The sequence below is a fragment of the Pseudophryne corroboree genome, chromosome 7, assembly GCF_028390025.1.
Source record: "Pseudophryne corroboree isolate aPseCor3 chromosome 7, aPseCor3.hap2, whole genome shotgun sequence".
Classification (NCBI taxonomy): Eukaryota; Metazoa; Chordata; class Amphibia; order Anura; family Myobatrachidae; genus Pseudophryne; species Pseudophryne corroboree.
This window is the reverse complement of record NC_086450.1, coordinates 182,566,809-182,638,897: the sequence shown is the minus strand read 5'-3', so window position 1 is coordinate 182,638,897 and position 72,089 is coordinate 182,566,809.

Sequence of the window (72,089 nt, the reverse complement as noted above, 5' to 3'; positions counted from 1 at the left end):
TGCCCAGAAGCAGAGGTAGAGGGAAAAAGCTGCAGCATACAGCCAGTTCCCAGGAACAAAAGTCCTCCCCCGCTTCCTCTGGGTCCACCGCATGACGCTGGGGCTCCACAGGCGTAGCCAGGTGCGGTGGGGGCCCGTCTCAAGAATTTCAGCGACCAGTGGGCTCGCTCACGGGTGGATCCCTGGATTCTACAGGTAGTATCTCAGGGGTACAAGCTGGAATTCGAGACGTCTCCCCCTCGCCGTTTCCTCAAATCTGCCTTGCCGACAGCTCCCTCAGACAGGGAGGCAGTGCTGGAGGCAATTCACAAGCTGTATTCGCAGCAGGTGATGGTCAAGGTACCCCTTCTTCAACAGGGACGGGGTTACTATTCCACAATGTTTGTGGTACCAAAACCGGACGGTCCGGTGAGACCCATTTTAAATTTTAAATCCTTGAACACTTGTATACGAAGGTTCAAGTTCAAAATGGAATCGCTCAGGGCGGTTATTGCAAGCCTGGACGAAGGGGATTACATGGTATCACTGGACACCAAGGATGCTTACCTGCATGTCCCCATTTACCCCCCTCACCAGGAGTACCTCAGATTTGTGGTACAGGACTGTCATTACCAATTCCAGACGTTGCCGTTTGGTCTGTCCACGGCACCGAGGGTATTTACCAAGGTAATGGCAGAGATGATGATACTCCTTCGAAGGAAGGGAGTTATAATTATCCCGTACTTGGACGATCTCCTTATAAAGGCGAGGTCCAGGGAACAGTTGTTGATCGGAGTAGCACTAGCTGGGGCAGTGCTACAACAGCACGGCTGGATCCTGAACATTCCGAAGTCGCAGCTGGTTCCTACAACGCGTCTACTGTTCCTGGGGATGGTTCTCGACACAGAACAGAAAAAAGTGTTTCTCCCGGAGGAGAAGGCCAAGGAGTTGTCATCTCTAGTCAGAGACCTCCTAAAACCAAAACAGGTGTCGGTGCACCATTGCACGCGAGTCCTGGGAAAGATGGTGGCTTCTTACGAAGCAATTCCATTCAGAGGGTTCAATGCAAGGATCTTTTAGTGGGATCTGTTGGACAGGTGGTCCGGATCGCATCTTCAGATGCATCGGCTGATAACCCTGTCTCCAAGGGCCAGGGTGTCGCTGTTGTGATGGCTGCAGAGTGCTCATCTTCCAGAGGGCCGCAGATTCAGCATACAGGACTGGGTCCTGGTGACCTCGGATGCCAGCCTTCGAGGTTGGGGGGCAGTCACACAGGTAAGAAACTTCCAAGGACAATGGTCAAGTCAGGAGACTTCCCTACACATAAATATTCTGGAACTAAGGGCCATTTGCAATGCCCTAAGTCAGGCAAGACCCCTGCTTCAAAACCAGCCGGTGCTGATCTAGTCAGACAACATCACGGCGGTCGCCCATGTAAACCGACAGGGCGGCACAAGAAGCAGGATGGCAATGGCACAAGGATTCTCCGATGGGCGGAAAATCATGTGTTAGCACTGTCAGCAGTGTTCATTCCCGGAGTGGACAACTGGGAAGCAGACTTTCTCAGCAGACACGACCTCCACCCGGGAGAGTGGGGACTTCATCCAGAAGTCTTCCAAATGATTGTACACCATTGGGAAGGGCCACAGGTGGACATGATGGCGTCCCGCCTCAACAAAAAGCTAAAATGTTATTGCGCCAGGTCAAGGGACCCTCAGGCGATAGCTGTGGACGCTCTGGTAACACCGTGGGTGTACCAGTCGGTGTATGTGTTCCTTCCTCTGCCTCTCATACCCAAGGTACTGAGAATAATAAGAGGGAGAGGAGTAAGAACTATACTCGTGGTTCCGGATTGGCCAAGAAGATCTTGGTACCCAGAACTTCAAGAAATGATCTCAGAGGACCCATGTCCTCTGCCGCTCAGACAGGACCTGCTGCTGCAGGGGCCCTGTCTGTTCCAAGACTTACCGCCGCTGGTTTGACGGCATGGCGGTTGAACACCGGATCCTAAAGGAAAAGGTCATTTCGGGATAAAGTCATTCCTACGCTGATTAAGGCTAGGAAAGATGTGACCGCAAAATATTATCACCGCATATGGAGAAAATATGTTGCTTAGTGTGAGGCCAGGAAGGCCCCAACGGAGGAATTTCAACTGGGTCGATTTCTGCACTTCCTACAGTCAGGAGTGACTATGGGCCTCAAATGGGTTCCAGTAAGGTCCAGTTTTCGGCTCTGTCCATTTCTTCCAAAAAGAACTGGCTTCATTGCCTGAAGTTCAGACTTTTGTTAAGGGAGGGCTGCATATTCAGCCCCCGTTTATGCCTCCAGTGGCACCGTGGGATCTCAACGTGGTGTTGGATTTCCTGAAGTCGCATTGGTTTGAACCACTTAAATCCGTGGAGCTAAAATACCTCACGTGGACAGTGGTCATGATGTTGGCCTTGGCGTCGGCCAGGCGTGTATCAGAATTGGCGGCTTTGTCATGCAAATGCCCTTATCTGATTTTTCATAAGGATAGGGCGGAATTGAGGACTCGTTCCCAATTTCTCCCAAAGGTGGTTTCAGCTTTTCATTTGAACCAGCCTATTGTGGTGCCTGCGGCTACTCGTGACTTGGAGGATTCCAATTTGCTGGACGTAGTCCGGGCCCTAAAAATCTATGTTTCCAGGACAGCTGGAGTCAGAAAGACTGACTCGCTATTTATCCTGCATGCACCCAACAAGTTGGGTGCGCCTGCTTCAAAGCAGACTATTGCTCGCTGGATCTGTAGCACGATTCAACTTGCACATTCTGCGGCTGGACTGCCGCATCCTAAATCTGTAAAAGCCCATTCCACGAAGAAGGTGGGCTCTTCTTGGGCGGCTGCCCGAGGGGTCTCGGCTTTACAACTTTGCCGAGCAGCTACTTGGTCGGGGTCAAACACATTTGCTAAAGTCTACAAGTTTGATACCCTGGATGAGGAGGACCTAGAGTTCGCTCATTCGGTGCTGCAGAGTCATCCGCACTCTCCCGCCCGTTTGGGAGCTTTGGTATAATCCCCATGGTCCTTACGGAGTTCCCAGCATCCACTTAGGACGTTAGAGAAAATAGGATTTTACTCACCGGTAAATCTATTTCTCGTAGTCCGTAGTGGATGCTGGGCGCCCGTCCCAAGTGCGGATTGTCTGCAATACTTGTATATAGTTATTGTTTAACTAAAGGGTTATTGCTGAGCCATCTGTTGAGAGGCTCAGTTATATTTCATACTGTTAACTGGGTATACTATCACGAGTTATACGGTGTGATTGGTGTGGCTGGTATGAGTCTTACCCGGGATTCCAAATCCTTTCCTTATTGTGTCAGCTCTTCCGGGCACAGTATCCTAACTGAGGTCTGGAGGAGGGTCATAGAGGGAGGAGCCAGTGCACACCAGGTAGTCCTAAAGCTTTCTTTAGTTGTGCCCAGTCTCCTGCGGAGCCGCTATTCCCCATGGTCCTTACGGAGTTCCCAGCATCCACTACGGACTACGAGAAATAGATTTACCGGTGAGTAAAATCTTATTTTTTGATGGCTCAATGTACACAAACCTTGTTTAATACACAAAGTTATTAAAAATATTGTATTAAATGACCTTCAGGCTGTGTGTATAAGGTGTATATGAAACATAAATGAATTGTGTGAATGTAGACACACTTTGTTTAATGCACAAAGTTATAAAAAAATTAGCATAAAATTACCTTCAGGCTGTGTGTACAAGATGTACATGTAACATAAATGAATTCTGTGCTTAGATTTAGGTCCCATCACCATGATATCTCATTATGGTATGCAATTATTCCAAAATACGGAAAAATCCGTTATCCAAAATACCTCTGGTCCCAAGCATTTTGGATAAAGGATACTCAACCTGCTATATGCTTTCTCATATAGCTGTCTTGCAAATACATTGGGGAGGGGGACACAGACATTCCATTCTATTTGCTTTATTATCTCTGACCCTAGTGACCAGTTTGTTTGAAGATGAGAGCGGAATGATACAGTCTCCCACCCCCCAAACATGTATGACTGGTTGGACATAAATTTCTCCTCCCATTTTATTGCTTGGGGCTGGTTAGATGCACTCCGGGAAGAGTGATATCCTCTTAGCCCTCCTGGAGTTATGTCAACAGTACATTTATAACCTACTGTAGCAGAGGAGACCTGGTACTAGTAGAATGACATGCAGTTCAAGAAATAACATTTACCACATGCAATTTTAAGAATACCATATTCTGGGATAAGATCATTTGATGGATCCTGACATACACCATAAAAAAATATAAGTGGAACATGGGGAAAAATTGCAAAAAACAACTGTTTTTCGCACCCAATGATCCATTGCTCCTAATTGGATTACACCCATTGGCTGCTGGTACACCATGTCTCTGATTCGTTGGGACTGTGACACTGGGCTGTAACATCAGAGCTTAATGCTACACTCACTGATTGAGAAGCAGAAAATGAAGATCCACACCTCCCAAGGTAATCAACATTGTGCGGAGGTAACAGCATCTGAGGAGGCTTCTATAGTGCCCACGGCTGGCTATGAGTCTAATTTCTGGGCTTCTTGGTTTACACAGTTAGTAATATCTGCCAGTGATAACAAACACGCTCCCTAAGGACTGCCTATAAATTATGAATTAATAATGCTTTCTGAGGCATTGTCATAGGAGGGTGTGATAAAGTAGGGGCAGACACAACATCTGATCACTTTCAATATCGCAGTCTGCATGGCTGTCACAATAATTACCTGTAATGACCCTCAGATTGGACATGTCACAAGACATACCAGAGTTACCGACGGAGGTGCCTGGTGTCTGCCAGTCCATGCCCTGTCCCGGCTATACTGTACATGAATTCTGCTGCGGCCCTTTGTGTCGTCAGCCCATGGTGGCGGTGTCTGCAATTCCTCCTCACCACTGTCAGTGCAGTCATGGTGATCCATATACAGTGATCCTCACGGGCTCCAGCTGCTAGGCGCAGCCATGCTGCTTCATGTCAGGTGACCGCTGCATTACCAATGACAAATCAGGAATCAAGAACCTGACTCTGCTAACCAATCTCTGGCTATCCACTGCTATAAAAGGACTTCCAGGAACAGCCACAGACGGCCAGCGCAATCTAGTCCATAGTGCATGTTGTGTTCACAGTAGCCGTGTCTCTTTGAGTGATTCTGCTGTATCTGCCATTGAGAGTTATTTGCTACTAGCAAATAACTCCAGTTCCAGCCCAGTTCAGAATAATTCTGGTTCCTGCCCGTTTCATAGGAAGTCAGGTTCCAGTATGGTTCCAGACCAGTTCATAGCAAGTCCAGTTAAAGACCAGTACATAGCAAGTCTGGTTCCATCCCGGTTCATAGCAAGTCCGGTTCCAGCCTAGTTCAGAGCAAGTCTGGATTTAACCCGGTTTGCATCAAAGCCGATTCCAGCCAATTCGGAGATAACCCATTAAACCTCAGCTATACTTTTGGCTCTAGCTGGTTCGAAAATCCTCTCTACAAGTGTGATCTTCACTTTCCAGTTCTCAGCAGATCGTCTAAAGACTTCTGATTTCTGGCTGAACTCTTCTGAGTCTGCATTCTCTACCATTCTGGGTCTACTATTGTGATCTCCTGATCCTCTCGTCAGTTCAGCCATTCTATCTAGTTCTCCTATTCATACATATTGTTCCTACGTCCTCGCCTATAAGACAGAACTTCATCAAGTCACCCAGCTTCCAGCCTATAATCAATCTTCAATCACTGATCCTAATGCGGGAACACAAACTCTTGTGACAGATCCCTCCCAATCATCCTGCGCTGACTTATGCAGTAAAATGGATACAATGTGCTGAGCAAAAGAAGTGGCAGTGATAGGTTTTCTGCAAACTGGCAATGACATCTTAAAGCCAGGTACATGGTCGGCCACGAGTAAGCTGGCAGCACCCAATATCGCTATGCAAGTTTTCAGGGGATACATTCTGCTCCTGATCTGCTTTCTGGTATTGAGATGGTCCTGTATTTTACCTCATCCTTGGACCTGTTTTATTCTTTCCAGCTACTGATCCCCAGCATTGACTTTAGCCTGAATATACTGTATGGCTAGGAATGTCCCTCTGGTGATGATCTTTTGCCTTCAGTTTACTATCTCCGCTGCTATAATCTTGGAAGCTAGACACTTAAATCTTTGATGTGTATTTCTGCAGTCGGTTTCCTAGAAGAAGTCAGTACCATTTCACAGTGGCTTTTCTTTCTATACTACTCTCCATAACCTGACACTGCTTGTAGGATACCTCCAGTGGCAACCACTAGCTTCAGAACTCTCACTAAGAAAATTCTGCACATAGGGGTGATTCAGAGATGGCCACAGTTCACTAATGCTACAGGAGGTGTCTTCCGTTTATAGATGCCTCCTGCATGCTTCTGTGATCAGCTGCTGCGTTTGAAGATGCGTGGACTTTGGCCATCTGAGTAACCTTCAGGATGGCCATGTATTCCAGGCTTGCATGGCTAGGAAAGACCCTGGCCTTGGTACACCACAAAACAAGGGCGATACGTCCATTTTGTAAAACGGTCCATGTTTCCACCCCAATTCCGCCCCAAACAGCTGCAGCATATCTTTGGGGCATTGGAAGTAGGATCAAAGACAAAGATCAGCACATGTGCAGTACAATCCAGAGCTTGGGATGATTGGTAAACATCAGAGTTGTGCATAAACCATTTGGTTTACATACAACTCTGAATCAGGACCATAATGCACAACGTTAGGGATATGAAAGATGTTTTCTTGTAGTTTATTCAACATGTAAAATGCAGTCTTGTTGGGTATACTGTACTTATGCTGACCTTGTACTTAATGCTAATCAGTGCACTCCACAGGCGCATCTTAACTTCAAAAATGCTTGCCTGTCACTTTTTGTAAATCAGTTCTTCTGTTCCTGTATTGAATTTCTGTTTTCCTTTGTTCTTTTTCCAAATGACTATACCACTGCAAAGTTAGCCTAAATGTTTGCATTAATTTCCCATTTAATAATAATTTTGTTTTTTTTAGATGCTCTTTTCATATGTGATTACAGTATCAACTCTCACAATTTCCATGGAACAGTCTTTATTCTGACAACGTTCCAGCAGTTCTGACAGCTTAGTTGCTTATCCTAACTTGCAGGAATTTAACAAAACTAAAAATAAAAAAAAACAACAACAACTGCGCACTAAGGGCCCACTGGAGATATATAGGATATTGGGCCTGCCGTAGTAATCAAAAGTGTGGATATGCCAACCTCGCAATAAGAAACACAATACATTTACTAGATATTGCGCTAACTCAAATCCTGTAAAAAAAAAAAATGTATACATATGTATATATGTAGGTAATCTATTTAAGAAATGTATTATAATAAGTGCATACACCATAAAAACAGGATTTTGATACCTACCGGTAAATCCTTTTCTCCTAGTCCGTAGAGGATGCTGGGGTCCACTTCATGACCATGGGGTATAGACGGTTCCGCAGGAGCCATGGGCACTCTTAAGACTTTTCAATGGATGTGAACTGGCTCCTCCCTCTATGCCCCTCCTCCAGACCTCAGTTATAGGAACTGTGCCCAGGGAGACGGACATTTCGAGGAAAGGATTTACTTTAAACTAGTGGTGAGATACATACCAGCTCACACCTCAACCATGCCGCACAACATGGCATTCAACATAACACACGCCAACAGGCATGAATCAATTACAGCAACATGCTGAAACTAATATAACACAACTTGTGTAACTCTAATAACATAATAACAAAAACTGCAGGTAAAGTACGCACTGGGACGCGCGCCCAGCATCCTCTACGGACTAGGAGAAAAGGATTTACCAGTAGGAATCGAAATCCTGTTTTCTCATACGTCCTAGAGGATGCTGGGGTCCACTTCATGACCATGGTGTTTATACCAAAGCTCCAGTATGGGCGGGTGAGTGCGGATGACCCTGCAGCACCGATTGACCGAACTTGAGGTCATCATCGGCCAAGGTGTCAAACTTGTAGAATTTTGCAAATGTGTTTGACCCCGACCAAGTAGCTGCTCGGCAAAGTTGCAATGTTACAGCCGCCCAGGATGAGCCCACTTTCCTAGTGGAATGGGCCTTCACCGACATCGGTAACGGCAATCCAGCCGTAGTATGAGCGTGCTGAATCGTACCTCTGATCCAACGCGCAATAGTCTGCTTGGAAGCAGGACACCCAATCTTGTTGGGAGCATACAGGACAAACAAAGACTCTGTTTTCTGTATTTGAGCTGTTCTAGCGACATAAATCTTCAAAGCCCTAACCACATCTAGAGACTTTGACTCAGTGAACGTGTCAGTAACTACTGGCACCACAATAGGTTGGTTTATGTGGAAAGATTAAACCACCTTTGGAAGAAAATGTTGACGAGTTCTCAACTCTGCCCTATCTTCATGGAAGATCAGGTAAAGGCTCTTGTGAGATAAGGCCCCCAATTCAGAGACCCGCCGTGCGGATGCCAATGCCAAAAGCATCACCACTTTCCAAGTGAGAAACTTCAACTCTATCTCTTTTAGAGGCTCAAACCAATCCGATTGAAGGAACTGCAACACCACATTAAGGTCCCATGGTTCCACTGGAGGCACAAATGTAGGCTGGATGTGCAGAACCCCTTTCACGAAGGTCTGAACCTCTGGAAGAGAGGCCAATTGTTTTTGGAAGAACACTGACAAGGCCGAAATCTGGACCTTGATTGACCCCAATCGGAGGCACGCCTCCACACCAGCCTGCAGAAAATGGAGAAAACGTCCCAACTGAAACTCTTCTGTAGGAGCCTTCTTGGATTCACACCAAGACACATATTTTTTCCAAATACGGTGGTAATGTTTCGACGTTACTCCTTTCCTGGCCTGAATAAGGGTGGGGATGACTTCCTTGGGAATACCCTTTTCGGGCTAGGATCCGGCACTCAACAGCCATGCCGTCAAACGTAGCCGGGGTAAGTCTTGATACACGCACGGCCCCTGCTGCAGCAGGTCCTCGCGAAGAGGAAGAGGCCGAGGATCTTCTATGAGCAACTCCTGAAGATCTGGGTACCAAGCCCTCCTTGGCCAGTCTGGGGCAATGAAGATTGCTCGAACTCTTGTTCTCCTTATGATCCTGAGCACTTTTGGGATCAGCGGAAGTGGAGGGAAGACATACACTGACCGGAACACCCACTGGGCCACTAGCGCATCCACTGCTATTGCTTGAGGGTCTCTCGACCTGGAACAATATTTCTGAAGCTTCTTGTTGAGACGAGATGCCATCATGTCTACTTGAGGAACTCCCCAAAGACTTGTCACCTCTGCGAAGACTTCTTGGTGGAGGCCCCACTCTCCTGGATGGAGATCGTGTCTGCTGAGGAAGTCTGCTTCCCAGTTGTCTACCTAAGGAATGAAAATTGCCGACAGAGCCTTTACATGTCTTTCTGCCCAGAGGAGGATCTTCGTCACCTCTGCCATTGCCGCTCTGCTTTTCGTTCCGCCGTGCCTGTTTATGTATGCGACTGCTGCTTCATTGTCCGACTGGATCTGCACGGAATGATCTTGAAGAAGATGTACCGCTTGTTGAAGGCCGTTGTAAATGGCTCTCAATTCCAGCACGTTTATGTGAAGGCAGGCTTCCTGACTTGACCATTTTCCTTGGAAGCTTTCCCCCTGAGTGACAGCTCCCCAGCCTCGGAGAATTGCATCCGTGATTACCAGGACCCAGTCCTGAATCCCGAACCTGCGTCCCTCTAGTAGGTGAGAACTGTGTAGCCACCACAGGAGCGAAATCCTGGCTTTTGATGACAGGATTATCTTCCGGTGCATGTGTAGGTGGGATCCCGACCACTTGTCCAACAGGTCCCACTGGAATACCCTGGCATGGAACCTGCCAAACAGTATGGCCTCGTAGGCCGCCACCATCTTCCCCAACAACCGAATGCACTGATGGATCGACACACTTGATGGTCTCAATATCTGTTTTACCATTTTCTGGATTTCCAGAGCCTTTTCCACCAGAAGAAATACTCTCTGAACTTCTGTGTCCAGAATCATCCTGAGAAAAGACAATCTTGTCGTCGGTTCCAACTGTGACTTTGGATAATTTATGATCCAACGTGTTGTTGGAGTATTGACAGGGAGAGTGTGATGTTTTGTAACAACTGCTCCCTGGATCTCGCCTTTATCAGGAGATTGTTTAGATAAGGAATTATATTGACTCCTTTTTGACGCAGGAGAACCATCATCTCCGCCATCACCTTGATGAATACCCTCGGCGCCGTGGAGAGACTGAAAGGTAACATCTGGAATTGGTAATGGCAATCCTGAACCGCGAATCTCAGATAAGCCTGGTGAGGAGGATAAATGGGAACATGCAGGTAAGCATCTTTTATGTCTACAGACACCATGTAGTCCCCCTCCTCCAGACTGGAAATCACTGCCCTCAGTGATTCCATTTTGAACTTGAATCGTTTCAAGTAGAGATTCAGATTTTTTAGGTTTAGGATCGGTCTGACCGAGCTGTCCGGCTTTGGAACTACAAAAAGGCTTTAATAAAACCCCTCCCCTTGTTGTGACAAAGGTACCAGGACTATGACCTGATCCTGCCATAATTTTTGGATTGCCGCTGTTACTGCTTCCCTTTCTGGAAGAGAAGCTGGCAAGGTCGATTTGAAAAATCGGCATGGGGGAACGTCTTGAAACTCCAGCTTGTATCCCTGGGACACTATTTGCAACACCCAGGGATCCAGGCCAGACAGAATCCAACCTTGGCTGAACAGTTTGAGACGTGCTCCCACCCAAGCGGCCTCCCGCAAAGGAGCCCCAGCGTCATGCTGAAGAGTTGGCAGAAGTAGGGGTAGACTTCTGCTCCTGGGAACCTGAAGCCGCTGTGGACTTCTTTCCCTTTCCCCTTCCCCTACCTGCAAAGAAGGGGGAACCTCTCGCTTTTTTGTATTTATTGGGCCGAAAGGAATGCATGTGCAGGTGATATGTCTTTTTTGCCGATGCAGGCGCAGAGGGCAAAAATGTCGACTTACCTGTGGTAGCCGCCGAGACTAACGCATCCAGTCCATCGCCAAATAAGGCCTCACCTTTGTATGGGAGAACCTCCATATTTCTTTTGGAATTCGCATCCACGTTCCACTGGCGAATCCACAACGCCTGCCGAGCCGATACTGCCATGGTAGCGGCTTGTGATCTCAAGAGTCCAATATCTTTCATCGCTTCTAGCATGTATGCGGCAGCAACTTTGATATTCCCTAACTTAAGGAGTATCTCGTCTTTATCAATCGTGTCAATTTCTGATGACACGCTTTCTGACCATTTTTCAATAGCGCGACTCACCCACGCGCAAGCAATTGTGGGCCTGAGCAGCATACCATTGACAGCATAAATGGATTTCAATGTAGTTTCCATCTTTCGGTCTGCCGGCTCTTTTAGTGAAGCCGTGCCAGGTGCAGGGAGAATTACCTTCTTTGTCAACCTGGACAGTGCACTGTCTAACACAGGGGGTGACTCCCATTTTTTTCTGTCCTCCACCGGGAAAGGATAAGCTATCTGAATTCTCTTGGGAATACGAAATTTCTTTTCGGGATTCACCCACATCCCTTCAAAGAGAGTATTAAGCTTGTGGGAAGGAGGGAAAGTGACCTTAGATTTATTTTCTTTATAGAAATAAGCCTTCTCCTGAGGTACAGGAGTGGCTTCCGTGACTTCCAGAACTTCCCTTATAGCTACAATCATATATTGTATATTTTTTGCCAATTTATGATCTATTTCTCTGGAGTCACTATCGTCGACACAAGAATCAGTGTCTTTGTCGGTATCAGTATTCACAATATTCGCAAATGGTCTCTTATGTGACCCAGAGGGGTCGCCTGCGGGTGGAAGAACAGAGCCCTGAAAAATCACATCCTCCACAGATTTTCTCCAGCACTCAGCATGAGATTCAGATTTATCTAATCTCCTATTGATATGATGCATACTATCACGTATTTCTTTCACCCATGCAGGCTCTTGGTGTGCCGGCAGCGCCACCACATTACACTTCTGTGTCCCTAAAATGGTTTCCTTTGGGGAGGAACTCCCTGCCTCTGACATGTCTTACACTCCAGCACTCAGCATGAGATTCAGACTTATCTAATCTCCTATTGATATGATGCATACTATCACGTATTTCTTTCACCCATGCAGGCTCTTGGTGTGCCGGCAGCACCACCACATTACACTTCTGTGTCCCTAAAATGGTTTCCTTCGGGGAGGAACTCCCCTGCCTCTGACATGTCTTACACACATGTACAACACACACACAGACACACTGGGACTTATAGGGGACAGACCCACAGTAAAATCTGTGAGAGGGACACCGTTTAGGAGCAGCCAGTTCACAACCCCAGCGCCTGTATCTAATGCCTGTGAACACAGAATGCCCACCGACATGCAGCGCTTTTTACACAGTAAAACAAACTTGTAAAGCACCAAATTCGCTTGTGCCCCCCCCCTGTTTTGCACCCTAATACTTGTAGTCAGAAGTGAAGGAGGACCAGCGATGTCTCTGCAGCCTGAGGAGAGAGAAAATGGCATTGAGCAGTGTGCTGGCTGCCTGAGGAAGAAGCTCCGCCCCCACAATGGCGCGTTTTTACCACAGAAACTTTTTATAATATTTATACTGGCGGGGATAGGGCTGTTCCTGGGCATCTTATGCCCCCTTTTTGCCAGTTTAAAGAGGTGTTTTTGCTGCCCAGGGCGCCCCACCCCGTGCCCTGCACCCTGCAGTGCCTGTGTGTGTCGGAAGCAATGGCGCGCTGCTCTCCCGCCAGCTGCGCTGTACCTCAGCCATCACTTTTCTTGATAGAAGATCTGTCTTCTTCTACTCACCTGTCTTCTGACTTCTGGCTCTGTGAGGGGGGTGACGGCGTGCTGTGGGAGTGAGCATCTAGACACGGCTAGCGTTCAGTACCCTTCAGGAGCTAATGGTGTCCTGTCAGCCAGAAGCAGAGCCATGAAACTCTTCAGGAAGCTGGTTCCTACTTCTGCCCCCTCAGTCCCACGAAGCAGGGAGACTGTTGCCAGCAGTTCTCCCTGAAAATAACAAACCTAACATAAGTCTTTTCAGAGAATCTCAGTAGAGCTCCCCTAGAGTGCATCCAGTCTGCTTGGGCACATTTCTAAAACTGAGGTCTGGAGGAGGGGCATAGAGGGAGGAGCCAGTTCACACCCATTGAAAAGTCTTAAGAGTGCCCATGGCTCCTGCGGAACCGTCTATACCCCATGGTCATGAAGTGGACCCCAGCATCCTCTAGGACATATGAGAAATGTAATTAAGCTATCTGTATACAGTTCATTGTGCAGCTATGGGCACCTGCCTTTTTTCACAACTAGAGCACCTAATTGTCGACAAAGCCGCATTCAAGCGCACAACGTGGACCGTAGTCTGCAGTGCGTGTAAAACAGCATTCACTTGGAAAGTGTCAAAACTGGAACCATTGTATGCGAGTATTGTAATTTGAAACGCCACGGACCTATTAGCTTTGGAATTACTGGCACCCTCACGCTCCTTGATCTCTAATCCAACATGGGAGTGATTCAACAGAGGGGACCTACAAAACCTCAAATAGTGTACCGTATAAACAATGTAAATATTGTTCCAGGACTGTGTAGTTACTAGTGATCGATCCATGTATAACCAGCGCAAGATAATTTATGAAGGACATGTGTGCCACTGTAGGCATGTTAACAGACCTGTGGGGGGGGGGGGGGAGGGGTGACTAGTGATGTGAGAAGTGTGACCAATGCTGTGGGGGTGTGGTCTACACAGCAGGTGTGGCACGTGTAGAGGTGTGTAGCAAGCACCATGGAGAGCAACGTTTACACATTTCTAATCAGCCCACCTTCCTGGTATTAGGAATGTGTGCGGAAACTCATTTAGGCAGCAATAACTTGTTCCTTTGGATGTTGGATACCCAAAAACAGTGACAAGTAACAAGTGACACACCAGCAATTTGTTGTGACTATGAACATGCATTTTTGCTGTGAGGAACTGCGTGATAGAGCAAATTTATGTGCTGGCCACATTCTGTCCTTATTTTTTATATTCATCATCTATCCAAATGTTTAGTCAGACCCAAAGATCTTAGATACATATGTCCTGGTCTCTCTGCTGTGCTTTACATGTCCATACATCTAAGTCCCAGAACTTACATTAACATAGCTACAATTGTCCAGAGACCTCTTCTGTATCTATTACCTATTCTTCAGTTTCCATTTTTTGCTCTGGATCTTTTATATCATCTACTTCCCAGTGTCCAAGTCTTATTCTTGGGTCTTACATGATCATTCTTCAAAGTGTCCACTCCTCTTCACAGAACTGACGTCAACATACTTCCAACTGTAGGTCACACTACAGGATCTCTTATATCATCATCTTTTTGTCCAGGTCTCTGTCTAGGGTTTTATATAACCTTTCAGCACAGTGTAAAGTCCTGTTTCCCAAAACTTAAATTAACAAACAACAAAGGGCCCCACCCACTCTTATGGATCTCTAACATCATTTCTTTCCCATTGTCCAGGTCTCTTGATTGTCTTACATCATCATTCTGTCTTAGATCTAGAACTCTCTCAGGTCTTCAGTTCTGGTCCTCTTTTCTTTGTTGTACATCCTCACTCTTCCCATTGTCCAACCCTCTCTACCTGATCTTACCAGAACGCCATCATCTTTACTAGCATAGAGTTCTTACACTTAATTGCATCTTCATATAGATTTATCTTTTATTGTGGCAATTTCTTGCACAGCCATGGAGTTATGTGTGCTTCATTTAAGCAGTAGTAGCTTCTTGATATGTAAATTGTTGCAATTTTATCCAGAATCATATAGCTGTTGTTTCTTTCTCTTTTTCAAATTAGGACTACGGGTAAGGTCAGTCTGCCCCAATTAAGACAAGATTCTTTTTTTTTGTTAGCAAATTGTTCTGCAAAGGCTTTAAATCAGCCCCCAGGGGACTCTGAAATTTCAATTCCAAGCATTTGGAGAATGCTTACATCACACTAACAGAGGACAGCAGCTCATTAAGGGCTTGGAAAAAATAAAAAAAAATAAGTCTGGGGATGAAAAGAAAGATGAGTCGACACTAACAGGGTACACCTGCCCTTTAAGTGGGAAACCTAAAATGTCCATAAAAGTGAAAAGCAGTTTTCTAAATTATATAATCTTTCTCAATAAATTCAGATAGCCTGTACACAGTTGTTGTTGTTGTTATTATTATTATTATTATTATTATTATTATTATTATTATAATAATAATGTTATTAGCTTTAACTCAGATGTTTTAATGTTTTTTTATTTCCAGAACTTTAAATAAACCTTTTATTGTGCTCCAGCTACAGTATATGCTGTTTAAGTGTTAAACAGATCTATTATAGACCGCTGTGTTGGTGAAGAATACGAGAGCCACAGGAAGCTGGTTTTCTTTGAAACGCTAGCCCCCATACACAAGCGAGTCGTGCAGCGTTACCAACACAAAAATATACTTTCCAGAGGGCTATAGTACTGAGAAATGGGCAGATCTATATACATTGCACTTTATAAGACACTGCCTTGCCCAGCCCAATGTAACCACTAAACATAACATGCTTCAACTATATTCGAAATAGCCATCTGATATCAAACAGAACAAAATATTTACATTTCTACTCTTCTAGTTTTGTACAAGATGCAAATCAATTGTGTCTTAGGGGCCTCTTTATTAACATTATTTTTACAAAAAAAATGTGAAAAAGGGTGTTTTCATACCCTTTTCACATTATTTTAGTATCACTTAAATGTATTAAAGGGCTTTTTGAGCAGTTTTCATGAAAAACTGCTCCAAACCCTTTAATTCACTTTTTTTTAGTAACACACATCGCATCCCCCCCCAAAAAAAATGTATAAATAAATCGCAGTGAGCCCTTTGATAATTTGGCCAGCTCAGGCAGGCAAAATCACAGGGCAGCACTGCGATATCAAGTCTTTTGCACAGCTTTCTCTGCCCCCTGGCAGGGACCCGACAGTGTGATCAGCTCGGTGTGTCTGATGGACACACAAGCTGATCACTGCTAAAAAAAAAAAAAAAAGTTAAAAAAAAAACCTTAAAAAAACCATACTTAGCCGTCCAGAAGCCGGTGATCGATGCTCCGGTGCGGGCTGCCGGCACCGGGTCCTTCATATGTGCTCACTTTACAGCACCGGGGGTCACAGCAGCGCACAGGATCCGGCGCCCGGCAGCCCTGCAGGGGCAGCGATGACCAGCTCCCTGGACTCGTGAGTATATTTACAGTGCGGGGGGGGGGGGGGGGCATGGCTCGCGTGGTGGGGGGTCTTCGCGACAGTGGGGGTCGACCTGGCATCAGTGGTAGCGGTGATTTTGGCGGTGGCGGAGTATGCGCAGCAGGACATCAGGGTATTTTTCATGAAAAATACCCCGATCATGCTTCGGACAGGCAACGCAGGGACAGAGCTTACTCAATTATCACAGTGCGGATTCGGGTGATCTTATCACCTCACATCCGCATCTTTGGAGTGCAGTGGCCAGCTGGTGAGGCAAGGTATAGGCAAACGCAGGGTGGGTTTCTGGTTGTCTGGAAATCTCCCACCTCTTGGCAAATGGCTGAAATTATGAAAACAATGGCATTGGTATATAATACGAATACTAGAAGTGCCGCCACATCATGCAGTTTAAGGGACAGAGCAGTTTAAGGGACAGAGCAGAGCTTCTGCACATGTCCAGTGGTAGCTGCTTTTTCTACCAAGTGTGTTGTCTCTGAATCCTCAATGAGTGCAATGGACCAGAGAGTAACTACCTGGAAGAATAGACATGAGCTTTACCATGGGGTGGGAGAATGTGTGCTTAAAAAGTGCAGTACTGGTTCGATTATGTTTGTGCATTTATTTATTATGGTATGTTTATGTATTTATTTATTTATTTATGATGGTATGTTTAACCTTTTCCTGACCACTTATCTTAATTATATGATTTAAATATGTTTGAAACAGCCTATACTATAGACTATATAAGGAGATTTATGGTAGACTTACCATGGTTAAATCTCTTTCTGCGAGGTACACTGGATTCCACAGAGAATAACATTGGGGTGTAGAGTTGGATCTTGATCCGAGGCACCAACAAGCTAAAGCTTTAACTGTTCCCAGGATGCACTGCACCGCCTCCTCTATAGCCCCGCCTCCAGGCACTGGAGCTCAGTTTCGTTAACCAGTCCAATGCAGTAGCAGGTAAAATAGAGATGGTAGATGTTAGCCACATAGAACCACATTCTCACGACAGGAGAAGGTACCAGCGGCTAATGCCATACAGACCTAAAGAAGCTAAGTGCGTCAGGGTGGGCACCCTGTGGAATACAGTGTACCTCGCAGAAAGAGATTTAACCATGGTAAGTCTACCATAAATCTCCTTTTCTGCAGCAGGGTACACTGGTATTCCATAGGGAATAACATCGGGGATGTCCTAAAGCAGTTTTTCATGGGAGGGGATGCACTGTAGCGGGCACAAGAACCCGGCGTCCAAAGGAAGCATCCTGGAAAGCGGAAGTATCAAAGGCATAGAACCTGATGAACGTGGACACAGAGGACCATGTAGCCACCTTGCACAATTGTTCTGTGGACACGCCACAGCGGGCCACCCAAGAAGGTCCAACCGACTGAGTAGAATGGGCCTTGATAGCAGCAGGAGCTGGGAGTACAAAAAGTAATCAGACCTCCTGATGGAGGCAGCCCTCTCCACATAAACACGGAGAGCCCGTACCACATCCAAAGATTTTTCTTTGGAGGATAGACCAGAAGAAGTGAAGGCCAGAACCACAATCTCCTGGTTAATGTGAAAAGATGACACCACCTTAGGCAAATAACCAAGGCGAGTTCGAAGAACAGCCCGGTCACGGTGAAAAATCAGAAAGGGTGGACGACAGGATAAAGCGCCTAAGTCCGACACCCTCCTAGCAGAGGCAATAGCCAACAGAAAAATGACCTTAAGCGTAAGACATTTAAGGTCCACAGACTCAAGAGGTTCAAATGGAGACTCTTGCAGAGCATTCAATACAACAGACAGATCCCATGGAGCCACAGGAGAGACATAGGGAGGCTGAATCCGTAGAACACCCTGAGTGAAAGTGTCTCAGGAAGAGACGCAATTTTTCTCTGAAACCACACCGACAAGGCAGATATATGAACCTTGAGGGAGGCTAGATGAAGGACCAAGTCTAGGACTTGCTGTAGAAAAGCCAAAAGTCTGTAAGTTTTGAAAGTATACGCATCATAATTCTTAGCAGCACACCAAGTGAAGTAAGAATTCCAGACCCTGTAACGAATCCGAGCCGAAGCTGGTTTACTGGCTTTCAACATAGTTTGAATGACCACCTCAGAGAATCCTTTTACTCTCAGGAGTGATGCTTCAAGAGCCACACTGTCAAAGCCAGTCTGGCCAGGTCTGGGTAGACACAAGGGCCCTGAACGAGGAGGTCTGGGCATTGAGGAAGTAGAAGAGGATGCTCTATCGAGAGACACTGCAGGTCTGAGAACCAATGCTGTCTTGGCCACATTGGAGCGACTAGAAGTAGAATTCCTCCTTCTTGCTTGAACTTCCGTATTACCCTGGGCATGAGTGACACTGGAGGGAACACATATGGCAGCCGAAAGTTCCATGTAATTGCTAGTGCATCCACGAATGCTGCTTGAGGATCCCTTGTCCTTGCTCCGAAGACCGAAACCTTGTGATTGTGTCGAGATGCCATCAGGTCCAGTAGGCCCCACTTGTCCACTAGGAGTTGAAAGACTTTGGGAAGAAGACTCCACTCTACGGCGTGCATGTCTTGATGACTGAGGAAGTCCACTTCACAGTTGAGGACTCCCGGAATGAACACTGCCGATATGGCTGGCAGATGGCGTTACGCCCATTGGAGGATTTTTGACACTTCCATCATTGCCATGCAGCTTAGAATGCCGACTTGATGATTTATGTACTATATGCCACCATCGTGGTGTTGTCTGATTATACTTGAACAGGTCTTTTCTGTACCAGAGGCAGGGCTAGTGTCAACGCATTGAATGCTGCCCGCAATTCCAGAATGTTTATCGGGTGGAGAAATTCCTCCCTGGTCCACCGACCCTGGAGAGAGTGTTTCTCCAACACTGCACCCCAACCCTGCAGACTGGCATCCATAGTCAAGAGGACCCAGCTGGAGATCCAAAAGGGACGGCCCCTGCTCAACTGTTGGTCCTGTAGCCACCAGCTCAGTGACCGACGAACCTCCGGAGTCAAGGAGATCATTTGCAACCTGATCCGATGAGGCAGGCCATCCCATTTGGAAAGGATTAACCTCTGCAGAGGGCAGGAATGAAATTGAGCGTACTCTACCATGTCGAAAGCCGACACCATGAGGTCTAGTACTTGCATAGCCAAGTGTACCAAGACTCTCTGGCGAGAGAGGAAGCACCTGATCTTGTCCTGAAGCTTCAGGACCTTCTCCAGAGACAGAAACAGTCAATGGCTTTGTTTGTCCAGCAGCGCCCCCAGGTGCACCATGCTCCAAGCAGGGACCAGCGAGGACTTCTTCCAATTGATGAGCCACCTGTGGGCTTGTAGGAATTGGACCAACATATCCAGTTGACTGAGTAGGACATCTTGGGAGGTCCAGAATCAGCAAGTCATCCAGATACAGCAGGATCCTGATTCCCTGACGACAGAGGAAAGCCGTCATCATGGCCATGACCTTGGTGAAAATCCGAGGTGCCTGGAATTGAAAATGAAGGTTACCAATAGCAAACCGCAGATATTGCTGATGCGAAATGGCAATAGGTATGTGCAGGTAAGCATACTGTATGTCCAGGGATACCATATAGTTCTCGGGTTCCATGGCCAGCACAATAGAGTGCAGGGTTTCCATACGGAATTTGGACACTCTCGCAAACTTGTTCAATTATTTGAGGTTGAGAATAGGCCGGAAAGACCCATTTGGTTTCGGAACTAGAAACAAGGTCGAATAGTATCCACTGCCTCTCTGGGACAGAGGTACCAGCACTACCACTCCTGTGTCCAGGAGGGATTGTACAACCAAGTGTAGAGCTTGCGCTTTCAACGGATCCGAGGGGATAACCGTTGTACAGAACTGTCGAGGGAGACGTCTCTTGAAAGAGATCGCGTACCCGCGAGAGACAACTTCACACACCCAGGCATCAGAAGTGGTCCTTAACCAGGCCTGGGCGAACTGCAGAAGTTGGCCACCCACCCTGGAGTCCCCCAGGGGGAGGCCCGCCCCATCATGCAGCAGGCTGATGGGCGGCCCAGGATTGTTTAGATTTGGGCTTACTGGTTTTGGAAGTTCGAGCCTGTCTTGGGTACACCTAACCCTTTGTTTTACTTGGAGGTCGGAAGGAACAAAAAATTGTACTCTTAGTCTTCTGGGTAGAAGGATTAGTCCTAGGGAGAAGGACTAGTACTTGGGAGAAACGCACAAGTCAGTCACAATCTTGTTCAAGTCCTCCCCAAATAGTATGTCTCCCTTAAAAGTGAGCACCTCCAAGGTCTTTTTAGAGTCCAGGTCCACTTTCCAGGACCTCAACCACAGAATCCGGTGAGCCAGGATAGACGTAGTAGATGCCTTGGCCGCCATGACCCCTGCATCAGAGGCTGCCTCCTGAATATAGTGAGAAGCCGTGGTAATATATGACAGATATTGTCTGGCAGTGTCAGAAAAATTTAAAGGTAGCTCATCCTCAATTGCCTGAACCCATGCTTCAATAGCTTTTGCAGCCCAAGAGGCTGCCATCATGGGTCTATGCACAGCACCGGTAAGTGTGTAAATAGACTTCAGGCATCCCTCCACACGCTTATCCGTCGGTTCCTTCAGCGAGGTGACAGTGGTGATAGGCAGAGTAGAAGATACCACTAGACGGGCGACATGAGAGAGCACCGGAGGTGGGGTTTCCCACTTGTTACTTAACTCCGCAGGGATAGGGTAATGAGCTATCATCTTTTTGGACAGAGAAAATTTCTTTCCTGGAGACGACCAGGATTCCTGACGTATGTCAATTAAAAGGTCAGAGTGTGGTAAAACAACTTTAGCAACCTTCTGAGGTTTAAATTTATCAGGTTTCTTAGACATAGCCGGAGGTTTAATCTCATCCTCAATCTGGAGAATCAGCTTGATAGCCTCCACTAGGTCAGGAACATCAACGTGAGTTGTTGATTCCTCATCAGAAGCAACTGTATCAGTGTCTGAATGATCAGTATAATCCCCATCCTCATCGGAAGAATCATCCAAAATATTAGTGGATTGTGAGGAAGAAATGGCCCGCTTAGAGGACCCTTTGGTCCCATTAGGGCGAGGGTCAGGTTTGTGTTTAACCAAGGACTGATTTAATTGCTGTAACTGTGTTGACAGAGTATCCGCCCATGGTGGATTAACTACAGGGACAATATGTGGCTGTAATGGCACAGGAGGTCCCACAGGGGGTGTAAATCATGTTACAAGCATATTTGAAAATGCAGCCCAAAGTGGATCCTGATTTGCCACAGGGGCTGCAGGCAGACTGGAAGGTGCAAAGCACCCAGTACCTGAACTCTCAGCTGAAATCTTGTCCTCAGGTAAATCCGTGGCGCCAGCACTGCATGATGCAGGAGCGTCTGCAGATTTCCCGCCCTGTGTAGCAGACATTGGGGTATATGCAATTGCGGTCGAATTGCCGCAAATGTCGAAAAACAGGGCATTTTCGACAAAAAACCTGCCGTTTCAGATTCGACTTTTTGTAATTTGCCAATTCTCAAATTCGACATGTCTGCAATGGTAAAAATGCGGCTTTTCGACAAAAGTATATTCAATTGAAGAATGACGATTCGACAACAGTGCTTTTCGACAGTCATTTCGTCAATTTCATTCTGCCTCATTTTGCTGTCGTGATCTAATAAAAAAATTTAAAAACATGTTTTTTGTGTTTTTTTGATTACTAATAGCATATCTATTTATATTAGAAGGGATTATCTACTTGGTTTGTCTATTTAGGAGCCACAAGTATTATTTAATATTTTTTTTAAAAGAATATTTTATTTTTTACTGACTAAAATAATATGGAGAGATCAGTGCATGTTTTTCAGTGGGAAGGGGTGGGAATGGGTTAAAATTCCTGAAAAAAATTGCGTGGGGTCCCCCCCCCTCCTAAGCATAACCAGCCTCGTGCTCTTTGAGCCGGTCTTAGTTGTAAAAATACGGGGGGGGGGGAAATGATAGGTGATCCCCCGTATTTTAACAACCAGCACCGGGCTCTGCGTCTGGTCCTGGTGCCAAAAATACGGGGGACAAAACACGTAGGGGTCCCCCGTATTTTTTACACCAGCACCGGGCTCCACTAGCTAGAGAGATAATGCCATAGCCGGGGGACACTTTTATACCCCCAACTAGTCACCCCTGGCCGGGGTACTCTGGAGGAGTGGGGACCCCTTAAATCAAGGGCCCCCCCCCCTCCAGCCACCCAAGGGCCAGGGGTGAAGCCCGAGGCTGTCCCCCCATCCAAGGGCGGCGGATGGGAGGCTGATAGCCAAGTCTCAAAAAAATATTGTTTTTTGTAGCAGAACTACAAGTCCCAGCAAGCCTCCCCCGCAAGCTGGTACTTGGAGAACCACAAGTACCAGCATGCGGGGGGGAAACGGGCCCGCTGGTACCTGTAGTTCTACTACAAAAAAAATACTTAAATAAAAACAGTACACACACACAGTGACAGTATAACTTTATTACATACATGCACACCGACATACACACATACTTACCTATGATGACACGAGGCTCAGTCTTCCTGACTCCAGCCGTTCTGGTCACATAAATCTTCAAAGCCCGGACTACGTCAAGCAACTTGGAATCCTCCAAGCCACCAGTAGCCGCAGGCACCACAATAGGTTGGTTCAAATGAAAGGATGACACCACCTTTTGCAGAAATTGCGGATGAGTCCGCAATTCTGCCCTATCCATATGGAAAACCAGATAGGGGCTTTTACATGACAAAGCCGCCAATTCTGACACATGCCTAGCCGAAGCTAAGGCCAACAGCATGACCACTTTCCACGTGAGATACTTTAGCTCCACGGTCTTAAGTGGCTCACACCAGTGGGTTTTCAGGAAACTCAACACCACGTTAAGATCCCAAGGTGCCACTGGTGGCACAAAAGGGGACTGAATATGCAGCACTCCCTTAACAAACGTCTGAACCTCAGGCAGTGAAGCCAGTTCTTTTTGGAAGAAAATGGATAGGGCCGAAATCTGGACCTTTATGGACCCTAATTTCAGGCCCATAGTCACTCCTGACTGTAGGAAGTGCAGGAATCGACCCAGCTGGAATTCCTCTGTAGGGGCCTTCCTGGCCTCACACCAAGCAACATATTTTCGCCATATACGGTGATAATGCTTTGCTGTCACATCCTTCCTAGCCTTTATCAGCGTAGGAATAACTTCATCCGGAATGCCTTTTTCCGCTAGGATCCGGCGTTCAACCGCCATGCCGTCAAACGCAACCGCGGTAAGTCTTGGAACAGACAGGGCCCTTGTTGTAACAGGTCCTGTCTGAGAGGCAGAGGCCACGGGTCCTCTGTGAGCATTTCTTGCAATTCCGGGTACCAAGTCCTTCTTGGCCAATCCGGAACAATGAGTATTGTTCTCACTCCTCTTTTTCTTACAATTCTCAGCACCTTTGGTATGAGAGGAAGAGGAGGAAACACATAAACCGACTGGAACACCCACGGTTTTACTAGTGCGTCCACAGCTATCGCCTGAGGGTCCCTTGACCTGGCGCAATATCTTTTTAGCTTTTTGTTGAGACGGGACGCCATCATGTTCACCTGTGGCAGTTCCCATCGATTTGCAATCTGCGTGAAGACTTCTTGATGAAGTCCCCACTCTCCCGGGTGGAGGTCGTGCCTGCTGAGGAAGTCTGCTTCCCAGTTGTCCACTCCCGGAATGAACACTGCTGACAGTGCTAGTACGTGATTCTCCGCCCAACGAAGAATCCTGGTGGCTTCTGCCATTGCCACCCTGCTTCTTGTTCCGCCCTGGCAGTTTACATGGGCCACTGCCGTGATGTTGTCTGACTGAATCAGCACTGGTTGGTTTTGAAGCAGAGGTTCCGCTTGACTCAGGGCATTGTATACGGCCCTTAGTTCCAGGATATTGATGTGCAGACAAGTCTCCTGACTGGACCACAGCCCATGGAAGTTTCTGCCTTGAGTGACTGCCCCCCATCCTCGGAGGCTTGCATCCATGGTCACCAGGACCCAGTCCTGTATGCCGAACCTGCGGCCCTCGGGGAGGTGAGCACTTTGCAGCCACCACAGAAGAGACACCCTGGCCCTGGGGGACAGGGTGATCAGCCGATGCATCTGAAGATGCGATCCGGACCACTTGTCCAACAGATCCCACTGAAAGATCCTCGCATGGAACCTGCCGAAGGGAATGGCTTCGTATGACGCCACCATCTTTCCCAGGACACGCATGCAGTGATGCACCGATACCTGTTTTGGTTTTAGGAGGCCTCTGACCAGAGTCACGAGCTCCTGAGCCTTCTCCTCCGGGAGAAACACCCTTTTCTGTTTTGTGTCCAGAATCATGCCCAGGAAGGGCAGACGCGTCGTAGGAATCAGCTGCGACTTTGGAATATTCAGAATCCAGCCGTGCTGTTGCAACACTTCCTGAGAGAGTGCTACGCTGATCAGCAACCGCTCCCTGGACCTCGCCTTTATGAGAAGATCGTCCAAGTATGGGATAATCGTAACCCCTTGCTTCCGAAGGAGCACCATCATTTCCGCCATCACCTTGGTAAATATTCTCGGTGCCGTGGACAGGCCAAACGGCAACATCTGGAATTGGTAATGACAGTCCTGTACCACAAACCTGAGGTACTCCTGATGAGGTGGATAAATGGGGACATGCAAGTACGCATCCTTGATGTCCAGAGACACCATAAAATCCCCCTCTTCCAGGCTTGCAATGACCGCTCTGAGCGATTCCATTTTGAACTTGAATCTTTTCAGATAAATGTTCAGGGATTTTAAATTCAATATGGGTCTGACCGAACCGTCCGGTTTCGGTACCACAAACATTGTGGAATAGTATCCTCTTCCTTGATGAAGGAGGGGAACCTTTACCACCACCTGCTGGAGATATAACTTGTGAATTGCCGCTAACACTACTTCCCTTTCTATGGGGGAAGCTGGCAGGGCCGATTTGAGGTAACGGTGAGGGGGCATCACTTCGAATTCCAGCTTGTATCCCTGAGACACAATCTGTATAGCCCAGGGATCCACCTGTGAGCGAACCCACTGGTGGCTGAAATTTCGGAGACGCGCCCCCACCGCTCCTGGCTCCTGTGGAGCCCCAGCGTCATGCGGTGGATTTAGTGGAAGCCGGGGAGGACTTCTGTTCCTGGGAACTAGCTGTGTTGTGCAGCTTCTTTCCTCTACCCCTGCCTCTGGCCAGAAAGAACGCACCTCTGACCTTCTTGCTTCTCTGTGATCGAAAGGACTGCATTTGGTAATACGGTGCTTTCTTAGGCTGTGAGGGAATATATGGCAAAAAGTTTGACTTCCCAGCCGTAGCTGTGGAAACTAGGTCCGAGAGACCGTCCCCAAACAATTCCTCACCCTTGTAAGGTAACACCTCCATGTGCTTTTTGGAGTCGGCATCACCTGTCCATTGCCGAGTCCACAGGACCCTTCTGGCAGAAATTGACATTGCATTTATTCTAGAGCCCAGTAGGCAAATGTCCCTCTGGGCATCCCTCATATATAGGACAGCGTCTTTTATATGCCCCAGGGTCAGTAAAATGGTATCCTTGTCTAAGATATCCATTTCCTCAGACAGATTATCCGTCCATGCTGCTACAGCACTACACATCCAGGCCGACGCAATAGCCGGCCTCAGTAAAGTACCTGCGTGTGCATAAACAGACTTCAGGATACTTTCCTGCTTCCTATCTGCAGGATCCTTTAGGGCGGCCGTATCCTGTGGCGGCAGGGCCACCTTTTTAGATAAGCGTGTCAGAGCTTTATCTACCCTAGGGGAGGATTCCCAGCGCATCCTGTCCGTTGGCGGGAAAGGGTACGCCATAAGTAACCTTTTGGAAATCAGCACTTTCTTATCGGAGGAATCCCATGCTTTTTCACATAATTCATTTAACTCATGTGAAGGGTGGGAAAGATGGGAAAAGTCACATCTTGCTTTTTCTCCCCATACATATATACCCTTTTGTCAGGGACAGGGTTTTCCTCCGGTATGCGCAATACATCCTTCATTGCTATAATCATGTATCAGATGGCTTTAGTCATTATAGGCTGCAACTTTGCCTCATCGTCATCGACACTGGAGTCAGAATCCGTGTCGACATCTGTGTCAACCAACTGGGATAGTGGGCGCTTTTGAGACCCTGACGGCCTCTGAGCTGCAGAATCAGACACGGGTTGAGACCCTGACTGATTATCCAACCTTTTATGCAAGGAGCTTACATTATCATTTAACACCTTCCACATATCCATCCAATCAGGTGTCGGCGCCGTCGGCGGCGACACCACAGTCACTTGCACTTGTTCTGCCTCCACGTAACCGTCCTCGTCAAACATGTCGACACAAACGTACCGACACACCGCACACACACAGGGAATGCTCTAATTGAGGACAGGACCCCACAAGGCCTTTTGGGGAGACAGAGAGAGAGTATTGTCAAAGTCAGAAAAATGTCCCAATGCACGTTGCCATATTTGCACCGCACACTGGTCCGCGCTGCGCGTGCGTACGCTCTCCCGTGGAGGCGCATACCCGCAATAGCGTGCACTCGCAGGCGCGGTATGCGTATTTACGGTAGAGTTTATGTAGTCGTAGCGTGCGACTCATTCGTTACAAATGTTCACAATTAATGTAGTTTATAGATCATGGTCCCTTTGATAGATTCTGAAAGTTTGGTTAAAATACAATGTCCCAGAGCTGAGGAATCCCTCTTTATATCGTACGAAGGGTCTAACAGGAATCATACAGCAGTGTTTGGTACCCATCGGAAGAGTATTTAATTAGCAATATTCCGGTGTTGGTTTGGAGCGTATTAATCGCTCGTGCGAATAGTTATGGACATAAGAAGTTTATGTCCATTTCTATTATTTACACATACTCAGGTATGCGGCGGGAAACCCAGTTTCCCACCCACCTGAGCTGTTGGAAATCGTCACAGCCCACCTGTATGAATCACCCTATGACCTTTTGTTATGATGCAGGGCCGAATTCCTTCGGCCAATGGACAATGGGATTGTAGGACCAGGAGATTGCATTGTGTGTGGGGCATAAATAGGCAGGCCGACCACATCCAGCTCTCACTCTCTCATCAACGGTTATCTGCTGATAGCCGGGAGCTGGATATCGAGGCGCAGGCGATCATACCCTTTGTGCGTAAGTTTCTCTCCGTTATCATTGTCTTTCTGTGAGCCAATTTCTCTCTCTCTCTCTCTCTCTCTCTCTCTCTCTCTCTCTCTGTTCTGTTCTCTCATATCTCCCCTAGACTAGGCTAGTATTGTATTGTATTAGATAGTATTGTATTGTATTGCATTTAGGTCAGTGTAGTATTGTCTTTTTGTATTTATTGTTTAGTTCTGTGGTTAGGAAGTCTTTGTTATATTGTAGTGTATCATTTGTACTGTTATCCCCTTTTTACAAGTATATTAGATATAATACAGTTAATAGGCTTTGGAACCTAAACCAGTATCTGTGTATTTTCTATAGTGTTAAGTGTTCACTTGAGCGTCGGTGACGCTCAAGCAGCTTTGTAGTTAGTCAGGTTACACAAGGTTGCACTTACACCCTGTACTCACATTAAGGTATTCTTTGTGTTTCTTTGGTATAAGGTTTAAACATTAAGGTATAGCGTTGTGAGCGTCTGCGCCGCTGGTGATCTCCTCGTGGTCTCGAGCGTCCGCTACGCCATAGCGAATCATTACTCTAGTCATAGCCAATAACGTGTCCTGTGATCACTGGGCCGTGAGCGAACGTGACGCTTGAGCGTCTCGCCTACGGCTGAGCGATCGCTACGCCAATAGCGTACCATTACGGTACTTCTTAAGCAAACAGCGTACAGTGTTCTTAGCTTCATAAAGGGTTGTTATACGACAAAGGAATTTAGCATTGTCAATTGGGGACTCGTCCTATCCTTCTCATATCTGCACTAGGTAGATCAGCAGACATTATCCCTCCAGCAAAGGGTGGGAGGTTGTCTCACAGTGCTGACGGGATAAGCGTCTGCTTCGCTTAGATAAAGAGTGCTGAAGGAATCCGGGAACCGGAAGTAAGAACAAAACGCTTGTGTCTTTTAAAACTGTTTTATTTCTCTTCTGTCTTGCGTATACACGCACGCATACATATATCTGCATTTTCTGTTTCAATTTCGTATATCACTATTCCTGTTTGCCAATTTTTATAGTTGATAGAAAGTGCTAAAAAGAGATTTGCTGTTATTTCATAATAAAGGTAATAGTTAAAGTATAGAACAACACACGATTTGTCTAAGAGACAAGGCAGTCAGTGTGGATTGCGGTAGATGATCAGGGATCATTTACATTGATAAAAGTATATATTGTGTTACGGTGGATCTTTGCATTGCGTACACGTGTCGCTAACAAAGACTAGCGTACGCAATCCAAAAGGCAGACGCACGCAGTGTACATTACGCAACGTAGCGTCCGGTTACGCTCACGTAGCTCAAGTCACGAAAAAGTTGAATTAGCGCAAAGCGATAATTAGCGCAAGGCGATAAGTAACGCACAGCGGTAGATAACGCGAAGCGGTAAATAACGCAAATCTATTTTTGAAAAAAAAATCTGAAATTTAGTTTAACAGATCCTGCTCCTAATTGGTAACACTTTTGGCCTAAAGACAATTTCTGCGCAGAAATAGATATAGAAACAAAAGTGTACATGTGTTGAGTGAGTGTGTTTTGTATACAAAAGTTTATATAACTTTAAGGTGGAACCAAAAGGAAAGCCGGGTACTCGTCAAGGGACATACGTGTAAGTGACATATACGGTGGCTAGGGAGGCATCCCTGGTTAAATAATATTTGAGCATTAGAGTATAGCGGACCATAAGGTAACAAGACCAGGAGGTCATAAGGTAACAAGACCAGGAGGTCATAAGGTAACAGACCAGGAGGTCATAAGGTAACAGGTAAAATAGACAAAGAGGTCCGCTATAAAAGTCCAGTGGCACAACGCCTGGGGTGTTGGTGCAGAACCCATATAGGCCATACAAGCTCTTGCTGAAGGAATCGCGGCCGGAAACATCGATTCCATTGATCTTTCAGTACATGACAAGTAGTGCTCGTGTACTGAACGATTGGACCACACGTAATTGTGTGCAGTAGTTAGTAATCTGACCTAATACCATTAGAGTAAAGTGGTCACAAACGCTATCTGTACATTCTGACGTGATTTGTGTAATTTTTTATTTTTGGAAGGGAAGTTCGCTGGTCACTCAGGAACTATCTAACAACCCCAACTTTACTGGAATGAGTAAGTGTCCTGCGGGTAACCCTCATATGTTCCAGTAAACTGAAGGTTCCATAGGGGCCCTGTATCGAGTACGCCAGCACCATATCGGTGTGATCAGGTCGTATTGGTCGAGGTGGGCGAGTGAGTGGGGTACTCGGTAAACCGCCACCGCCGGCCTACTGTGGAGTAATTTGGTTGTCTGTAAAGGCTTGCTGAAAACCTTGATACAGAGATCCAAGGAGGACTAAGCAACACCTGCAGACTATGGGGGCCAGTTGCTCAGGTAGGGGGCGATCAACCCTGGTTCAGGTTGAGTCTGTGAACTGACCAGTTGGGTCGGCACGATATGTAATGTGTGAAAAATATGGAATTCACACCGAATCTTTATGTGATGAATGGGAGAGAATGACTGTACAAGACAGGGACAAATTCCCAAGAATAGGTAGCTTCAGTCCAGAAGTGTTACAAAATTTAAGGAGGAGGATATGTCTCGTAAAATCAACAAAGAGACGAATTCAACATCATGATTGTTTACAGTTATGGCACCAGGAAGGTGAGATACAGAGAGGTTTGGCTCTGGCGGCAGGATCTGGGGCAGTCAGGAAGTTGATTGCCACAGCTCCTCCTCCACCATACATTGCAGGAGAGAGGTTGATTGCGGAGAGAAACGCACTGGGTTGTAAAACACAAACTCTTAGTAACACTGTAAATGTTAATGATGTTAACCAAATAACTCATGCAAGTATTAACCCGTGCAAGATGTACCCTGTTTTGAACCTTCCTCAGGAGTGTGATCAAGAAGACGATTCAGCAACAATTTCAGCTCTCTCTCTTGCAGCCACCATAGCAGAGACCACAGTAGGCACAGCGACACCCACGAGATTAGTGAAAGCCCCTAGCGGAGGGATAGGTGAGGTCGTGTCAACGGGTAAGTACGGCACCATGCACTACACTGAAACAATTGTACCACAACAAGCTGCAGAATCTACACAGGAAGAGGCTGTTAGAATTGCTCCTGTAAGGGTAATAGCAGTTCCCAATGGAAAAACAGATGTGTCTGGAGCCACTCCCATAAGGAACATTGCCATGTACACTCCATTTTCCAGAATGGAATTAAGAACAATAGTGTCCGAATTTCCTGACCCCAGAAAGGATTTAGTTGCTAGCCAAAAATACATCAGGGATCTAGGTAACACTGTAGAACCCAACAACAAGGATTGGCAGATACTGCTAAGAGCTTGTTTACCTTCCAATGTTGACGCAACTCAATTTTTAGCTGACTGTGCATTGGATAAAGATGTACCGCTTACAGACGTGTACAACAAGGATAATGTAAAAAGGATAAATTTACAGCTAAAGGAGTATTTCCCAGCCGTTGCTAAATGGAATAAAATATTTTCCATTAAGCAAAAGGAGTCCGAAACGGCAACAGAATATTTTCACCGGGCACTATTAGAAATGGCAAAGTACACTGGTATAGAAGACATTAAGACCAACCCAAACCATCGAGAAGTAGCAGTATCTGTACTGATGGATGGTTTAAAGGAAACATTAAAGACTAGGGTTCAGACCACGCAACCATGCTGGCGAGGTCTGTCAGTGTCCGGCTTGAGAGAGGCTGCTATTGATCACGACAGAAACATCACTAGGCACAGGGAATTGCAAAGTGATAAGTTGATGTCCGTAAGTATACAGGCGCTGACCACAAGGCAGCCTGCGTATGTACCACCGAATCCTGTGGGTAAGGCAAGTGTAATAACATGTTTTTCTTGTAACAGACCGGGACACTTTGCACGAGAATGTAGAACAAAGAATGTACAAAGATCTTTTCAACCCCCTAGACAACAACACAACACACGACATTGGGAGCAGGGTCCACAGAGGCGGAGTTTTGAGCCACATACAGGGGAAACAAAAAGATATCCCCCGAACAGAGATTGGCATGCCTCTGGTAGTTCCCAGCTAACTCCCTCACAAGTAGTTGCTGCCAATGGGATTCAGGGAGGTCAGCATACCCAATAGGGGTATGGCCATACCTGTAATCTACAGCCAGTTAAGTTGATTGCCAGTCTTGGAAGCGAACCAGAGATTGCAATCAATGTGGCTGGTAAAACTTTAAACTTTCTTGTAGACACAGGGGCGGCCAAGTCAGTGATAAATTCGACAGTGGGCATGAGAACCACTGGTAGGACAATTCCAGCCATGGGAGTAACAGGAGTAGTCCAGCACTACCCTGTTAGCAAACCAGCCGAGATTACAATAGGGCCTTTGCATACCAAGCATTCCTTTTTGCTGGCTGCATCGGCACCAACTAATCTCCTGGGGAGAGACTTACTATGTAAAATGGGTTGCGTCATTTATTGTACTCCTGAAGGTGTATTCTTGGACATTCCTGAGAATCACGCTCAGGAAGTACGAGACATGCTAGACTCCCCATCAAAATTAATGTCACATTCCATTATGACAAATAGGAATCCATCCCAAGTAGAAGAGATGACATCTCAGATACCAGAGTCACTTTGGACAAAAGATGGACAGGACACTGGATTAATGGCAAACGTAGCTCCAGTAGTTGTACAAGTAAAAGATGGTAGGATAGCTCCAAAAATCCCACAGTATCCTCTGAAGCCAGAGGTGGAGTTAGGAGTTTTCCCAGTAATAGAGCGCTTGCTACAACAGGGCATTCTAGTTAGAACGTCTAGCACAGCAAATAGTCCCATCTTCCCTGTTAAAAAGAGTGGGGGGAGGGGTTACAGGCTAGTGCAGGATCTAAGGGGGATTAACAAAATAGTTGAGAGTCAGTTCCCCGTAGTGCCTAATCCAGCTGTCATCCTAATGCAAATTCCTCCCACTGCCAAATTTTTCACTGTTATTGACCTCTGCTCCGCTTTCTTTTCGGTACCTCTGCACCCTGACAGCCAATATTTGTTTGCATTCACATACAGAGGAGTCCAATACACGTGGACTCGGTTACCCCAAGGTTTCATAGATAGTCCAAGTATATTTTCTCAGGCTTTGCATGATTGTTTACAGTCTTTCCAACCAGACAGTGGATCAGTATTGATACAGTATGTGGACGATTTATTACTGTGTTCAGATTCACTGGAAGCATCTCTGAAGGATACGAAACAGCTCCTGTTTCATCTTTCAGACACAGGTCACAAGGTTTCCAAAGACAAGTTGCAATTATGCCAAGCTAAGGTAAAATATTTGGGACACTGTCTAACACAAGGACTGAGACACCTGACCGCTGATAGAATCCAAGCCATTAGAGACATGACACTGCCACAAACCCAGCAACAGATCAGGACGTTTTTAGGAATGTGTGGGTATTGCCGTAATTGGATCCCAGGGTTTTCCATATTGGCGCTACCTTTGCAGGAAATGGTCTCTTCAAACAAACCTGATCGGATTTCGCATACAGACGAATCTGAAACAGCATTTGAGAGACTCAAACAGTGCCTAACGCAGGCACCAGCACTAGGTATGCCAGACTATGGGAAACCCTTTGAACTATACGGAACAGAAAGTGCTGGGTGCGCAGCAGGTGTACTAACACAAAAACACGGTGACGCCAGCAGGCCAGTCGCATACTACAGCGCCCAGCTAGACACGGTAGCGCGATCCCTCCCCACATGCTTGCGTAGCGTTGCGGCGATAGCATTGCTAGTGACGAAAAGCGAAGATGTCGTGCTAGGCCACAACCTCACAATCCATACACCGCATGCGGTATCTGCCTTATTGAATTCTGCCCAAACCAGACACGTCTCATCTGCAAGGTTTACAAGATGGGAATTGGCATTAATGGCCCCAGTAAACATCACCATAAGGAGATGCAGCGCATTAAATCCTGCAACATTTCTCCCAGGTGTGCCTGGTCAGACACAAAGGGTGGAAGGTGAGAGTGATGGGGAAGGAGGATTTAATGCAAAGGAAGATACACATGATTGTATGGAATATTTGACCCAAAATTTTACCGCAAGGCCTGACATCAGTGACAATCCACTGGAAGATGCAGAACTCACGTTCTACACGGACGGTAGTTGTCACAGACAGTCAGACTCGGGAGACTTGTGTACTGGATACGCAGTCGTAGATGACCAAGACACCATAGAAGCGGAACCGCTAGGCCCACCTCACTCAGCCCAGGTTGCTGAACTGGTCGCCCTAACCAGAGCATGTGAATTGGCTAAGGGTAAGTCAGCCAATATCTACACCGATTCCAGATACGCGTTCGGGGTAGTCCATGATTTCGGAGCGCTATGGCGGCTCAGAAATTTCATGACGGCGGCTGGTACACCGATAGCGCATGCAGCTTATATAAAAAGGCTTCTAACAGCGATACAGGAACCCGACAGAGTGGCTGTTATCAAATGTAAAGCACATGCATATAGCCAAGACCCAGTATCCCTTGGTAACAGCCGAGCAGACGAAGCCGCAAAGCTTGCAGCTGCTACCCCCATACAGACAGACACCACACAACTGATGGTATTTAATACCATCAACACACAGAAGTTGTGTGAGATGCAGAATTTGTGTTCCACACAGGAAAGAGCAGTCTGGAAGGCAAAGGGATATGGCCAGGAGTCCTCAGGGCTCTGGACGGATGGACATGGTAAACCGGTGGCCCCCAGGGCATACCTTCCATGTCTGGCTGAAGCAGCTCACGGGCTGACTCATCTAGGCAAGGAGGGGATGTGCAAATTGGTAAGAGCATACTGGTGCGCCCCAGGATTCTCCTCTCATGCGAGTAAAAGAGCAATGTCATGCCTTACCTGTCTGAGAAAGAATATTGGAAAAGCAATACCTACAGAACCATCCCATATCCCACCTGCCGGCGGCCCTTTCCAGGTAATACAAATTGACTTCATTCAATTACCCCCATGTCGAAATTTGAAATATGTACTTGTCTGTATAGATGTTTTCTCGAATTGGGTCGAAGCTTTTCCAGCAGCTACAAATACCGCTATGTTTACAGCTAAGAAAATTGTGCAGGAATTTGTATGTAGATATGGTATCCCTAGAATCATTGAAAGTGATAGGGGTACCCATTTTACAGGTGATGTCTTTCAAGGAATGTGTAAGTTGATGGGAATTGATAGCAAGCTGCACACTCCGTACCGTCCACAGGCGAGCGCGAAGGTCGAAAGAGTGAACAGCACTATTAAAAATAAATTGAGTAAAGTAATGGCAGAGACAGGATTGACGTGGCCAGAAGCTTTACCCATTGTTTTGTATAGCATCAGAACCACTCCCAGGTCCCCTCTTAACCTGTCCCCTTTTGAAATTCTGTTTGGTCGACAACCGCACGTCATGATTAACCCTCAGGATGATTTGAAATGTAACAATGAAGTAACTGTAAAGTACTTGATTAACATGAGTAAGCAGTTGAGGAATCAAAATGATAATCTGAAGTTGATGATTCCTGATTTACCAGATAGTAATTGTCATGACATTGAACCTGGGGATTATGTAATGATACGAAATTTTCTACGCTCAGGTTGTCTTATTGATAGATGGGAAGGACCATACCAGGTCTTATTGACTAGCACCACAGCATTGAAGGTTGCTGAGAGAGAGACTTGGGTCCATTCATCCCACTGCAAAAAGGTGGCCGATCCAGAGAAGTCCCGTGATAAGGAACAGACGGTAGAGGTTGTATCACTGGAGTGTCTGTTCCAGGAGGACTGAGGCGGCACCTGAGCCTTGAAGACCGAAAGCAGTTGTCGACTCCCTTCTCCCTTTTATTGTTTTTCTCCACTTCCCAGCCCCTCTCCCTTAAAATTTCTTTTTCCCCCTTCTCATTCTTCTCTATTTCCCTCCTCAAAGATGGACTTGCCCCAAGAGACTGTGATCCGGATTTTGATGTTAACCATGATGTTGACCAGAGCAGTCTGTTCCGGCGAGAGTACCATAGAGGTCGAGAGAGGTTCTGGAATGGGTTCCGATTATGATGATGGAGGCGTAGTTTTCCAAGATCAACCAAACCAACAAGCAAAGGCGAGTATCAGAAAACGATCCGATAGAAGAAATTGTGATGGATTGTTGGCTGAAGAAAATTGTATCTGTAGGCTCTGTGATAATCTGGTTGAAGATGGATGCATAAAGAAATGCCAATCTAGTTTTAATATCCATATAGACCGGCATCCATTGAGTGACTATCACTCCTTAGTGGGTAACGTGTTAAACCAAACAGATTGTTGGGTATGCTCTCAAGTACCTCAGGGTCACAGTAAATCAGGGCTAGTACCATTTCCTTTAACGTTAGGGGAGGTACTTGAGCTAAATGGTGGGAGACCGGTGGACCGGAGGTTTAACATCTCCAGCCCTCCTAGTTTGAAGCTCCACCAATACCATGTGGATAGGTCCCTCTTATGTTTTAACATCTCCAATCCCAGAAAACCGGGAAATTGGGAAGTGTCATGGAGCAACCTTACCATGACCTTTTCACACAGAGCAGATAGAATGCCTACAGATACAGAGCTCGTACGCCATATAGCCAGTAGAGGAAAATCTTTTCGGTATCGATATACCTTAGGAAATAGGATTACTAGAGTTGGAGAGGTATCACCAGGATACTGTGCACATATCGTACAAACTGATACGTGCATTAAGCAGTTGGAAGAATTAGGGTCAGGAGATTTCACCTGGAAGGTTTGTAACATGGTCATGTCCTTCTCCGTCCCTTATGTTCTCCCCGATGACGCATATTTCATATGCGGGAGAAAGGCGTACAAGTGGCTTGCCCCAAACTCTGAAGGATTGTGTTATATTGGAAAAGTATTGCCTGAAGTGATGACTGTTACACATGACAAAATGAAGGACATACACCGTGGTGCCCAAGCTCCTTATACTCACACTCATTACGAGCACCGAGTTAAAAGACAACTGTCAGAAAGGTTAGAGCATCCGGCCTCTGATCTTATCCATGAATCCACCGGGATTCAGGTTCTGGTAGCGTTAGATTTCACTCGTACCGCTCGGGGAGTGATGAATTATAGATACATTTCCGCACTCGCCAATTTGTTAGATAATATCACTGAAATGTATGATGACACGTTTAGATACACTGGAAGAGAACTTCAAGCCTATAAAACAGAACTAGTTCAGCATAGGATGGTTCTTAATTATCTTACAGCAGTAACAGGCGGATATTGTGTTACATTGGCAACACAGTACGGCATAAAGTGTTGCACGTATATCACGAATAGCACCGAGGATCCGGTAGAGGTCATAGACCAAAAGATGGACGATATTCTCCAATTGAAGTGGGAATTTCGTCGAAAACACAATCTCACCCTTGCTGCTGTAGGTAATGAGCTGACTGGTTGGGTGTCATGGTTGAACCCGCGAAATTGGTTCTCCGGGTTAGGAGACTGGGCTCAAGGAGTCATAATGGATGTTGGAAAGTTTCTACTATGTATCTTGGGTGTCGTTATATCGATTGGATTGATATTTAGATGCGGGCAGGCTTTAATGAGGTGCAAACAAAGTACAAGAGTGATGAGCTTGAGGAGCGAGGAAACCGTAATTAACCTGGATTTGATTTATGACCCAATGATAGAAACCAGAATGTGATGAAAATGCGATTATACGGTCCGTTTCTTTCACCTGTTTTTCTGCTTTTCTCCAAGATACAAAGACCCCCTTGGACGAGGAAGTTGACGAGACGCTATACAGACAACAGACAAGCACCAAAGAAGAAGATTTGACAACTTTAAATATGGACACTTGATGAACTTTGCCATGGATCCCCAGTTTCCCTAGTACTTTTAAACTCACGCTAGCCCAACATTTTTTGTAAATCTGATGGCTCAGACAAAGCTATTTGCTCATGCCCAAGGAGCAATACAGCGCAAAGAAGACGACTCTCAACAGATACCGAACACAACTTCGACGACAGATGTACATTTCCCTGACATAGAATATCATTGCATTTTCCATAAGTGTTCTTTATCTTCATCTCTACAACCCTCAGGTAATGACACACATAGACGATAGGGAATACAGGCACAGATATCAGCAACCACATACCTCCCCCATTCATGTATCATCAACTAAAATGTGCTCCCCATTTTGTTCAAAATCCGAAAAGAGCTCGGTAAAGTTTGACAGCCCATCCACAGACCTGTACCACAGGATAAGAAGGAATTCAAATGTATACTTCGCAATACCTCGAAGCTTGATTTACCACATGTACGGCACGATGATACATGACCCCCCAAACATGGATTCATACACACATGCTTCTGCTATATCACTAGGTCATACCCTCTTCACACCTTCTCCTCTCTCCTCCCCTACCCAACCATGGAAATCAATTAACCCCTGACTTACATTTTTCTCCTTAAATGTTTTGTGGCAGTTATTATTGACTGCCAAAGGGTGGACTGTCAAAGTCAGAAAAATGTCCCAATGCACGTTGCCATATTTGCACCGCACACTGGTCCGCGCTGCGCGTGCGTACGCTCTCCCGTGGAGGCGCATACCCGCAATAGCGTGCACTCGCAGGCGCGGTATGCGTATTTACGGTAGAGTTTATGTAGTCGTAGCGTGCGACTCATTCGTTACAAATGTTCACAATTAATGTAGTTTATAGATCATGGTCCCTTTGATAGATTCTGAAAGTTTGGTTAAAATACAATGTCCCAGAGCTGAGGAATCCCTCTTTATATCGTACGAAGGGTCTAACAGGAATCATACAGCAGTGTTTGGTACCCATCGGAAGAGTATTTAATTAGCAATATTCCGGTGTTGGTTTGGAGCGTATTAATCGCTCGTGCGAATAGTTATGGACATAAGAAGTTTATGTCCATTTCTATTATTTACACATACTCAGGTATGCGGCGGGAAACCCAGTTTCCCACCCACCTGAGCTGTTGGAAATCGTCACAGCCCACCTGTATGAATCACCCTATGACCTTTTGTTATGATGCAGGGCCGAATTCCTTCGGCCAATGGACAATGGGATTGTAGGACCAGGAGATTGCATTGTGTGTGGGGCATAAATAGGCAGGCCGACCACATCCAGCTCTCACTCTCTCATCAACGGTTATCTGCTGATAGCCGGGAGCTGGATATCGAGGCGCAGGCGATCATACCCTTTGTGCGTAAGTTTCTCTCCGTTATCATTGTCTTTCTGTGAGCCAATTTCTCTCTCTCTCTCTCTCTCTCTCTCTCTGTTCTGTTCTCTCATATCTCCCCTAGACTAGGCTAGTATTGTATTGTATTAGATAGTATTGTATTGTATTGCATTTAGGTCAGTGTAGTATTGTCTTTTTGTATTTATTGTTTAGTTCTGTGGTTAGGAAGTCTTTGTTATATTGTAGTGTATCATTTGTACTGTTATCCCCTTTTTACAAGTATATTAGATATAATACAGTTAATAGGCTTTGGAACCTAAACCAGTATCTGTGTATTTTCTATAGTGTTAAGTGTTCACTTGAGCGTCGGTGACGCTCAAGCAGCTTTGTAGTTAGTCAGGTTACACAAGGTTGCACTTACACCCTGTACTCACATTAAGGTATTCTTTGTGTTTCTTTGGTATAAGGTTTAAACATTAAGGTATAGCGTTGTGAGCGTCTGCGCCGCTGGTGATCTCCTCGTGGTCTCGAGCGTCCGCTACGCCATAGCGAATCATTACTCTAGTCATAGCCAATAACGTGTCCTGTGATCACTGGGCCGTGAGCGAACGTGACGCTTGAGCGTCTCGCCTACGGCTGAGCGATCGCTACGCCAATAGCGTACCATTACGGTACTTCTTAAGCAAACAGCGTACAGTGTTCTTAGCTTCATAAAGGGTTGTTATACGACAAAGGAATTTAGCATTGTCAGTATGCCAGCACACACCCCAGCGCTATATAACCCAGGGATTACACAGTAACTTAGTGTTTACCCAGTCGCTGCTGTTTATGATAATTTTGCGCCTAAATTTATGTGCCCCCCTCTCTTTTTACCCTTTTTCTACCTTGATACTGCAGGGGAGAGCCTGGGGAGCTTCCTCTCAGCGGAGCTGTGAAGAGAAAATGGCGCTGGTTAGTGCTAAGGAAGAAGGCCCCGCCCCCTCAGTGGCGGGCTTCAGTCCCGGGTCTGTGTAATAAAATGGCGGGGGCTCGTACATATATACAGTGCCCAGCTGTATATATGTGTCTTTTTCCCAAGAGGTATCCTAATTGCTGCCCAGGGCGCCCCCCCCCCCCCCAAAGCCGGATTAAGGGGGGGGGTCCCGGGGATACGTACCCCGGGCCCCCCTTTCCAAAAGGGCCCCCTGCCACACCACAGATCGGATCTTTCTTCAATCCGATCTGCGGTGCAGCGCTCACGAGCCCCGGCTCCCCGCTGCCCTGTCCCTCTTCCCCCTTCAGTACAGCGTGCGGCCAGTGCCGTTTAGCGGCGAGCGGCTCACTTTGTGACTACTTATCTCCTCCCTCTCTCTCCCCCCGAGCGCTCCTGCTCGGGGGGCGGGGCTTCGCGGAATGACGCGTTTGCGTCGTGACGTCACGACGCAAACGCGTCATTCCGCGAAGCCCCGCCCCCCGAGCAGGAGCGCTCGGGGGGAGAGAGAGGGAGGAGAGGAGATAAGCATCGAAGGAGGAGGTGGCGCGAGGGACGTGAGTCGGCGGGACCCGAAGAGCGGGAAGATGTAAGTATTTTTTTTTTCCTCTCTCTCTCTTCCTCCCTTCCTCCCCCCCACTTGACACCTGCCTGCCGCACTATGTAAAATGAGGATACCTTCCGCACTGTGTAAAATGGGGGCACCTGCCGCACTATGTAAAATGAGGATACCTTCCGCACTGTGTAAAATGGGGGCACCTGCCGCACTATGTAAAATGAGGATACCTTCCGCACTGTGTAAAATGGGGGCACCTGCCGCACTGTGTAAAATGGGGATACCCTCCGCACTGTGTAAAATGGGGATACCTGCCGCACTGTGTAAAATGGGGACACCTGCCTGCGTATGGTGTAAAATGGGGACACCTGCCGCACTGTGTAAAATGGGGGCACCTGCCACACTATGTAAAATGAGGATACCTTCCGCACTGTGTAAAATGGGGGCACCTGCCGCACTGTGTAAAATGGGGACACCTTCCGCACTGTGTAAAATGGGGATACCTGCCGCACTGTGTAAAATGGGGATACCTGCTGCACTGTGTAAAATGGGGATACCTGCCGCACTGTGTAAAATGGGGATACCTGCCGCACTGTGTAAAATGGGGACACCTGCCGCACTGTGTAAAATGGGGACACCTGCCTGCTGCACTGTGTAAAATGGGGATACCTGCCTGCCGCACTGTGTAAAATGGGGATACCTGCCGCACTGTGTAAAATGGGGATACCTGCCGCACTGTGTAAAATGGGGATACCTGCCGCACTGTGTAAAATGGGGACACCTGCCTGCGTACTGTGTAAAATGGGGGCACCTGCCACACTATGTAAAATGAGGATACCTTCCGCACTGTGTAAAATGGGGGCACCTGCCGCACTGTGTAAAATGGGGACACCTTCCGCACTGTGTAAAATGGGGATACCTGCCGCACTGTGTAAAATGGGGATACCTGCTGCACTGTGTAAAATGGGGATACCTGCCGCACTGTGTAAAATGGGGATACCTGCCGCACTGTGTAAAATGGGGACACCTGCCGCACTGTGTAAAATGGGGACACCTGCCTGCTGCACTGTGTAAAATGGGGATACCTGCCTGCCGCACTGTGTAAAATGGGGATACCTGCCGCACTGTGTAAAATGGGGATACCTGCCGCACTGTGTAAAATGGGGATACCTGCCGCACTGTGTAAAATGGGGACACCTGCCTGCGTACTGTGTAAAATGGGGACACCTGCCTGCGTACTGTGTAAAATGGGGGCACCTGCCGCACTGTGTAAAATGGGGATACCTGCCGCACTGTGTAAAATGGGGATACCTGCCGCACTGTGTAAAATGGGGACACCTGCCTGCGTACTGTGTAAAATGGGGACACCTGCCTGCGTACTGTGTAAAATGGGGACACCTGCCTGCGTACTGTGTAAAATGGGGATATCTGCCTGCGTACTGTGTAAAATGGGGATATCTGCCTGCGTACTGTGTAAAATGGGGATATCTGCCTACCGTACTGTGTAAAATGGGAACACCTGCCTGCGTACTGTGTAATATGGGGACACTTGCCTGGTGTAATGTGTAAAAAGGGGACTTTTTTTATTTTTATTTTTCCCCCCTGTGGTGGGTGTGATGATATCAGACGAGGACACGCCCACTTTAATGAGACCACGCCCATTTTAATCAGGCCACACACCCTTGTCGGGAGCGCGCGCGCATGCTTTTTCTTTTTCTGGCTATATGGGGGGGGGCTCGCAATTTTTTTTTATAGCAAGGGGGGGGGGCGCATTTTGAAATCTCGCACTGGGAGCCAAATTGTCTAGAAACGGCCCTGCGTGCGGCGCACTAATGACGGAGCCGCAGGCTTGCTGAGCCGGACAGCAATTGGACAACTGAGCCGTCGCTCAGCTGCGCTGACTACAGCTCTAAGTAGGGTGCTCTAACAGCTGTAGTCAGGGCAGCTGAGCGACGGCTCAGCTGTCCAATTGCTGTCCGGCTCAGCAAGCCTGCGGCTCAGTCATTGGCGCGCCGCACGCTGAACTGTAGGAGGAGGGATTCTTAGATAAATTATATATATATATATATATATATATATATATATATATATGGCATGCAATGAGGCGGCACTCCGGAGACTTTTAAAGTGAATTTATTGCAGTGTCATTTAAAAGTCTCCGGAGTGCCGCCTCATTGCATGCCATATACTTCAGAGGATTGCCTCTAGGAGGAGGGCACCAGGAGCAGATTTGCCGTTGCGGAAGGGACCGCAGGAGTGCCGGGTCATTGCGGAAGGTTATATATATATATATATATATATATATCCCTCCTCCTTCAGTGGACTAAAAAACTAATAAAAAAATAATAATAATAACAAAAAATAATATATATTTTTTTTTTTTATTAGTTTTTTAGTCCATGGGGGCCCCCTGCAATTTAGTACCCCAGGCCTCCCGGGGCCTTAATCCGGCTCTGCCCCCCCCCCCTGCACCCTACAGTGACCGGAGTGTGTGGGTAGTGTGGGCGCAATGGCGCACAGCTGCAGTGCTGTGCGCTACCTCATGTGAAGACAGGAGTCTTCTGCCGCCGATTTTGATGTCTTCTTGCTTCTGCCGGCTTCTGACTTCTGGCTCTGCGAGGAAGACGGCGGCGCGGCTCCGGGAACGGACGACAAGGTCAGGTCCTGTGTTCGATCCCTCTGGAGCTAATGGTGTCCAGTGGCCTAAGAAGCGCAACCTAGCCGCAGTTAGTAGGTTTGCTTCTCTCCCCTCAGTCCCACGTAGCAGAGAGTCTGTTGCCAGCAGAAGCTCTCTGAAAATAAAAAAACCTAACTAAAATACTTTCTTATTAGCAAGCTCAGGAGAGCTCACTAAAAGCACCCAGCTCTGGCCGGGCACAGATTCTAACTGAGGTCTGGAGGAGGGGCATAGAGGGAGGAGCCAGTGCACACCAGGTAGTACTAAATCTTTCTTTAGAGTGCCCAGTCTCCTGCGGAGCCCGTCTATTCCCCATGGTCCTTACGGAGTCCCCATCATCCACTAGGACGTTAGAGAAACAATATTTTTTTTTGAGATTTGGCTATCAGCCTCCCATCCGCCGCCCTTGGATGGGGGGGGACAGCCTCGGGCTTCACCCCTGGCCCTTGGGTGGCTGGAGGGGGTGGACCCCTAAATTTAAGGGGTCCCCACTCCTCTAGGGTACCCCGGCCAGGGGTGACTAGTTGGGGATTTAATGCCACGGCCGCAGGGACCGGTATAAAAGTGTCCCCCGGCTGTGGCATTATCTCTCTAGCTAGTGGAGCCCGGTGCTGGTGTTACAAAATACGGGGGACCCCTACGTGTTTTGTTCCCCTGTATTTTTGGCACCAGGACCGGACGCAGAGCCCGGTGCTGGTTGTTAAAATACGGGGGATCCCCTGTCATTTTCCCCCCCGTATTTTTACAACCAGGACCGGCTCAAAGAGCCCGAGGCTGGTTATGCTTAGGAGGGGGGACCCCACGCAATTTTTTTCAGGGTTTTTTGAACACTTTTGTGCCATCCATGAAGTCGAATCCAGGACGCACAACTATCGTCAATTGGTCCGTTTTTCGACAGCGGGACTGTCTAATCCGTTTTTTATTGAATATGTCGATTTCGGGTCCCGGCGGCCGGGATTCGACTGTCGAATTGTGTTGAATCTAAAAACGGTCGAATTCCAGACGGAATTCGACCACAATTGCATATACCCCATTATTGGGAATGCAGCCTTAGGGCGCAACAGTACAATATAGCCAGACAAACAATATGACAAAAAAAACCTGTGTTATGTGACCGCAAATGCAGAGCACATACAGAGGATTTAAGCGGTATGAGGTGACTGAAACACAGTGAAAAATCCAAAACAGTATATCCTGTGGAAAACTATATGGTACAGTATATGAGACCCTGGCGCACTTAGCCCCCCAGGGTACAGAATATTGTGATAGCAATATGTGTGATACACAGACCAGAAACCACACAGCAGCTATAGGCACACACTCACAGGTACGACGCAGAAATTATTACATATAACCAATAAAACTGCACTGGACTAGAATTACTACTAGAGATATGTACGTATACAGATATAACAATGCACAGTAAACATTGGATGTATATTACAGAATACTTGTACTAAATATTCATATAGTAGTGCACTTGTTCTTAACTAACGCTGTCTAAATGACATGTAGAATACTAGTGCCCTGTAAATGCACAGCGCTGATGAGGCAGGCGGCTTTACAGAGGAGAGTGCCCAGCAGTCCCGGAGATCAGCGCAGCTATGTGAAATGGCGCCCAAACGCTGACAGGGAGTGAGGGAGAGAGAGAGATGCAGCTTCAGGGTGGGAACACCTGCTGTAGATGGTGCCTGGAGTTGGGGGAGGGGCTACAGGTCAGCGCCTTATCCCCTCTGCTGGACTTCACCACCAGGTACTATGGAGCCTATAACAAACGGATTTTAGTTAATCCGACCTGTGCTCCCTGCCCTGGTAGATATAGTGTGGTCCCTGCACGGCCACAGTGTCCATGCCAGCGGCGCGGTCCATCTCCTGGGACCGCATCCGGATCGCTATTTACCGGCAAGTCCCACTTGGGGGACCCTCTTACCTCCTCCCTGAAGTGCGGCCAGACGATCCAGGAGAGCAGCAGCGGTGATGTGTACCTGATGACCGGAGCGCCTCCTCTGTAAGTACCCGGGAACCAGGCCGCGGGAGTATACAGCGCCGCTGAGCGAGGTGATGGAGCCGCAGCACAGAATGTCAACATGACATACACTGCAACTAGTGCTTGTGCTGCGGCCCTTAAAGTCTTCTAAAAATGCTCTTTTCAGGGCTGCCTAGCGCAGCCCCCGTTAGTGACTTACTCTGCAGGCACCAACTTACAAACTGAGCTCCAGTGCCTGGAGGCGGGGCTATAGAAGAGGCGGTGCAGTGCATCCTGGGAACAGTCAAAGCTTTAGCCTGTTGGTGCCTCAGATCAAGATCCAACTGTACACCTCGATGTTATTTTCTGTGGAATCCAGTGTACCTCGCAGAAAGAGATTTAACCATGGTAAGTCTACCATAAATCTCCTTATATAGTCTATAGTATAGGCTGTTTCAAACATATTTAAATCATATAATTAAGATAAGTGGTCAGGAAAAGGTTAAACATACCATCTGGAATACCAGTGTACCCCTCTGCAGAAATAATGTTTAATATTAATACTGTATTCACTAGAGATGAGCGCCTGAAATTTTTCGGGTTTTGTGTTTTGGTTTTGGGATCGGTTCCGCGGCCGTGTTTTGGGTTCGACCGCGTTTTGGCAAAACCTCACCGAATTTTTTTTGTCGGATTCGGGTGTGTTTTGGATTCGGGTGTTTTTTTCAAAAAACCCTAAAAAAACAGCTTAAATCATAGAATTTGGGGGTCATTTTGATCCCATATTATTATTAACCTCAAAAACCATAATTTCCACTCATTTTCAGTCTATTCTGAATACCTCACACCTCACAATATTATTTTTAGTCCTAAAATTTGCACCGAGGTCGCTGGATGACTAAGCTAAGCGACCCTAGTGGCCGACACAAACACCTGGCACATCTAGGAGTGGCACTGCAGTGTCACGCAGGATGTCCCTTCCAAAAAACCCTCCCCAAACAGCACATGACGCAAAGAAAAAAAGAGGCGCAATGAGGTAGCTGTGTGAGTAAGATTAGCGACCCTAGTGGCCGACACAAACACCGGGCCCATTTAGGAGTGGCACTGCAGTGTCACGCAGGATGTCCCTTCCAAAAAACCCTCCCCAAACAGCACATGACGCAAAGAAAAAAAGAGGCGCAATGAGGTAGCTGTGTGAGTAAGATTAGCGACCCTAGTGGCCGACACAAACACCGGGCCCATTTAGGAGTGGCACTGCAGTGTCACGCAGGATGTCCCTTCCAAAAAACCCTCCCCAAACAGCACATGACGCAAAGAAAAAAAGAGGCGCAATGAGGTAGCTGTGTGAGTAAGATTAGCGACCGTAGTGGCCGACACAAACACCGGGCCCATTTAGGAGTGGCACTGCAGTGTCACGCAGGATGTCCCTTCCAAAAAACCCTCCCCAAACAGCACATGACGCAAAGAAAAAAAGAGGCGCAATGAGGTAGCTGTGTGAGTAAGATTAGCGACCCTAGTGGCCGACACAAACACCGGGCCCATTTAGGAGTGGCACTGCAGTGTCACGCAGGATGTCCCTTCCAAAAAACCCTCCCCAAACAGCACATGACGCAAAGAAAAAAAGAGGCGCAATGAGGTAGCTGTGTGAGTAAGATTAGCGACCCTAGTGGCCGACACAAACACCGGGCCCATCTAGGAGTGGCACTGCAGTGTCACGCAGGATGGCCCTTCCAAAAAACCCTCCCCAAACAGCACATGACGCAAAGAAAAAAAGAGGCGCAATGAGGTAGCTGACTGTGTGAGTAAGATAAGCGACCCTAGTGGCCGACACAAACACCGGGCCCATTTAGGAGTGGCACTGCAGTGTCACGTAGGATGTCCCTTCCAAAAAACCCTCCCCAAACAGCACATGACGCAAAGAAAAAAAGAGGCGCAATGAGGTAGCTGACTGTGTGAGTAAGATAAGCTACCCTAGTGGCCGACACAAACACCGGGCCCATTTAGGAGTGGCACTGCAGTGTCACGTAGGATGTCCCTTCCAAAAAACCCTCCCCAAACAGCACATGACGCAAAGAAAAAAAGAGGCGCAATGAGGTAGCTGACTGTGTGAGTAAGATAAGCGACCCTAGTGGCCGACACAAACACCGGGCCCATTTAGGAGTGGCACTGCAGTGTCACGCAGGATGTCCCTTCCAAAAAACCCTCCCCAAACAGCACATGACGCAAAGAAAAAAAGAGGCGCAATGAGGTAGCTGTGTGAGTAAGATTAGCGACCCTAGTGGCCGACACAAACACCGGGCCCATCTAGGAGTGGCACTGCAGTGTCACGTAGGATGTCCCTTCCAAAAAACCCTCCCCAAACAGCACATGACGCAAAGAAAAATAAAAGAAAAAAGAGGTGCAAGATGGAATTGTCCTTGGGCCCTCCCACCCACCCTTATGTTGTATAAACAAAACAGGACATGCACACTTTAACCAACCCATCATTTCAGTGACAGGGTCTGCCACACGACTGTGACTGATATGACGGGTTGGTTTGGACCCCCCCCAAAAAAGAAGCAATTAATCTCTCCTTGCACAAACTGGCTCTACAGAGGCAAGATGTCCACCTCATCATCATCCTCCGATATATCACCGTGTACATCCCCTTCCTCACAGATTATCAATTCGTCCCCACTGGAATCCACCATCTCAGCTCCCTGTGTACTTTGTGGAGGCAATTGCTGCTGGTCAATGTCTCCGCGGAGGAATTGATTATAATTCATTTTAATGAACATCATCTTCTCCACATTTTCTGGATGTAACCTCGTACGCCGATTGCTGACAAGGTGAGCGGCGGCACTAAACACTCTTTCGGAGTACACACTTGTGGGAGGGCAACTTAGGTAGAATAAAGCCAGTTTGTGCAAGGGCCTCCAAATTGCCTCTTTTTCCTGCCAGTATAAGTATGGACTGTGTGACGTGCCTACTTGGATGCGGTCACTCATATAATCCTCCACCATTCTTTCAATGGTGAGAGAATCATATGCAGTGACAGTAGACGACATGTCCGTAATCGTTGTCAGGTCCTTCAGTCCGGACCAGATGTCAGCATCAGCAGTCGCTCCAGACTGCCCTGCATCACCGCCAGCGGGTGGGCTCGGAATTCTGAGCCTTTTCCTCGCACCCCCAGTTGCGGGAGAATGTGAAGGAGGAGATGTTGACAGGTCGCGTTCCGCTTGACTTGACAATTTTGTCACCAGCAGGTCTTTCAACCCCAGCAGACTTGTGTCTGCCGGAAAGAGAGATCCAAGGTAGGCTTTAAATCTAGGATCGAGCATGGTGGCCAAAATGTAGTGCTCTGATTTCAACAGATTGACCACCCGTGAATCCTTGTTAAGCGAATTAAGGGCTCCATCCACAAGTCCCACATGCCTAGCGGAATCGCTCCGTGTTAGCTCCTCCTTCAATGTCTCCAGCTTCTTCTGCAAAAGCCTGATGAGGGGAATGACCTGACTCAGGCTGGCAGTGTCTGAACTGACTTCACGTGTGGCAAGTTCAAAGGGCAGCAGAACCTTGCACAACGTTGAAATCATTCTCCACTGCGCTTGAGACAGGTGCATTCCACCTCCTATATCGTGCTCAATTGTATAGGCTTGAATGGCCTTTTGCTGCTCCTCCAACCTCTGAAGCATATAGAGGGTTGAATTCCACCTCGTTACCACTTCTTGCTTCAGATGATGGCAGGGCAGGTTCAGTAGTTTTTGGTGGTGCTCCAGTCTTCTGTACGTGGTGCCTGTACGCCGAAAGTGTCCCGCAATTCTTCTGGCCACCGACAGCATCTCTTGCATGCCCCTGTCGTTTTTTTAAAAATTCTGCACCACCAAATTCAAGGTATGTGCAAAACATGGGACGTGCTGGAATTTGCCCATATTTAATGCACACACAATATTGCTGGCGTTGTCCGATGCCACAAATCCACAGGAGAGTCCAATTGGGGTAAGCCATTCCGCGATGATCTTCCTCAGTTGCCGTAAGAGGTTTTCAGCTGTGTGCGTATTCTGGAAGGCGGTGATACAAAGCGTAGCCTGCCTAGGAAAGAGTTGGCGTTTGCGAGATGCTGCTACTGGTGCCGCCGCTGCTGTTCTTGCGGCGGGAGTCCATACATCTACCCAGTGGGCTGTCACAGTCATATAGTCCTGACCCTGCCCTGCTCCACTTGTCCACATGTCCGTGGTTAAGTGGACATTGGGTACAGCTGCATTTTTTAGGACACTGGTGACTCTTTTTCTGAGGTCTGTGTAAATTTTCGGTATCGCCTGCCTAGAGAAATGGAACCTAGATGGTATTTGGTACCGGGGACACAGTACCTCCAACAAGTCTCTAGTTGGCTCTGCAGTAATGATGGATACCGGAACCACGTTTCTCACCACCCAGGATGCCAAGGCCTCAGTTATCCGCTTTGCAGTAGGATGACTGCTGTGATATTTCATCTTCCTCGCAAAGGACTGTTGGACAGTCAATTGCTTGGTGGAAGTAGTAAAAGTGGTCTTACGACTTCCCCTCTGGGATGACCATCGACTCCCAGCAGCAACAACAGCAGCGCCAGCAGCAGTAGGCGTTACACGCAAGGATGCATCGGAGGAATCCCAGGCAGGAGAGGACTCATCAGAATTGCCAGTGACATGGCCTGCAGGACTATTGGCATTCCTGGGGAAGGAGGAAATTGACACTGAGGGAGTTGGTGGGGTGGTTTGCGTGAGCTTGGTTACAAGAGGAAGGGATTTACTGGTCAGTGGACTGCTTCCGCTGTCACCCAAAGTTTTTGAACTTGTCACTGACTTATTATGAATGCGCTGCAGATGACGTATAAGGGAGGATGTTCCGAGGTGGTTAACGTCCTTACCCCTACTTATTACAGCTTGACAAAGGGAACACACGGCTTGACACCTGTTGTCCGCATTTCTGTTGAAATACCTCCACACCGAAGAGCTGATTTTTTTGGTATTTTCACCAGGCATGTCAACGGCCATATTCCTCCCACGGACAACAGGTGTCTCCCCGGGTGCCTGACTTAAACAAACCACCTCACCATCAGAATCCTCCTGGTCAATTTCCTCCCCAGCGCCAGCAACACCCATATCCTCCTCATCCTGGTGTACTTCAACACTGACATCTTCAATCTGACTATCAGGAACTTGACTGCGGGTGCTCCTTCCAGCACTTGCAGGGGGCGTGCAAATGGTGGAAGGCGCATGCTCTTCACGTCCAGTGTTGGGAAGGTCAGGCATCGCAACCGACACAATTGGACTCTCCTTGTGGATTTGGGATTTCGAAGAACGCACAGTTCTTTGCGGTGCTACTGCTTTTGCCAGCTTGAGTCTTTTCATTTTTCTAGCGAGAGGCTGAGTGCCTCCATCCTCATGTGAAGCTGAACCACTAGCCATGAACATAGGCCAGGGCCTCAGGCGTTCCTTGCCACTCCGTGTGGTAAATGGCATATTGGCAAGTTTACGCTTCTCCTCCGACAATTTTATTTTAGGTTTTGGAGTCCTTTTTTTACTGATATTTGGTGTTTTGGATTTGACATGCTCTGTACTATGACATTGGGCATCGGCCTTGGCAGACGACGTTGCTGGCATTTCATCGTCTCGGCCATGACTAGTGGCAGCAGCTTCAGCACGAGGTGGAAGTGGATCTTGATCTTTTCCTAATTTTGGAACCTCAACATTTTTGTTCTCCATATTTTAATTTTTAATAGGCACAACTAAAAGGCACCTCAGGTAAACAATGGAGATGGATGGATACTAGTATACAATTATGGACGGACTGCCGAGTGCCGACACAGAGGTAGCTACAGCCGTGAACTACCGTACTGTACTGTGTCTGCTGCTAATATAGACTGGTTGATAAAGAGATGTAGTAGTATGTATGTATAAAGAAGAAAGAAAAAAAAACCACGGGTAGGTGGTATACAATTATGGACGGACTGCCGAGTGCCGACACAGAGGTAGCTACAGCCGTGAACTACCGTACTGTACTGTGTCTGCTGCTAATATAGACTGGTTGATAAAGAGATGTAGTAGTATGTATGTATAAAGAAGAAAGAAAAAAAAACCACGGGTAGGTGGTATACAATTATGGACGGACTGCCGAGTGCCGACACAGAGGTAGCTACAGCCGTGAACTACCGTACTGTACTGTGTCTGCTGCTAATATAGACTGGTTGATAAAGAGATGTAGTAGTATGTATGTATAAAGAAGAAAGAAAAAAAAACCTCGGGTAGGTGGTATACAATTATGGACGGACTGCCGAGTGCCGACACAGAGGTAGCTACAGCCGTGAACTACCGTACTATACTGTGTCTGCTGCTAATATAGACTGGTTGATAAAGAGATGTAGTAGTATGTATGTATAAAGAAGAAAGAAAGAAAAACCACGGGTAGGTGGTATACAATTATGGACGGACTGCCGAGTGCCGACACAGAGGTAGCTACAGCCGTGAACTACCGTACTGTACTGTGTCTGCTGCTAATATAGACTGGTTGATAAAGAGATGTAGTAGTATGTATGTATAAAGAAGAAAGAAAAAAAAACCACGGGTAGGTGGTATACAATTATGGACGGACTGCCGAGTGCCGACACAGAGGTAGCTACAGCCGTGAACTACCGTACTGTACTGTGTCTGCTGCTAATATAGACTGGTTGATAAAGAGATGTAGTAGTATGTATGTATAAAGAAGAAAGAAAAAAAAACCACGGGTAGGTGGTATACAATTATGGACGGACTGCCGAGTGCCGACACAGAGGTAGCTACAGCCGTGAACTACCGTACTGTACTGTGTCTGCTGCTAATATAGACTGGTTGATAAAGAGATGTAGTAGTATGTATGTATAAAGAAGAAAGAAAAAAAAACCTCGGGTAGGTGGTATACAATTATGGACGGACTGCCGAGTGCCGACACAGAGGTAGCTACAGCCGTGAACTACCGTACTGTACTGTGTCTGCTGCTAATATAGACTGGTTGATAAAGAGATGTAGTAGTATGTATGTATAAAGAAGAAAGAAAAAAAAACCTTGGGTAGGTGGTATACAATTATGGACGGACTGCCGAGTGCCGACACAGAGGTAGCTACAGCCGTGAACTACCGTACTGTACTGTGTCTGCTGCTAATATAGACTGGTTGATAAAGAGATGTAGTAGTATGTATGTATAAAGAAGAAAGAAAAAAAAACCACGGGTAGGTGGTATACAATTATGGACGGACTGCCGAGTGCCGACACAGAGGTAGCTACAGCCGTGAACTACCGTACTGTACTGTGTCTGCTGCTAATATAGACTGGTTGATAAAGAGATGTAGTAGTATGTATGTATAAAGAAGAAAGAAAAAAAAACCACGGGTAGGTGGTATACAATTATGGACGGACTGCCGAGTGCCGACACAGAGGTAGCTACAGCCGTGAACTACCGTACTGTACTGTGTCTGCTGCTAATATAGACTGGTTGATAAAGAGATGTAGTAGTATGTATGTATAAAGAAGAAAGAAAAAAAAACCTCGGGTAGGTGGTATACAATAATGGACGTACTGCCGAGTGCCGACACAGAGGTAGCTACAGCCGTGAACTACCGTACTGTACTGTGTCTGCTGCTAATATAGACTGGTTGATAAAGAGATGTAGTAGTATGTATGTATAAAGAAGAAAGAAAAAAAAAACACGGGTAGGTGGTATACAATTATGGACGGACTGCCGAGTGCCGACACAGAGGTAGCTACAGCCGTGAACTACCGTACTGTACTGTGTCTGCTGCTAATATAGACTGGTTGATAAAGAGATGTAGTAGTATGTATGTATAAAGAAGAAAGAAGAAAAAAACACGGGTAGGTGGTATACAATTATGGATGGACTGCCGAGTGCCGACACAGAGGTAGCTACAGCCGTGAACTACCGTACTGTGTCTGCTGCGACTGGATGATAAATAATGATATAAAAAATATATATATATCACTACTGCAGCCGGACAGGTATATATTATATAATGACGGACCTGCTGGACACTGTCTGTCAGCAGAATGAGTTTTTTATAGAATAAAAAAAAAAACACCACACAAGTGAAGTCACACGACGAGTGTTTAACTTTTTCAGGCAATCACAATATAGTATACTACTAACTATACTGGTGGTCAGTGTGGTCAGGTCACTGGTCAGTCACACTGGCAGTGGCACTCCTGCAGCAAAAGTGTGCACTGTTTAATTTTAATATAATATGTACTCCTGGCTCCTGCTATAACCTATAACTGGCACTGCAGTGCTCCCCAGTCTCCCCCACAATTATAAGCTGTGTGAGCTGAGCACAGTCAGATATATATACATAGATGATGCAGCACACTGGGCTGAGCAGTGCACACAGATATGGTATGTGACTGAGTCACTGTGTGTATCGTTTTTTTCAGGCAGAGAACGGATATATTAAATAAAACTGCACTGTCTGGTGGTCACTGTGGTCAGTCACTAGTAAACTCTGCACTCTCTACACTTCTACAGTACTCCTAAGCTCCAGGAAATCAGGTCAATCTCTCTCTCTCTCTCTCTCTTCTAATCTAAATGGAGAGGACGCCAGCCACGTCCTCTCCCTATCAATCTCAATGCACGTGTGAAAATGGCGGCGACGCTCGGCTCCTTATATAGAATCCGAGTCTCGCGAGAATCCGACAGCGTCATGATGACGTTCGGGCGCGCTCGGGTTAACCGAGCAAGGCGGGAGGATCCGAGTCTGCTCGGACCCGTGAAAAAAACCATGAAGTTCGGGCGGGTTCGGATTCAGAGAAACCGAACCCGCTCATCTCTAGTATTCACTACAGTATTTGAGTGCATAAAAAGACCATTGTTTAATGTCCAGGGTCATTACTGGGTTCTTCTACCACTCCTACTCTCGCACTTGTTCCAATGTTCCGCAGAGTGGGAGATTGAGGACTGCATTTGGAAACCCCCCCTCTAGAAATCCTGCGTATGCCACTGCAAAGGTGTCTCACATCCGTATCCTTGGAGCGCAGTGGCCAGCTGGTGAGCTGGTGACACAATGGTGGGCAGGACTGCGTATTCTACATGTCCAACATCAGATTTGGGTGCAGAAGCTTAAAGTGGTGCTATTTAATTTCATATATATATATATATATATATATATAAATATATATACACACACAGACACACACACACACACACACACTGATTGGTACAAAACCATTTGGCACTGAGCTGCCACAAGAAATCTTTTGGACCTCACCTAACAATTGCTTCCTAAAGGGACCTCTTACTTGCTATGTGGCTTATGGCCCATTTTATTGTATAATCTATGTTATGTTTTGTGCAGCCAGTCTTTCAGGCTTAATTTTACAAACATACATTTAATGACAATACACAGGAACAACAATTATAACATCTAGGAAACTATTACATGGATGGGTGATTTTGCATCTCAAATTGATGCTACTCAATGAACTCAGGGAGCACAATTAATACCCAAACATTTATTGTTATGCTAAACTTGTATAACAAAAAGGTTCCCACTAAATTTGTATAGACTGTAAATTATGTACACACTCTCTCACAGAATACTAATTAAGCACAATTAACTTTGTACACAATGAGAAAAGTATTGTCACTTTGCAAAGATAAAGATGTATAACGTGTCTAAACCCGGTGTCCCACTGACATATTAGAAATGATGGCAAAAAGGCACATTGGGGGAGAGTAAAAATTTTTTTGTATGTGTGTATTGCTAGTAATGGGTGCCCAATGGAGCTATTCAATTGTCTTTGGTGCTTATTACTTTTTGCACTTACTGTATCGTGCCCAAATGCACTGAGTTTAACCATGTAAAGGTGATAAACCCATTTAAAGTACTGGGTGCTACAAGAAAATTGCTTTTTAGGAGTACAAAAGCCTGACATACCACATACTGTATTTCTGCTCGCCACCTCAGAAGGGTACACAGAGGCACTCGCACCCAATCAGAGCAACAACTGAATAGCTCCGTCATGCACCAAACTGCTTCAGCTCTAAACACACTGCTTGCAGTTTTATAGCAACTAATCACTGTACTCTTACAGGTAAACGGTTTACCCCTGAATCCTTTGTGTCACAACTATAACTGCAGATCGCTGCGATTTCTGACTGGAAAAACAACGGTATACCTGTACTTAAGTATTTTTATTCTGGGAGTCAGGAGAAGTTCTTGGCTTGCAATCACATTATGCATGATGTACATTGGTTACCAGACTAAAAGGTTGTGTGCCACTACTGCAGGTGGCACAAGGGGATTGGTATTTCACATGTTAGTTTTACCGGTCATCTATTCTACAATTTGAACTATATAATTGCCGCAGTTCCCTTAAACAAGAGGATGTCTGCCTTGTCGCATTTCTACTGTCAAAACAAAACAAATATTGGCCCTCATTCCGAGTCGTTCGCTCGGTAATTTTCTTCGCATCGCAGCGTTTTTCTGCTTAGTACGCATGCGCAATGTTCGCACTGCGACTGCGCCAAGTAATTTTGCTATGAAGATAGTTTTTTTACTCACGGCTTTTTCTTCGCTCCGGCGATCGTAGTGTGATTGACAGGAAATGGGTGTTACTGGGCGGAAACACGGCGTTTTATGGGCGTGTGGATAAAAACGCTACCGTTTCCGGAAAAAACGCGGGAGTGGCTGGAGAAACGGAGGAGTGTCTGGGCGAACGCTGGGTGTGTTTATGACGTCAAACCAGGAACGACAAGCAGTGAACTGATCGCAGATACCGAGTAAGTCTGAAGCTACTCTGAAACTGCTAAGTAGTTTGTAATCGCAATATTGCGAATACATCGTTCGCAATTTTAAGAAGCTAAGATTCACTCCCAGTAGGCGGCGGCTTAGCGTGTGTAACTCTGCTAAAATCGCCTTGCGAGCGAACAACTCGGAATGAGGGCCATAGTCTCAAAGACATGCTACATACATCTAAGACACTAAACAGATCGAAAATACGAAAAATATCTTACACAAGACACTGAAAAAACTCTAATGCATGCTCTCCTGCATGGATTATTGCAATAGTCTCCTTACTGGCTTTATCAAACATTGGGGGTCATTCCGAGTTGTTCGCTCATTGCCGATTTTCGCTATGCTGCGATTTGTTGCAAAATGCGCATGCGCAAGGCACGCAGGGCGCATGCGCTTAGTTATTTAACTAAAAACTTAGTAGATTTGCTGTGGATCCTGCGGCGCTTTTTAGTCGCACTGCTGATCAGTGAATGATTGACAGGAAAGGGGCGTTTCTGGGTGGTTACTGAGCGTTTTCCGGGAGTGTGCTAAAAAACACAGGCGTGTCAGGGAAAAACGCGGGAGTGTCTGGAGAAATAGGGGAGTGGCTGACCGAGCGCAGGGCGTGTTTGTGACGTCAAACCAGGAACTAAACGGACTGAGGTGATCGCAATCTGTGAGTAGGTCTGGAGCTACTCAGAAACTGCTAAGAATTATTTAGTAGCAGTTTTGCTAATCTTTCGTTCGCTATTCTGCTAAGCTAAGATACACTCCCAGAGGGCGGCGGCCTAGCGTGTGCAATGCTGCTAAAAGCAGCTAGCGAGCGAACAACTCAGAATGAGGGCCATAGGCCCTCATTCTGAGTTGTTCGCTCGTTGCCGATTTTCGCTATGCTGCTATTTGTTGCAAAATGCGCATGTGCAAGACACGCAGGGCGCATGCGCTTAGTTATTTAACTAAAAACTTAGTAGATTTGCTGTGAGTCCTGCGGCGCTTTTCAGGAAAAACACGGGAGTGTCTGGAGAAACGGGGGAGTAGCTGGCCGAACGCAGGGCGTGTTTGTGATGTCAAACCAGGAACTAAACGGACTGAGCTGATTGCAATCTGTGAGTAGGTCCGGAGCTACTCAGAAACTGCAAATAATTATTTATTAGCCGTTCTGCTAATCTTTTGTTCGCTATTCTGCTAAGCTAAGATACACTCCCAGAGGGCGGCGGCCTAGCATGTGCAATGCTGCGAAAAGCAGCTAGCGAGTGAACAACTCGGAATGAGGGCCATAAGCTCTCACTACTACAATCTATTTTGAATGCAGCTGTGAGGCTGATTTTCCTCGCTAGACATTCATCGTCTGCAGATCCGCTGTCAGTCCCTCCATTGGTTACCTGTATTCAGGGTTGGACTGGCCCAAAGGGGTACAGGGGAAACCCCCAGTTGGTTCCACTGCCTGGGGGCCCACCCAGGTTTCGGACTGTGCATGTGAATTCTACACTATACATACTGTATGTTATATTATACTGCACTGGATTATGGTGTATTTTATACAGTGCATTGTAGCACTGTATTTACTATATAGATTTATCATGGGCCCCAGCCTATGCACTCTCTAAAAGTTATGCAAACCAATGTGATGACAGGCCACACCCCTCTGGAGACTAATCACACCCCTAAACATGGGCCCCTACCACTGCATTACCCTGGTGGGCCCTTCATACCCCAGTCCGACACTGCCTGTATTCTACCGTATTCAATAAAATATACTTCAAGTTACATACAAGGCTATTAACCAAACTACACCAACATACATCTCTTTACTCATCTCAAAATATCTCCCTATCCGAACTCTCCGCTCTGCACAAGATCTGCGTCTCATCCATGCGTATTACTTGCTCTCACTCAAAATTATAGGACTTTTTCCTGGCTGCACCCACTCTATGGAATGCCCTCCCATGCACAATAAGACTCACCTCTAGTCTCCGAACCTTCAAGTGCTCCCTGAAAATTCACCTTTTCAAACAAGTTTATCAGATTCCGAACCCACCCTCATAATCTTCAATGCCTCCCTATCTAATTACATACTTTCTGTACAGTACACATAACCTTACATATTTTGTCTGTCTTCACTTTCACATCCTCCTGACCCTTCGCCAGCATTGCTGTGTGGCCATATGTTGCAGCCCATTAAGAACATTTGCAATCTGGGGTACCATTATGCAATAGGTAGCACCAATCCTTGTGTATCAATACCTATTTTCCTATAGACTGTAAGCTTGCAAGCAGGGCCTTCCTACCTCTGTCAATTATTACCTAGTTTTGGGGCTAATTCAGGTTGGGTCGCAAATCACAATCCAACCAGAATTATTTTGATCGCCCTACGGGCGCATGCGCATTACCCGTCCTACGCATGTGCCCGCACTTTCTGTGGGGGGCCCGAGAAAATGCAGTTGCCTCTGCCTGTCAATCAGGCAGAGGCGGCCACGGGGCCGGGGGGGTGGCAACACTCCGTTTCAGGGCGGAGACGGAGCATTGCAGCGCGAATGGGGGCGTGATCGCAGCGGCTGTATGATGTCCCGCGCAGCTGCCGCGATGGGGGACATGGCGGCGGGCCTCCTGTGGGCTCAGCTAGGCTGCGCCAGCAGGAGGCATCTCTAATTTCTACGATGAAGCATGCTTCATCAAGGGGTGGGGGGGGGGGGGGGGGCGGACAGCATACTGGGCGGTCTTGCCCTGCGATTGTCGCCACCCAGTATGCTAGCAAAAGGATTGCAAATTCTGCAGAGTTTGCAGTCCTTACTGAATTAGGCCCTTTGTTCTATTACTGTTGTTCCAATTGTAAAGCGCAATGGAATATACTGCTCTATATAAGAATCTGATAATAAAATACATTAAAATAGATGCTAAAAGAACAGGAAGCCTTGGATACAGGATGTCTGGTCAAGGAATATTATGTGGTTTGCTCTTTCCTATTAGAAGCAGTTTGTTTATGTGCAACCTATAATCATGCTACAGACTCAGAAGATCATTGCCTGTGTCCATAAAGATCTGGATTAGGCCTTCAATTCATTCCTCCTAAACCATTATATGTCCCTTAAAATGAAGGGACATAACCACAAGACATTCAAGCTTTCTATGATCTCTGATGGTGCTTCAAGTACTTCTGAAGTGCTGATCCTCACCCAGCTCTAAACCTAAAAGCACATCTTCAATATTGCACTCATCTGTCCCAAGTACGCCCTTCAGTGAGGCATATCTCCCAACTGTCCTGAAATTGGGTCAAATGTTCTGATTTGCAGATGGTCCCCTCAACTCAGGACTGTAAAGGTTAAATTGGAACAACTGAGAGGTATGTCAGTTCATCTACAATTTATAACCAATTAAGTTCCAACAATACTAGTGACAGCACATCTGTAAACAAAGTCCTTTTCCATAGCCTCTAATACCCATAGCAAACACAGGGGGGGTTTCCGGGTTGCCCAGAAACCCCCTTCATCTTGGCAAGTGGCTCAAATTATGACAACAAAAGCAATGGTACTGTATATAAAGTGATTACTAGAGCTGCAGCCACATCATGCTGTTTAAGGGATAGAGCGGAGCTGCTGCACATGTCCAAATTGCTGTATGTGTGGATCTGAGTCTAAGTCCATGCACTGGACTAGAGAGTAGCTACCAGGAAAGAGAGAAAGGAGCCTTACCATGAGGTGGGAGAATGTGTGCTTAGAAAGTGCACTACTGGTTCTATTAAGTTTGTGTATTTATTTATTTATTAGGTATGTTGAACCATTTCCTGACGATTTATTTATATTATTACTAGAGATGAGCGGGTTCGGTTTCTTTGAATCCGAACCCGCACGAACTTCACTTTTTTTTTCACGGGTCCGAGCGACTCGGATCTTCCCGCCTTGCTCGGTTAACCCGAGCGCGCCCGAACGTCATCATGACGCTGTCGGATTCTCGCGAGACTCGGATTCTATATAAGGAGCCGCGCGTCGCCGCCATTTTCACACGTGCATTGAGATTGATAGGGAGAGGACGTGGCTGGCGTCCTCTCCATTAGAATAGATTAGAAGAGAGAGAGAGAGAGAGAGATTGTGCAGACAGAGTTTACCACAGTGACCAGTGCAGTTGTTGTTAAGTTAACTTTTATTTAATATATCCGTTCTCTGCTATATCCGTTCTCTGCCTGAAAAAAACGATACACAGCAGTCACACAGTGTGACTCAGTCTGTGTGCACTCAGCTCAGCCCAGTGTGCTGCACATCAATGTATAAAAGCTTATAATAATTGTGGGGGAGACTGGGGAGCACTGCAGGTTGTTATAGCAGGAGCCAGGAGTACATAATATTATATTAATTTAAAATTAAACAGTGCACACTTTTGCTGCAGGAGTGCCACTGCCAGTGTGACTAGTGGTGACCAGTGCCTGACCACCAGTATAGTAGTATATTGTTGTATACTATCTCTTTATCAACCAGTCTATATTAGCAGCAGACACAGTACAGTGCGGTAGTTCACGGCTGTGGCTACCTCTGTGTCGGCAGTCGGCACTCGGCAGGCAGTCCGTCCATCCATAATTGTATAATTATATACCACCTAACCGTGGTATTTTTTTTTCTTTCTTTATACCGTCGTCATAGTCATACTAGTTGTTACGAGTATACTACTATCTCTTTATCAACCAGTGTACAGTGCGGTAGTTCACGGCTGTGGCTACCTCTGTGTCGGCAGTCGGCAGGCAGTCCGTCCATCCATAATTGTATTATTATAATATATACCACCTAACCGTGGTTTTTTTTTCATTCTTTATACCGTCATAGTGTCATACTAGTTGTTACGAGTATACTACTATCTCTTTATCAACCAGTGTACAGTGCGGTAGTTCACGGCTGTGGCTACCTCTGTGTCGGCAGTCGGCAGGCAGTCCGTCCATCCATAATTGTATTATAATATATACCACCTAACCGTGGTTTTTTTTTCATTCTTTATACCGTCATAGTGTCATACTAGTTGTTACGAGTATACTACTATCTCTTTATCAACCAGTGTACAGTGCGGTAGTTCACGGCTGTGGCTACCTCTGTGTCGGCAGTCGGCAGGCAGTCCGTCCATCCATAATTGTATTATAATATATACCACCTAACCGTGGTTTTTTTTTCATTCTTTATACCGTCATAGTCAGTCATACTAGTTGTTACGAGTATACTACTATCTCTTTATCAACCAGTGTACAGTGCGGTAGTTCACGGCTGTGGCTACCTCTGTGTCGGCACTCGGCAGGCAGTCCGTCCATCCATAATTGTATTATAATATATACCACCTAACCGTGGTTTTTTTTTCATTCTTTATACCGTCATAGTCAGTCATACTAGTTGTTACGAGTATACTACTATCTCTTTATCAACCAGTGTACAGTGCGGTAGTTCACGGCTGTGGCTACCTCTGTGTCGGCACTCGGCAGCCCGTCCATAATTGTATATACCAGTGACCTAACCGTGGTTTTTTTTTCTTTCTTTATACATACATACTAGTTACGAGTATACTATCTCTTTATCAACCAGTCTATATATTAGCAGCAGACACAGTACAGTGCGGTAGTTCACGGCTGTGGCTACCTCTGTGTCGGCACTCGGCAGCCCGTCCATAATTGTATATACCACCTAACCGTGGTTTTTTTTTCTTTCTTTATACATACATACTAGTTACGAGTATACTATCTCTTTATCAACCAGTCTATATATTAGCAGCAGACACAGTACAGTGCGGTAGTTCACGGCTGTGGCTACCTCTGTGTCGGCACTCGGCAGCCCGTCCATAATTGTATATACCAGTGACCTAACCGTGGTTTTTTTTTCTTTCTTTATACATACATACTAGTTACGAGTATACTATCTCTTTATCAACCAGTCTATATATTAGCAGCAGACACAGTACAGTGCGGTAGTTCACGGCTGTGGCTACCTCTGTGTCGGCACTCGGCAGCCCGTCCATAATTGTATATACCAGTGACCTAACCGTGGTTTTTTTTTCTTTCTTTATACATACATACTAGTTACGAGTATACTATCTCTTTATCAACCAGTCTATATATTAGCAGCAGACACAGTACAGTGCGGTAGTTCACGGCTGTGGCTACCTCTGTGTCGGCACTCGGCAGCCCGTCCATAATTGTATATACCACCTAACCGTGGTTTTTTTTTCTTTCTTTATACATACATACTAGTTACGAGTATACTATCTCTTTATCAACCAGTCTATATATTAGCAGCAGACACAGTACAGTGCGGTAGTTCACGGCTGTGGCTACCTCTGTGTCGGCACTCGGCAGCCCGTCCATAATTGTATACTAGTATCCAATCCATCCATCTCCATTGTTTACCTGAGGTGCCTTTTAGTTGTGCCTATTAAAATATGGAGAACAAAAATGCCACTCCTAGATGGGCCCGGTGTTTGTGTCGGCCACTAGGGTCGCTAATCTTACTCACACAGCTACCTCATTGCGCCTCTTTTTTTCTTTGCGTCATGTGCTGTTTGGGGAGGGTTTTTTGGAAGGGACATCCTGCGTGACACTGCAGTGCCACTCCTAGATGGGCCCGGTGTTTGTGTCGGCCACTAGGGTCGCTTATCTTACTCACACAGCGACCTCGGTGCAAATTTTAGGACTAAAAATAATATTGTGAGGTGTGAGGTATTCAGAATAGACTGAAAATGAGTGTAAATTATGGTTTTTGAGGTTAATAATACTTTGGGATCAAAATGACCCCCAAATTCTATGATTTAAGCTGTTTTTTAGTGTTTTTGGAAAAAAACACCCGAATCCAAAACACACCCGAATCCGACAAAAATAATTCGGTGAGGTTTTGCCAAAACGCGTTCGAACCCAAAACACGGCCGCGGAACCGAACCCAAAACCAAAACACAAAACCCGAAAAATTTCAGGCGCTCATCTCTAATTATTACAATGTTTGATACAGCCTATACTATAAACAATCTATAGTGTTGAATATTAATACTGTATTCGATTAAATATCCATTGTATAGAAAGACCAATGTTTATATTAATGTCCAGGGTCTTCACCCCCAATCTCCAACGCCTTGCTCCAATGTTCCGCAGAGTGTGAGATTGTGGATTTCATTTGGAAATCCCCCTCTAGAAATCCTGCATTTGCCACTGATACCATAACATGCTGTGGCCAAATAGGGTAGATACTGAAGGTGGAGTCTATAAATGGGGTGTAGTATGGTATGCCGGCGGCCGGGCTCCCGGCGACCAGCATACCGGCGTTGGGAGGCCGACAGCTTGGCGAGCGCAAATGAGCCCCTTGCGGGCTCGCTGCGCTCGCCACGCTGCGGGCACGGTGGTGCGCTACGTGCGCCACGCTATTTTATTCTCCCTCCAGGGGGGTCATGGACCCCCACGAGGGAGAAAAAGTGTTGGCATGTCGGCTGTCGGGATTCCGGCGCCGGTATACTGTGCACCGGGATCTCGACAGTCGGCATACTGAAGACCACCCCTATAAATGAAGTGGGAAGAAATCACTCTCATATTCTTACTCTATAAGCTGTACAAGGGAAGGCTACATAAACTGAAAGGTGGTATTTGTTCCTCTAACCTGCAGGCTGGTTATTATTGTTATCCTCTCACCGGTTACATACAATGGGTGTAAGACAAACACAAAGGCATATTCCAAGTTCATTTCTTCTAGCTGCAATGCACCTCTGAAAGTTGTCCCCTGAGGCACAAAGACTATGGAACATGTGCTAGATTTTTACAACACATTTGCGATGGCTGAGAGAACTGCGCAGCTCGATATTTAATTAAATTGTAATATCATGCAAAGCCATGTCTGATATTTAAGGAAACACAAATATCAAGCATAATAGCAGTCACTCTCCTGCTCTGCATAATGCACAGATGGGAAGGGACAGGTCACGCACAGCTTATGCTGCAATAGAAAAGTGTGCTTTCCCGCATGGCCAGTGAACTATACACACCATTATGTAGTAGTGAAATAACACAAGGTGGCGATAGCTACCCCATGCTTTGTAGCAGTACCTATCAAAATGGTGAAAATGGGGGCAGGAAAGAATAAAATGCTTTATTACTAAAACAAAGCATTTTATCTTTGTTAAATATATTCAAATATTTGTTTTGTATCTAAACTTATTTTTACAAATGTTTCCTCTTCATTTTCTTGTTAATATAAAATCTGCTAGTGGAAACCCATGTCTAGACCTCCAGTGCAGTACGCATGTGTGACTTGGCCCCATTGAGTCACACATTGGGAACTTGGCCTGTGTCTTACTACCGCATTAGCTAGAATTTTTTTAATACATTTGCCTGAATAAAATGAAGCAGCAACAGAAAAGTTTTGTTATTGAGCCAGACAAATAGGACCCTCTATATGTAATAAGCGTTCAATAAAACTTCTAGTGCCTAAACAGGTGAAACTCAGAAAATTTGAATATCATGCAAAAGTTAATTTATTTCAGTAATTCAACTTAAAAGGTGAAACTAATATATTATATAGACTCATTACATGCAAAGTGAGATATTTCAAGCCTTTATTTGTTATAATTTTGATGATTGTGACTTACAGCTTAAGAAAACCCAAAAGTCTCCAAACCTTTAAGTGTTTGCTGAGTATTCACTCTTCAGACAGCTTACCATATTCCAGAATCACCCACATTAGTTCAATAAGCTATTCTACCCAGGGCCGTTACTACATGTGTGCCAGGTGTGCCTGGCACACAGCGCAGTTGCCCTGAGGGCGCAATGGCCAGTGGCATGTAATGAGTCAAATTGACTCATTACATGGCGCCTCTGCTGTGTGCGCCGCACTGGGGAGGAGAGAGCAGTGCCGGAGGCAGTGGAGAAGGAGGAGGAGGGAGGGGGACTGGAGCCGCAGCAACGCTATGTAATTGGTAGTGGCGCCGCTGCAGCTGTCCCCTCTCCTTCCGTATTGGCTGACCGGCGCTGCCGTTGAATGCTGGGATGCGGTTCCTTCATCACAGCATTTACAGCGGCAGCGGGCAGCCAATACGGAGGGAGAGAGGACTGCTACAGCGGCGCTACTACCAATTACATAGCGCTGCTGCGGCTCCAGTCCCCCTCCCTCTTCCTCCTTCTCTGCTGCCTGCACAGAGGGATCTGCCAGCACGAGGAGCCTGACTGCCAGCGGGGAGAGATGGTAAGTATCTCTCTATCTCTCTCTATTTCTCTACCTATTCTGTAAGCCGCAATGTGTAAAAAGGGGGACGCTGTCTGCCATAATGTGTAAAAAGGGGGATGCTGTCTGCCGTAATGTGTAAAAAGGGGATGCTGTCTGCCGTAATGTGTAAAAAGGGGGACGCTGTCTGCTGTAATGTGTAAAAAAGAGGACGCTGTCTGCCGTAATGTGTAAAAAAGGGGATGCTGTCTGCCATAATGTGTAAAAAGGGGACGCTGTCTGCCGTAATGTGTAAAAAGGGGGACTGTCTGCTGTAATGTGTAAAAGGGGCTCTACCTGGTGTAGGGCACTACTATGCAGCGTAATTTGAACAATGGAGACTACTGTGCACCGTAGTATGAATTGGTATTATTTTGTGGCCACGCCCCTTCCTCATGAAACCACCCCCTATATATTTTCCGCGCGCCTACGCCGCGTACTGCCCCTATCTTGCATGGGATGGGGGGCACCAATGCCGTTTCTTGCACACAGCACTAAAATGCCTAGTTACGGCACTGTTTCTAACCAATTACCTTCTACACAGTCCACACATAACTTTACATATTTTCTCTTTCTACATTCACAGAGCCCACCTTCCCTAGGCCAACACTACTGTCTATGTAACTGGATCGTAAAACCCACCAAGATACTCTGCCATCTGGGTAGACTTGGATTATGGAGGTCATTCCGAGTTGTTCGCTCGCAAGCTGCTTTTAGCAGCTTTGCACACGCTAAGCCGCCACCTACTGGGAGTGAATCTTAGCTTATCAAAATTGCGAACGAAAGATTAGCAGAATTGCGAATAGACACTTCTTAGCAGTTTCTGAGTAGCTTCAAACTTACTCGGCATCTGCGATCAGTTCAGTGCTTGTCGTTCCTGGTTTGACGTCATAAACACACCCAGTGTTCGCCCAGACACTCCTCCGTTTCTCCAGCCACTCCCGCGTTTTTCCCAGAAACTGTAGCGTTTTTTCACACACTCCCATAAAACGGCCTGTTTCCGCCCAGAAACACCCACTTCCTGTCAATCACACTACGATCACCAGAACGAAGAAAAAACCTCGTAATGCCGTGAGTAAAATACCTAACTGCACAGCAAATTTACTTGGCGCAGTCGCAGTGCGAACATTGCGCATGCGCAGTTAGCTGAAAATCGCTGCGATGCGAAGAAAAATACAGAGCGAACAACTCGGAATGACCCCCTATGTGCACATCTTATTCCTCATGCAGCTCTTCCCTCACACATCTTATCTCTCACGCAGCTCTCCTCCTGACACAGCTCTTCCCTCTTGCATCTTATACCCTCACGTAGCTCGTCCCCCTGGCACAGCTCTTCCCTCACGTATCTATTATTATTACCAGTTACTTATATAGCGCACACATATTCCGCAGCGCTTTACAGAGGATATTTGGTCATTCACATCAGTTCCTGCCCCAGTGGAGCTTACAATCTATATTTCCTACCACATGTACACGCACACACATTCACACTAGGGTTAATTTTGGTGGGATCCAATTAACCTATAAGAATATATTTTTTGGATTGTGGGAGGAAACCGGAGTACCCGGAGGAAACCCATGCAAGTACAGGGAGACTATACAAACTCCACACAGTTAGGGCCATGGTGGGGATTGAACCCATGACCTCAGTGCTGTGAGGCAGTAATGCTAACCATTACACCGTCCATACTGCCAAATTTTATCCCTCACGTATCTTATCCCTCACACAGCTCTTCCCCTTGACACAGCTCTTCCCCCTGACACAGGTCTTCCCTCACGCAGCTCTGCATTCACACAGATTTCTCCCCATTTCACACAGCTCTCCCACCTCAGATTTCTCCCATCTAATACAGCTCTCTTCCCTCCTTACACAGCTTATGTCTAGTAATACAGACCCCCCATGCAGTTTATCTCCTCATGTGGCTCCCCCATGCAGTTTATCTCCTCATGTGGCTCCCCCATGCAGTTTATCTCGTGTGGCTCCACCATTCATGCAGCACATCACCTCTCATGTGGCTCCACCCTTCATGCAGCATATGTCCCCTCATGTGTCACTCCCATGCAGCAGATCTACCCTCATGTGGCTCCCCCTGCAGCATATCACCCCTCATGTGGCTCCCCCGGCAGCTTATCATCCCCCATGTAGTCCCCGTGCAGCCTATTGCTCCCATCTGCCCCTGCAGCTTATGTCCCCTCATGTGGCTCCCCCATGCAGCATATCTCCCCTCATCTGGCTCTCCTCCCTCATGTGCTCAACCCCTCATGCAGCATATCTCCCCTCATGTGGCACCCTCATTCAGCTGATCTCCCCTCATGTGGCTCCCCCTGCAGCATCTCTTCTCATGTGGCTCCCCCTGCAGCATATTTCCTCACATGTGGCTCTTCCTGCAGCTTATCACCCTCATGTGACTCCCCCTACAGCATATCTCCCCTCACCTGGCAACCCCTGCACCTTATCTCCCCTCACATGGTTCCCCCTGTAGCTTATCCCCTCATGTGGCTCCCCGGTGCAGCTTATCTCACTTCATCTGCTCATCTGTCTCCTGCTGCAATGCTCAGAGGGGGACTGGGGGTGGCGGGGCTAGTGTAGTCAGCCACAGCACTCACTGCCTTTATACATTGCTGTGGCCTGGGAAGGTGGGCAGTAGAGGCGGAAAGCGTTCTGCCTCCAAATACAACTGACAGAATGCAGTTTTGTCCTGCTCTGGCCCTGGATATAACTTTACAACAGTGCACATGACCAATCTACTGCATGGACTTGCATATACTTTTACTTGTGCTAAACCATCCTCAAACCCTATACTTCCTTTAACTCTGACATTCACTATGTTGTTGCTTTTGATCCTTGTGTCAGCACAAAAGGGCATCTCTTTAAAAAAGGAGATTTATGGTAAGAACTTACCCTTGTTAAATCTCTTTCTGTGAGGTACACTGGATTCCACAGGGAATAACATCGGGGTGACTGTAGAGTAGTGATGAGCGGGTTCGGATCCTCGGGATCCGAACACGCCCGAACTTCACCTTTTTTTGCACGGGTCCGAGCAACTCGGATCCTCCCGCCTTGCTCGGTTAACCCGAGCGCGCCCGAACGTCATCATCACGCGGTCGCATTCTCGCGAGATTCGTATTCTATATAAGGAGCCGCGCGTAGCCGCCATTTTTCACTTGTGCATTGGAGATAATCGTGAGAGGACGTGGCTGGCGTCCTCTCAGTTTCTATGTTCAGTGGGCTGCAAATATCTGTGCTCAGTGTGCTGCAAATATCTGTGCTCAGTGTGCTGCAAATATCTGTGCTCAGTGTGCTGCAAGTGCAAATATCTACGTTCTCTGCCTGAAAAACGCTCCATATCTGTGCTCAGTGTGCTGCAAATATCTGTGCTCAGTGTGCTAATTGCTTTATTGTGGGGACTGGGGACCAGCAGTATTATATAGTAGGAAGACAGTGCAGAGTTTTGCTGACCAGTGACCACCAGTATTATACGTTCTCTGCCTGAAAAACGCTCCATATCTGTGCTGCATTGTAGTATATAGTAGGAGGACAGGGCAGAATTTTGCTGACCACCAGTATAACTATATATATAGCAGTACGGTACAGTAGTCCACTGCTCTACCTCTGTGTCGTCTCAAGTATACTTTCCCATCCATACCTGTGGTGCATTTCAGTTTTGCACAGTTTGCTGACCACCAGTATATAATATATAGCAGTACGGTACAGTAGGCTACTGCTCTACCTACCTCTGTGTCGTCAAGTATACTATCCATCCATACCTGTGGTGCATTTCAGTTTTGCACAGTTTGCTGACCACCAGTATATAATATATAGCAGTACGGTACAGTAGGCCACTGCTCTACCTACCTCTGTGTCGTCAAGTATACTATCCATCCATACCTGTGGTGCATTTCAGTTTTGCACAGTTTGCTGACCACCAGTATATAATATATAGCAGTACGGTACAGTAGGCCACTGCTCTACCTACCTCTGTGTCGTCAAGTATACTATCCATCCATACCTGTGGTGCATTTCAGTTTTGCACAGTTTGCTGACCACCAGTATATACTATATAGCAGTACGGTACAGTAGGCCACTGCTCTACCTACCTCTGTGTCGTCAAGTATACTATCCATCCATACCTGTGGTGCATTTCAGTTGTGCGCAGTATATATAGTAGTAGGCCATTGCTATTGATATATTACTGGCATATAATTCCACACATTAAAAAATGGAGAACAAAAATGTGGAGGGTAAAATAGGGAAAGATCAAGATCCACTTCCACCTCGTGCTGAAGCTGCTGCCACTAGTCATGGCCGAGACGATGAAATGCCATCAACGTCGTCTGCCAAGGCCGATGCCCAATGTCATAGTAGAGAGCATGTAAAATCCAAAACACAAAAGTTCAGTAAAATGACCCAAAAATCAAAATTAAAAGCATCTGAGGAGAAGCGTAAACTTGCCAATATGCCATTTACGACACGGAGTGGCAAGGAACGGCTGAGGCCCTGGCCTATGTTCATGGCTAGTGGTTCAGCTTCACATGAGGACACTCATCCTCTCGCTAGAAAAATGAAAAGACTTAAGCTGGCAAAAGCACAGCAAAGAACTGTGCATTCTTCTAAATCACAAATCCCCAAGGAGAGTCCAATTGTGTCGGCTGCGATGCCTGACCTTCCCAACACTGGACGGGAAGAGGTGGCGCCTTCCACCATTTGCACGCCCCCTGCAAGTGCTGGAAGGAGCACCCGCAGTCCAGTTCCTGATAGTCAAATTGAAGATGTCACTGTTGAAGTACACCAGGATGAGGATATGGGTGTTGCTGGAGCTGAGGAGGAAATTGACAAGGAGGATTCTGATGGGGAGGTGGTTTGTTTAAGTCAGGCACCCGGGGAGACACCTGTTGTCCGTGGGACGAATATGGCCATTGACATGCCTGGTCAAATTACAAAAAAAATCACCTCTTCGGTGTGGAATTATTTTAACACAAATGCGGACAACAGGTGTCAAGTCGTGTGTTGCCTTTGTCAAGCTGTAATAAGTAGGGGTAAGGACGTTAACCACCTCGGAACATCCTCCCTTATACGTCACCTGCAGCGCATTCATCATAAGTCAGTGACAAGTTCAAAAACTTTGGATGACAGCGGAAGCAGTCCACTGACCACTAAATCCCTTCCTCTTGTAACCAAGCTCCTGCAAACCACACCACCAACTCCCTCAGTGTCAATTTCCTCCTTACACAGGAAAGCCAATAGTCCTGCAGGCCATGTCACTGTCAAGTCTGATGAGTCCTCTCCTGCCTGGGATTCCTTCGATGCATCCTTGAGTGTAACGTCTACTGTTGCTGGCGCTGCTGTTGTTGCTGCTGGGAGTCGATCGTCATCCCAGAGGGGAAGTCGGAAGACCACTTGTACTACTTCCAGTAAGCAATTGACTGTCCAACAGTCCTTTGCGAGGAAGATGAAATATCACAGCAGTCATCCTGCTGCAATGCGGATAACTCAGGCCTTGGCAGCCTGGGCGGTGAGAAACGTGTTTCCGTTATCTACCGTTAATTCACAGGCAACTACAGACTTGATTGAGGTACTGTGTCCCCGGTACCAAATACCATCTAGGTTCCATTTCTCTAGGCAGGCGATACCGAAAATGTACACAGACCTCAGAAAAAGAGTCACCAGTGTCCTAAAAAATGCAGTTGTACCCAATGTCCACTTAACCACGGACATGTGGACAAGTGGAGCAGGGCAGACTCAGGACTATATGACTGTGACAGCCCACTGGGTAGATGTATTGCCTCCCGCAGCAAGAACAGCAGCGGCGGCACCAGTAGCAGCATCTCGCAAACGCCAACTCGTTCCTAGGCAGGCTACGCTTTGTATCACCGCTTTCCAGAAGAGGCACACAGCTGACAACCTCTTACGGAAACTGAGGAACATCATCGCAGAATGGCTTACCCCAAATGGACTCTCCTGGGGATTTGTGACATCGGACAACGCCAGCAATATTGTGCGTGCATTACATCTGGGCAAATTCCAGCACGTCCCATGTTTTGCACATACATTGAATTTGGTGGTGCAGAATTATTTAAAAAATGACAGGGGCGTGCAAGAGATGCTGTCGGTGGCCCGAAGAATTTACGGGCCACTTTGGCATTCAGCCACCGCGTGCCGAAGACTGGAGCACCAGCAAACAATCCTGAACCTGCCCTGCCATCATCTGAAGCAAGAGGTGGTAACGAGGTGGAATTCAACCCTCTATATGCTTCAGAGGATGGAGGAGCAGCAAAAGGCCATTCAAGCCTATACATCTGCCTACGATATAGGCAAAGGAGGGGGAATGCACCTGACTCAAGCGCAGTGGAGAATGATTTCAACATTGTGCAAGGTTCTGCAACCCTTTGAACTTGCCACACGTGAAGTCAGTTCAGACACTGCCAGCCTGAGTCAGGTCATTCCCCTCATCAGGCTTTTGCAGAAGGAGCTGGAGACATTGAAGGAGGAGCTTAAACAGAGCGATTCCGCTAGGCATGTGGGACTTGTGGATGGAGCCCTTAATTCGCTTAACCAGGATTCACGGGTGGTCAATCTGTTGAAATCAGAGCACTACATTTTGGCCACCGTGCTCGATCCTAGATTTAAAACCTACGTTGGATCTCTCTTTCCGGCAGACACAAGTCTGCAGAGGTTCAAAGACCTGCTGGTGAGAAAATTGTCAAGTCAAGCGGAACGTGACCCGTCAACAGCTCCTCCTTCACATTCTCCCGCAACTGGGGGTGCGAGGAAAAGGCTAAGAATTCCGAGCCCACCCGCTGGCGGTGATGCAGGGCAGTCTGGAGCGAGTGCTGACATCTGGTCCGGACTGAAGGACCTGCCAACGATTACTGACATGTCGTCTACTGTCACTGCATATGATTCTCTCACCATTGAAAGAATGGTGGAGGATTATATGAGTGACCGCATCCAAGTAGGCACGTCAGACAGTCCGTACGTATACTGGCAGGAAAAAGAGGCAATTTGGAGGCCCTTGCAGAAACTGGCTTTATTTTACCTAAGTTGCCCACCCTCCAGTGTGTACTCCGAAAGAGTGTTTAGTGCAGCCGCTCACCTTGTCAGCAATCGGCGTACGAGGTTACTTCCAGAAAATGTGGAGAAGATGATGTTCATCAAAATGAATTATAATCAATTCCTCCGTGGAGACATTCACCAGCAATTGCCTCCAGAAAGTACACAGGGACCTGACATGGTGGATTCCAGTGGGGACGAATTAATAATCTGTGAGGAGGGGGATGTACACAGTGAAAGGGGTGAGGAATCGGACGATGAGGAGGAGGTGG